Raw genomic sequence first — 58,150 nt, 5'->3', positions numbered from 1 at the left:
TTTGTCTGGCTCAGTTTGCTTATTTTACCAAGTCCAATGAAGCAGCTGTTTGTAAGACGACCTTTACTAACATCTATGTCAATCTTATGTATGAAAACTTATTGTTTTCCAAGCATGAGCTCACGATTTTTTGTCAATATGTATTTCTCAGTCGTACATTTATATTTTAAGCCCAAAATTAAACACTACTAGAGAGACTGGGATAAAAGTGCGAGTTAGACAAGATTTTGTTTTTAAGATTTCTAGCTCGATTCAAATCAAAGCTAATAAAAACCATAGTGTTCAAGAATAGATTGAGATTTGGAAAAATTATGGCTATTTGTTGTTTTAACGTAAAAAATAAAATGTTTGGTCAAACTTTCATTGCAGGGAAATGAACAAGGATAAATCTTCTTTTATTATTTATGTAAGGCCGTTTTTAGGCATCATAAGGATGCTTTGAGGTGTATTGATTGCTACATAATTGCTTGGAATCAATTTTTGGCCCATAGTGTGGCAAAAGTTTGAATCTGCGGGGCAAAAGTTCAAGTCATATAAGCTTACAGAAACATTCACAAATTACCCCAAATTCACACGAAATTTAACGAAATTTGGCTGATCGTGCAAAAAAAGTTACAAACTTTTCACTTTTCACTTAGTTTTGCAAAAAACTGCTTTTTTGGGCTTTGGGCAATTTTTCTTTTCAACTGCTATTGTTTTCCATCCTGCTTTCTTCAAACAACTGTTATCGTACGAATTTGCTGACAACAGCTTTATTTGAATACAAAAAAACCTTTCAATTCTTCAATATGATGTTAGCCAAGCAGCTTTAGGTTTTAAAGTTTTTAACTCTAAAAAAGGTATTATTCAATCCTATGTCAAATTTTGGTTTCGTGAGGTTTAGAGAAAGGATAGAGAAATGATACATTTAAATCTTTATCTTGTTTTATAACTTTGAAAAAGTTCTAGTCAAATCTAAATGGAAAGGTAAATCCTGATTATAGTCTGTTTTTTTAATCTTGCATTCTATTCGATATCATTAGATTGGGTTGAAATCGTCATCTTGGCAATATAAAACGATAAATAGATTTAAAGATGAAAGTGACATTTGGTATCTAAGAAAGTTGATCAATCGGTTTTGGACGATTTTAGGTTTTGATCCACCTCTGTATTGAAAGTACGCGACTCGGTTCACAAATATTATCGAAACAAGCATTGTTAAGTTATCTAAATCCCTTATGACTTTTATCTCTCATGAGAAAGGGGTCGTGGCCCCCCTCAAGTCTGTGGCTATTTACGCCCATGTTATGGGACGATTCATAGCTATTTTCAAAAGCCTACTTGATGCAAGACGAAGTTGCCGGACCACTAGTTATCAATATTATATAATTTTGAAAACAATATATATTTTACGTATATATCATTATATTATTCATATCATGTATTATATGTCATTATTCCGCAGATTTTTTTTTTAATTTTTATGCATAATAAACCTGTAGGGACTTCAGAAGTTTTGTTTGATCCTTCAATCTTGACGCTTGCTCCTGCGGGGGCAGTTAAGGATGGCAGGAGCAAACATGTCGCACTTCGTTCGCGTAGTAAAATGAAAAAGCGCCGCGATTCGTTAGTAGTGTTTGATCTCCTGATTGTCTAACTAACATTCCAGGCCGGCGCCGTTATTGACTTTTAAAACTTGAGCTCTCGATTTGTGCACATCGAGAATGGTTAGATAATCCCAAGTACCCATTCATTAAATCTCTGTGCAACTTCGTGGTTTTGGCCAATCACGGAGTAGCAACACGAATTGTACGGTCATCTATGCTTATGCTCATAATCTGTAGAGACTTCAGATAAAAACCAATCTATTCAATAGAACACTTTCCCCTTTCGATTGATCACTATTCTAATGGAGGTTCGACAAGGTCAATTCGATGGTTTATAACTTTAATAAGTCATTCGCGGAACGCTTGTGGTCCATAGTAACTATATCAGAGATGGCTGTAAATTGACGACAGATTGGCATGCACGCACCCATAAACTATGGTGATCGTTATCGGTGCAATGCGGTGGCGGATGGTGAATGGGAACGTAATGAATGGCTGCAGTTATGGCATTGCAGTATGTTGTCTGGTGATTGGTTGAATCGATCGATCGTGATCGCAGAAATATGTGCACGTAATGAAGATCTAGTTCTCAATTTATGCGTTTCAGACGGGTACAATTGAGAAAGTTCAACGGTGCAGTGGTTGAAGGTTGAACCTTTTTTATGCAAGTTCCCATCGAACCATGCTTTTCAGGAGCAATTCCAAGAAATTTAATTTACCATCAATCAACATTCCCTTGATTCTGAATCGAATTAGTTTCGTTACTTGCAAAGGTCTACAACTAATCAACATACGTTTGATCCCCACGAAATTGGATACAGTCACACAAAAAGTGATGAAATGTGGCTCGCTAACAAGCAAACCCAAATCGTCAGTTTATCCGATTTAAATTAAATGGAACCACGTCACGGCTACTAAGAGCTCGCTGTGAAAACACAATTCCAAAGGATGAATGCAAGTCACGCGATTTCAGGCAAAAAAGGCCGAAAAAAGATCCTCAACAAATCCGTCTGAAGTTTCTCTTTCTCGTTATAGGTGAACTAACTGGCAGTCTAGATAGGTTTTTGGTGCATTCTTGCGTTCCCCTGAGTCGAGCATCAAGTCTGGCGCAGCCGGCTTTATTCAGTCACACATTTTTTATTTTACACCTTGCTGTGCGAAGAGCATTTTTACGTTCACCAATTCCGTTGAATTTGGGTTTTCGCTTTTGCACCTCTTTCAAATTCGCATTCAGGCAGGGGAGGCTGGAGTAAAAGGCTCCAAGAGGGTTCACACAAGTTTTTTTTTATGCTGATGACAATTTTCAATTTAAGATCTTCTCAATTCTCAACGTATCCTATACATATAGTAGTACGCGAAACATATTTCAAAGAGATGCTTTCCAATAATGTATCAATAAAAGCATCTGGAACGTACTTAGTCCTATTTCCATTGTATATTATTATCAAAAGCTCATGAATTTTCTAAAATAAGAAATGCTCTTCGATAAAATTGGTCAAAAATATCGCAAAAAATATTGTGTTATAAAATCAGATCATTGTGATCCAGTCCAGAGGCGCGGTTGAAAGATATAAGTCTTTCAATTAAATGCATTTTCACTCCACTACCCCCACAGTTCAGTTCTCTGTTAACATTGAAACTTAGCTCTATGGCAGCAGTTGGTGTTATTTGTTGCTGCCTTTGTTGTTCAACGCCCTGTGTGTCGCTGCAGCAGTCATTCATTATTTGGCGACAATTCATCTCCATACCAATGTGATGGATGTGGATTCGTTACCTGTGCATAGCCCGCCAATGCATATCTATAATTATATGTATTATGTTTCGCACAATCTGATGACGGTGTGTAGCGAATCGTCGTTGTAGTTCAGTGCATTCAAAAGTCTGGCATCCGCCAACGTTTTCAAAGTCTGCAGCAAAGTCGCCACGCTGCTGATGGCGAATATAGATTTGCTTTCCTTCTATAGGGATTATGTGTATATTCCGTCTAAAGGCTAGGCATCTCAGCGATCGAATTCCGATTGCTTGTTTGACAACGCCATTAACAGCGAACTTTGACGTCTTGTGTGCTACATGATGCCATTCAAGGATTTTGATTTTCCTATAATAGGTAACCGTAATCTAGGGGTAAATTGGATTAAATCACCGATGCAACGGATGTTTCGGCTACCCTCAAGAGCAGTGTGATAACGACGTAGCCAGTAAGGCCATCCACTTAGAAAGGGCCCGAAGGGCACAGGTGGCAGCGATAAGACTGCAGAGGCCAAAAAAGTGAAGAACTTGGGCGTACTCAAGATAGGCTGTTCGGTTTGCCGGCTGAGCATACAACAGCCTCCAGAAGTTTGCTTCAGTGTTTCGGGAAGGGCCATAAGTCGTGGAAATGCAATAATCCCGACAGCTGTGCAGAAAATGCGACACTGAAGGCCATAGGGCAAGCGACTGTAAGGAAATCACTAAATGCCTAATATGTGTTGACAGAGCAGACAACGGACACTTAACGGATGGACCCAAGTGCCTACAATAAGGAACGAATGACCTCCGGGTTAAAATCCCTCTCAAACAACAACAACAACAACAACAACAACAGGGATGATCCAAATGTCGGGCACAGACGAAGTATCAAAGCAGCCAAAACGGTGGTACACAGTTGAATTTAAACAACTATGATGCAGCCCAGCAGCTTCTTTGGCAGTTAGTCTCGGAAACGAAATCCAACGTGGTGTTACTATCGGACACATACCGCATACCAGCTAACAACAGAAACTGACCCAAGTCCGAAGTTGAAAACAGCGCGCTCGACGGCGAAGTATCCACTGAAGCCCTGAGGCTGTTACGGAGTACTCTGACCTAAACGGTGAAGAGCAAGTTGCTGTGATATCATGAGCGTTTGATGCTTCCTTGCCGAGAAAAGCCTCTCCCAGAGAGAACAGGCCGCTGGTATACTAGTGGTGAAAATCAATAGCCAATTTTCGACCGATCTGCCTTCGGCTAGACGAAGATTGCAACGCGCACGCAAACTGAAACTGAAACATTCCATGATCTTCTATCAACATTCGCCAATGTTGCATGCTTTCTTGCATCTTGAAAGTGAAATTGCAAACAAGAATTCTCGTGTAACGGGAGTTTGGAGGGTGGAAAAAGGAAGGAGCGAAACAGCCTTCGCTTAAGCGCTAGGCAAGTGCAGAGACTTACCGCGAAGGAGCGTGTCTATCTCAAAATCTCGTACCCGACTGAGACCTCAGGGCGAGTTCTTGTCTTCTGAACGCACGAGCTAACTACAACAACCAAAAGATTATGAAGATACAGGGTGGATCGGTTTCCTTTGAAGGTTTCCAAATCCAGAGCCTATTCTACGTCGAACCCGGAGTAAAAATGGATTAAAATTCCCTTGTACGACCACTATTCATGAATTGCTCAATAATACTGAAACGGTTTGTAACATTTCCCGAGCTTTGTTATCGTGCCGCTATTGTGCAAAGCCTAATCAGCCTTACGCCTTATTCCATCGATTGTGCTTAATATCTAGTGTTAGTTTCGTTTCACAATTGTTCAATTGTGCCTGTAAGCCCTGTACTGGTTAAGAGCACCAAGCCCAATTTACAATAATTCGATTAGCTAAAGGGCCTTTATCAAATTTCGACAAAACACTCACTTTCTCACATTCACCGTTTTCACTAGTGTTTTTACTTTGCTAATTACTATTGAATTCAATGGGCTTACATTTGCTCCCACTACTGGTTTTAACTTGGACACTTTAGTAGCGCTTTTCACTATTTGGCACGTTTAGGACAACCCAGATAGCCGTAGCGGTAAACGTGCAGCTATTCAGCAAAGACCGGGCTGAGGGTCGTGGGTTCGAATCCCACCGGTCGAGGATCTTTTCGGGTTGGAAATTTTCTCGACCTCTCAGGGCATAGAGTATCTTCGTACAGCTACACGATATACGCATGCAAAAATGGTCATTGCATAGTAAGCTCTCAGTTAATAACTGGGGAAGTGCTCATAAGAACACTAAGCTGAGAAGCAGGCTCTGTCCCAGTGGGGACGTAACCCAAAAAGAAGAAGAAGAAGACAACCTTTCGCCTCGGTGGTCAGATACAAAGCGACGTTCAATCTGGATTTCGGACCTTTCATCCTACCATCGTTTCGCGAGGCTGTTGTTTTTGTGATCATGCCTTACATCCGTTCAGTTTCGGTATCGAAACGCCAACTTGAACTGTCTATAATCATAGAGAACAGACATTGAGGCTCGAACAAATTCCATCAAAATCATGTGTAAAGATAGAGTCAACCATCAGCGCCGCCAACGCAGACAGCCCGACATACAAACTCGTTTCGACAACACGATGTCACTAGTGAACGTCACAAATGCATTAGCACACAAAGCAACGCTAGCGACAAGTGGCAATTTCTGATATCAACACTAGCGCCAAAGTTGAAAAAGCGGCAAATTTGTAGCGTTCTCAATCGACGACAGCGCCGTGTAACAGGAGCATAACGACATACTTTGAAATGATCAGTACACTGCTTTACACACGCTGACAAAGAAAAGATGAACGTCTGTTCTCTGTGCTAATCTGCATTGGATAAGAATCAGAGTGTGGAACGCTTTCGCTGTGGACTTAGGCGAGGGCATATTTCTTATGCTGTTGAGGTTTGAATTTAATTTAGGCAGGGATTGAAAACATTTTTTACAGCATAAGGAATATATATTTTTTTAAGGAAGGAAAGTTTGTTACACTCGTTTACATGATTCTACGCCAGGGTTCTCATCCGGTGTTCGCGGACCTCTAGGGGCCGTAACGAGCTTTCAGGGGGTCCTGAAGCCATGAGAATAAATGTCGCTGCTCTTGATATGAGAAATATTTTCCTAATATATTAGGCGCCGTTCACAAATTACGTAACTCACTAGAAGGAGTGTAGGCTCAAGCGTTATGGCTCATACACTGTTGTTGATTTCTTCGGCTTTGTTGAAGCCGAATCCATGATCTTCTGAACACGACCTTCTCTTTTGACGCCGTACACAACGCCAGACCGTTCGCTTGCCATCCGCCAGGTGATAAAACCACCAGGAAATGATTCAACGAACGAAAGGACGACTCATCGTTGCACATGTGGGCACTCACCCCGCTGTCGATCACCCAGCGTACCGTGAGCTTCGTCCGTCACACCTCTCGCATCATTCTGCAGCAATAGCTTTCATCTCTCGTTTTTAGAGTGTATTTTGATTTTACACGTATACAATTCTAATGTTAGTTTCACTTAAAGAAAATTGAATGCAGTTAGGCTTTCTAGATTTGTTCATACTTGCAATAAAAACATATAAAAAACAATGCAGTACATCATCGATATCTCCTCATTATTCTAGAAACAAGTTTTTTCTATTTTTCTTACAAATAACAGAAATTGTACATGAATGCATATATATTTAAAACGAAAAAAAAATCTCTGAACCGAATTGATGTGGGGACGGACCTAGTGTAGTCTAACCGCTAACCGTACACACCGAGGACCTGGGATCGAAGCCCATCCCGGTGATAGTCACTTATGACTAAAAAAGTTATAGTGGTGACTTCATTTGGAAGGGAAGTAAAGCTGTTGGTCTCGAGATGAACTAGCCCAGGGTTAAAAATACCGTTTACAAAGACAAAAAAAGAATTGAAATAATTTCCATATAACCTACGTAAGACCCCAAAAAATGTTGCGTAAGAAAAAAATAATAAAAAAAGTCATATTATAAACACTTATAGAAAAATTAAAAGCGTGTCTAAAAACAATCTTCAGTATGAACTAGGTTTTACGCTTGTTCTACAGAAACAAATAGTAACATGGTGTTATTATTTTTTCAATCTGAACACTTCAGAACATTTTGTTAATTGAAAATTGAAAAAAAAAAATGTTGCGAAATCTACGCCTTTACACGGTTTGATGTTGTTTTTTATACGAATCCGCCACTATCTTACTATACGTAAAGGAATTTCAATGTTAACAGTTTAGCTGTCACCATTGAATGCAACTGCTTCACTGTCGTCAACTTACTAGCAGTTCATATCTGTTCCCGACGTTCTGTAGCCAAATACATCGAATGACTAATAAATTTTAATATGAAACATTTAAAGGTTTGCGAAAAATGTGAAGAAACTATAGTTCGCTTGCGGCACCATTGTTTATTTTTGAGATTTTTTTGTAAAATTTTACCATAATTCTCATACACAAACATTTCCTAGTAGCAACGATTCATTCTAGATAATTGATCACAAAATATCGCAGCTAGTTTTAAAATATGAAGAGACTTTGGTTTTCTTATTAATAATACCACTGCAAATAGATCAAGCCAGTTCTGCTAATTCTAAAACATGCTTCAATGAATTTCAAAATCGGGAAAGGGCAAAAAGGAAACAGTATGGCACTATGTGACGTTTTTAAACTACATATTGCTATTGCCTGTCAAACAATGATCATCCAGAAATTTATATTCAAAATGCATTTAACGCGTTTAGTTTCATAAGTGCATGTTTTATACTAAAACTAGTTTTAACTATATTCTCATTTCTTCTCCATTTTATTTCGGGGGGCCAAGCCCATGATTCGGGGGGGCCAGGCCCCCCCTGGCCCCTCCCTATTTACGCCAATGCCCATACAAAATGTCAGTTCCGTTCATTCGTGTTTTTCCGGCTTTCCCGGTGAGCATCTTGGAACTTTTACACACACAAACACGTCGGAACCCTTGATGAATAAAATGGAGAAAGAATCATCGAAATCCGTTGCCCCGTTCGTGAGCCATTTCGTGACATACAAACACCATTCCATTTTTATTTATATAGATAAAACTATTCTATATTCCCCATGTTGCATCGTTACACTTGTAACAAATTACCGAAGTCGTTAACTTTTTTACTGAAATCTCAATAGCTGAACGAGCGGTAAATTTATACTTTACCGAATCATTCGTAAATTGCATTTCTGAGCGGCACTGTCAAAATTACTGAATGTTCGGTAAATGGTTATAAGAAAACTGTAGATTCGAATGAGATATTTGATTCCGGGGAATCGTTAGTCTTACAAAAAAAAAATCAACTAACATAAAAGGAGATTGGGCAAATCTGGGCCCGGAATGTACACAGATGACTCATATGTCATTTGAAAGATCTGAATGATACAAGAAAAAGTTGGTATGGGGTCAAAAATATCCGTCGTGGGAGAAAAAAGTTATTCCGCATGGTTTGAGATGGATTTTCTTTGCATTTTATTATATTTTGCTACATTTTTATCGATTAAAAATGAAAACATATATTTGTGTTGCGGCGTGCAACTGGGACTTTGCTCGGGTGAGCGGGAACGGAAAGATCGGATGATCTTTCGTCCACCTGTTGCCGGGAGCAACAGGGCACAGGACCGATAGCTCGACTGGAGGGGGAACTTAACAACTCTAGCCTTCAAAAGGCTGATTGGCTTCCACTGGTGGAGGGAAAGGCGGTTTGGTTCACTTAAACTTCTATATTGTCTCTAGTTCTTAATATCACAAAGGTTGAAATAAAACTGAATGGAATCTTGCGCATGCAAGTTTCTTAAATAGGCTGTAGGTAAACAACAACTTTGCATGCGCAGCGGTGTGGGGACGATGGTGGAAATTTCCACTGCATGCTATGTATTACTGAGCGAACGATGCTCGGGCGGGTGTCTTCACGCAATACATAGCTGGGATGGATGGTTGGTCGGCTTGACTGCGTACAGGTACATATTCGATCATGTCGCTCGGAAGGATGGAAAGGGGAAGCAAAACTAACGACGTGGTGCGTGTGTGTGAGTTATTTGGGGTGGTTGTTAGTTTGGTATTGGAGGCCGATATACTCGCGGCGGCTCGAGATTAGTAGGGACAGGGGTGTGAGGGACACACATACAAACGGAAACTTCGCGTTGGCGCGAACATACTCCCGGCCAAAAGAGGTAAAGGGATGGGTTCAATGGAGGACTTGGTATGACTACAAAATTCACGGTGATGGGGAACTCAGGGACTCGATTCATAAGGATTGTCAGGGTGGACAGATAACATTACAAAGGCAGAATAATCTATGACTCAACGATTACTCACAAAGGCTTCCATTTCTTAAAAACTTATGGGCTCTGGCCGGAAAGGAAAAGGGATGGTGAATTCAAGACTGGCTTATTACGACAAACATTCTCGAAAAAGGGGAACTCAGCAAGTCAACTCTAGGACTGGTAGAATGGAAACATTAACTTACTACGGCTTAACAGATAATCTCAAAGGGATGGAAGGAACTACGGACTGATTTGCGGAGGGAACTAATTTCAGGAAACAGTAAGGTATATCAGCGACACACTTTAAGCAGAACAAACTCTTTGCACACTTCTAGAACAGTTCAATCTTGGTGGGTGGGGAAATAATTGAGAGAAAATGGAATTCTACGTCAGGCACTGTAAGGAACTTTCAATTTCATCACACAAAAGGCACAGGCGTTACAGGAACATAAGGGCAATTCATTGCAGGCGCATTAGATCACTACACTAAATGTTAGAGATTCATCTTCAATTCGGTGTGGACTGTATTAAGGATAACTGGCATAATTCAAAATGTGGGCACAAAACTTCAAAGATTGGCGAACTAATGACTTGGCAAAAGGGCTAAACAAACACTGGATAGGAATCGTGGCAAACTAAGGGGGACACAACCTTCAGGTGGCAATTCAGAAACTAGCTCAACATCGGTCACAAATGGAATGTTTTAAGGAAAACATATTTACACTTCTGCGGGATCACGGTGTCACAAAACATCACTTCAAATTTGGGAGGGAAGGATTTCAATGATCGAAAAACTCAATGGGAAGATAATTCACATGGACTCAATCATGATCAAATAAGAGGGAATCACGAATCATAAAGTAGGATATCAAGCAAGGAGTTTTGGATTAATGGGCAAACATTTCACAAGGCTTTAAATACTACTCGTTACGACATTACTCAAGTAGGCAATGGAAATCAACGATAGGGAATTCAACTCAGCAAAGGAAAAAAGGAAGGATTATCATTTCATATAGGGCTCTTCAATAGTAGACTGGGGAAACCACTTTGAGCCAGGATAGGGAATAGGCACACACCACAAATCGAAAGCTTGCTTACCGCTTGATGAACATCTTCGGGTGGATGCGTACGGGACACGCACTCCGGGATGGCTTCGCTGGCTCGACGTCGCATGGGGGCTTCATTTGGTGGTTTCTCCGGCCTGGACTTAATATGGGCTTGCATGGAATCACCAGTCGGGTTGACCGGCGGCATCATCTTCTTCGTGAATCTCAGGTTCGGGGCTTCGCTTAATACCGGACGTTTTCCGGTGGGCATCGGGGTTGGCTCTCTCACCGGATGGATTCCGGCTGTCTTCTGGATTGGCATCACTATCGGTGGAATCGTGGTTGAACACCGCAACCACTTGGATACCGGATGGCTTCCGGTTGACATTGGACACGGGTGCTTTGCTGGACATATCTCGCTCATCTTCAGGATTGGCTTGCTGATCGGAAGGATGCCGGCTGACATCCGAATCGGCTTGAATCTCGCAGGCATTTCGGTAGACGGCATGGCTAGCTTGGGTACCGGAGGGATACCGGTCGGCAGTTGGAACATCAGCACTGGATTCATCTCGATTGGCAACCGAAACGAATTTGGAACCGGAGGAGGAATACCGGGCACATCTGGCGGCTTTGGAACCGGAGGAGGGATACCGGTAACATCTGGAGGCTTCTTTGGTGCCGGATGGGATCCGACACTAGGCGGGAATCGTTTCAGAACCGAACGAGGTCCGGTCGCACAAGATTGCTGCTTACGAATCGGATGGATTCTGGCCACACACCGGAACTTCTTGGCCAGCAAATGGAACACGCTTGCAGCTAGAAATCTCTGGGACATCGGCTGGTATCCCATCACACTGGACGGCTGCTTCATTACCGGAGGGAATCCGGCCACATCCGGGAACACACGTTGGAAAGGCTTTTCTATCGAATTGGATCCGGTCAAGCTGGAGGAATACTTCAATGCCGGAATGGATCCGGCCACACACGGGAATCGCTGGGGCGTTCGACGGAATCCGGTCAAACGGGATAGCTGCTTCGAAGCTTGACGGAATCTTGCCACACGCTGCAAAGGCTTCACTACCGAATCAGATTCGGTCAAGTTGGAGGAATGCTTCAATGCCGAAATGGATCCGGCCACACACGGGAATCGCTGCTGCGTTGGATGGAATCCGACCAACCGGGATGGAATCGCTGGACGGAATCTGGTCCTACAAGGGAATCGTATCGCGACCAGACACAATCCGATCGCCCTCGGGAACTCGTTGGGATTTGAGCGGGATCCAGCCACACAATGGAACCGCTGGAGTACCGGACGGGAACCGGTTGCGCACTGGAACGACTGGGAACTTGCTGCTGGATTCTGGAATATCTTGGGCACGTCAGTTGCATCGATGCCAACCTGGGCGGTGTATGGAAACTGGGTGGCATTAGGAATGATTTCGGTAACGCACCACATCCGGTAGCTCTCTGGAACGGCGTCGACTTCGGATGGATTCCAACCAGGTTGATTGGAACTGGAATCGGGTTCGTCGCTTCACAGGATGGAATGTTGATTAGGCTGTCGACAAATTGGGTTGACTTATTGCCGACATGGAAATCCTCTGGGGTCGTCTTTGCTGGATTAGAAGGATGCTTTCTCAGCTTGCACGGAGGGTTGGACGTGTCTTCGTAGGCAACGGTTGTCACCTCTTCAGACCACGTTGGCACTTTTCCACGGTGGGTGGAATCTTCTTCTCGATGGGCGGGTTGCTCATTTTTGGTTGGCACACTCTCTTCACGGGGGTACTTCTGAAGTGTTGGCACATCAGAAGGCGGGACAATCGGCGTGGGTACCGACTTGCCCTGGATGACCTCGGCGAGATCACCCTCGGAACGGACCAGGGCTGGTCCACACACAGGCTTCAGCTTCTTGGCAAAATCTTCAGCGCTTGGTGGCTGCACGGGTAGGATTGGGTTGATGGCACTCGAACTCACCTTCACCTCGTTGGCTTGGGCTGGGAACAGTTGCTTCTCTGGGGAATGCTTTCTCAGTGGCGACGTGTTTGACTCCTCCATCACGTCTGGAATCGGAACGGATTGTTCCGTCGTTGGGCTCGGAGATCGGCTACGCCAGCGTGGCGCAGTAAAATAGCTGGATGGCGACGCTCGGCTGTGCTGATACCTGTTATCGGTGGTCGGAAAGGAAAGCAACAAGGTTTCCACCAATACGCAGGCATCGAAGTGGATTTCCTCGAAGCGCTCGCAATCTGCATCCAACTCTGCAAACCTTTCGGCTGGGAATGCAGACAGCAACTCGCCATACACTCTCTGGTACTTCTTGTAATAGCACTGCAGTTCGTTGTCGTATTGTTTCACTCGTGCCAAACTGGGTCGAATTGCACCATCTCTCGCATTTAGTTTCTCCTGGAGCTGCTTCACTCTTGCCTCGACAAGGCTACGTTCGGCAAACAGTCTTTCCACTTCTGCCATTCTGGAACAGGAACACACACGCGCGGTTTACTTTCGGGTGGAAATGTTTCGAAACTTTTTCACTCGCGCGCGACTCACTTTCGGATTGGAAATGTGGTCGGACTTTTTCACTGTCTATTCACTACACTTGGATGGCGATTTCGTTTCCTCTCCGCCAATGGAAACCAGTAATATTTTCTCTAAACACTTTGGGTCGAGCTACCGGCAGGACCAACAGCAAACCTCTCGGTAGGAATGCTGATTGCTATCGGCGATAGCAATTGGGAAGGATTTGTCTCAATCGGCTGATTGACGACACACACACGGCTGCGGTTGCAGCTTCCTCGGAACTGGATCCTCTATCCGGCTCGAAGGACCAAATGTTGCGGCGTGCAACTGGGACTTTGCTCGGGTGAGCGGGAACGGAAAGATCGGATGATCTTTCGTCCACCTGTTGCCGGAGCAACAGGGCACAGGACCGATAGCTCGACTGGAGGGGGAACTTAACAACTCTAGCCTTCAAAAGGCTGATTGGCTTCCACTGGTGGAGGGAAAGGCGGTTTGGTTCACTTAAACTTCTATATTGTCTCTAGTTCTTAATATCACAAAGGTTGAAATAAAACTGAATGGAATCTTGCGCATGCAAGTTTCTTAAATAGGCTGTAGGTAAACAACAACTTGCATGCGCAGCGGTGTGGGGACGATGGTGGAAATTTCCACTGCATGCTATGTATTACTGAGCGAACGATGCTCGGGCGGGTGTCTTCACGCAATACATAGCTGGGATGGATGGTTGGTCGGCTTGACTGCGTACAGGTACATATTCGATCATGTCGCTCGGAAGGATGGAAAGGGGAAGCAAAACTAACGACGTGGTGCGTGTGTGTGAGTTATTTGGGGTGGTTGTTAGTTTGGTATTGGAGGCCGATATACTCGCGGCGGCTCGAGATTAGTAGGGACAGGGGTGTGAGGGACACACATACAAACGGAAACTTCGCGTTGGCGCGAACAATTTGTCTGCACCTATATGATGATTAGATGTTCGTTGTTTTAAAGAAGTGAATTAGGACTTTGATTCAAAGATGAAAAACATTACATGTTGGACCGTAATAACATTAAAAATCATTTTGAAATACATATGTTTATTCAGTAAAGTTTTCTGCCAGACCCTGCTATCCACATTATACTAATCATAATTCCTAACTGTTTTTTAACCAACCTATACGATATTTTTTGTTCGTAATAAGGATTACGACTTGTATTCTAAAAAAAGTCAGCCTCATTCGATGAAAAGTAATTGGGAAACAGTGGTGAAAGAAAAGTGTGTGGTGTCTTATAAAAGAACTGACTGTTTTGTTTTTGCTGAAGTAAATATTTCTCCAGGACGAATTTTACGAAGAGATCAATAAAACCATCAGCTCAACCCACTCAACCTCAATGAACAACATCATCAGCATCAAAAAACGTTGAATGTAAGTTGAAATGCTTATTGCTAAATGCTACGCAGTAACATATGCGTAGTTTTAGGATTTCATGTGTTTAAATCAATGGCAATCTAGCTCACTAGTATAAACCATCTCGCACTGTATACCGCATACGTGGATGTTTAGTATCACCTGAGCTCCTACATTATTCAACCAGTCTTAAGTTAAAATGTCAATCATTATCGTTTTACGAATTGGTATACAAATGCCGTGGAGTCCAATGAACTTATTTTTTTTCTAATGAGTGCATATCTTATATTATCTCCTATCTCTCTCCGTCTGTTACCCTCCAGTAACTTGTGTACAAGCCCTTGACAATTTTTATGCAAGTTTTACAGATAGAAAAAAAGACAGATAGATAAGCACTAACGTTTTCTGTACGCAGAGTATTTAACCCCTTGGCTCTACTCTTCTTGCAGATGTTATAACTGCCAGGTTCTTAAGAATAGTAATTAATATCAGCCGATGCAGACAAGCGATCAACTTTTTCGGGATCATCTTGATGAGTTCCACTCATATACCATCCTCAACAATTGCTGTGTTATTCTTGAGCTGTTGAACGTCATCCTTAACTTCACTTAAAGTGGGATCTGGTTGGCTGCTTTTGTCCAACATTCGAACGTTGAAATCCTCTCCTTTGCCTTGAACCTCCGGTCCTGTGTCATCTACACAAGTCTGCTGCTTCCGCTTCTGTGTATGGTGCTTCACGTTTTTTCCTCTAGAATAATTCTAAACTCTTCAGCAAACCAATCATACCATAGACTACGTTCAACGCACAATGACTCCACCTGTGAGTAGATGGCTATTTTTACTGTAGTACAATAGCCAAGAAGGGTTTCAGCAAGCAAAACCTATTCCGGTTACACTTGCTAGAGATGTAGAACGATGCTGTGGCGACATCCGTGTAATTCAGACGCTGAAGGTCATGCTGAGGCGGGCGTCAGTACCGTTCATTGTTAACGACAGGAAGTTTGAAGCGCATTTTTATAATTATCAGGTAGTGGGTAGAATATTACCATTACGATGATTTTGACGTTGATTATGTCGGAGATGTGTAATCTATCAAGCAATCCTGACCGATTCGAGATTTCATTTATGTGGATAACTAGCGATCACCATTGGTACGGAAGGTTATCTTGGAAGTAGGTGACATATTCTTAAGAGGCGACAAAACAGTCAAGCATTGGACATTCATGTTTGCCAGTCCGACAGCACTGATCTTCCCAATCGTCCATCTCAATTCCTTATCTTGGCGTTTTAATCTCCCTACAATGATCTTACGTGGAAACATTGGTGGCAGTCCTACTTGCGTTCCAGCTGCGTCTTTGTCATCCGTTGATCGACCGTTGATTCTCAACATGCACACTCTTTTGTTGATTGACCACCATCCGATCTCATGTTTTTGCGTGTCGTTCATCACGATGAAAGCTGTTCCCAGCTCAAGTGTGTCGCGCAAGCTCTGGAAGATGGTATGATTACTTCTAAACATTCACATTATTGACATCCTCATGAGTATTTAGCGTTCTTAGCGGAGGCATTTGTGGAGCCACATGTGGCTCAGGCGTCGCCAATGGAGCTGGACATTGATAGCAAACCGAAATGGTTCTGCTCGAATTATTGGCAGTTTGTTCACAGCAAACAGTCAAACACTACAGTTACTACTAGTTCAAATGATCTCCTTCTCTTGGGAGAAACAATAGCATGCTAGTAATAATGTTATTGATATCAAAGATATTAGTGAGGTAACTGACGCGCGGATTTCCAGCACGCTGAAGCTGTGTACGAGAAGCGAGGTATTTCTTCCAGTGTAGTACAGAATACAACAACACAACCACTGTAATGATAAAACGGATATAGTCTGGAAAATCCTTCTTGAGTAAACCGCCGTTTTTTACAAAACATATTGCTAAAACACTGAAATAGGATAATACGGTTTGATATTTGTGTCCAACTGTTACTAAAGTGACGTGTTTGTGAAACGCTCATAACTATATCTTTATATTTTTTTTATCACCGTACGTTTTAAGAATTCATATTTCAGCAACTCAAAACGTTCCTGAAATCTGTGTCAAAATCACAACATTTTTAAAATATTTACAATTAAGATAAAAACGTACCTAAACACATACATAGGCACGAATTCAAAACATTTGCGCAAGTAAATATTATCATAGGAACTGTCCAAAACATACCTCTTCTTACACCATTCCAGCACACATAACTTTTTTCTCCCACGACGAATATTTTGGCCCCATATCAACTTTTTTTTGTCTCATTTAGATCTTTCAAATGATATATAAGTCATCCGTGTACATTCCGGGACCAAACTCCATACATTTTTGGCCCAATCTCCTTTCAACTAAACTTTATATTCAACAAAAAGTTCACTTGGCCGCAAAAATAGCCTCCAAGCATATGGCTATTCATAGCCACCTACTTCCAGCACAGCCTGCCATACCGATACACCTGGAGATAACCACAGCAGACGGAATCACAAATCGCCCACGTTCTGATTGATGGACGGCCCTTCTCCGACATTATCGACGTCAGGATCTATCGTGCGCTAAACATCGACTCTGACCACTCTCTGGTGATGGTGAAATGCGCCAAAACTCTCCGTCGTCAACAACGTATGGTACCAACGGCCGCCCCGGTATGACTGGAGCGGCTCAAGCAACCGGAATGTCGCAGCAGCATACGTGCAGCACCTCGAGGCTATATTACCGGAAAAAGGTGAGCTGGATGAAGTCCCTCCTTGAGGACTGCTGGAGAACAGTGAAGGCAGCCATCAACAATGCAGCTGAAAGCAACATCTGGTACGTGGGACGGAGTTGACAGAACGATTGGTTCGACGAGGAATGTAGGCAGATTCTGGAGGAGAAGAATGCTGCGCGGGCGATCATGATGCAGCGAGGGACTTGGTAGAACGTGGAGCGTTATAGACGGAAACGGCAATACTAGACCTCCTGTTTCGGGAGAAAAACGCCGCCTGGTGGAGACGGGGTGCGAGGAGATGGAACAGCTGTGGCCATTCTCAATAAACACGTAAGTTCAATCAGAGGCTCAACGCATCCGTAACGGCTTCGTGCCGCGAGCCGAAATGTGCAGGATAAGGATGGGAGCATTTTGACGGACGAGCGTGAGGTGATCAAAAGGTGGAAGCAGCACTTCGACGAGCACCTGAATGGCGCTGAGAGCACAGGCATTGAAGGACGGGATAACGGAGGAAATGCCTTCGTCAGTACTGCGGGACGATGAAAATCAATCAGCCCCCACTTTAAGGGAGGTTAAGGATGCCATTCACCAGCTCAAGGACAATAAAGGTAAGGATGGTATTGAACTCATAAAGATTGGCCTGGAGAGGCTGACTATTTGTCTGCACCGGTTGATAGACACAAACAGAAAAGCTACCGGAGGAGTGGTAGGAGGGGTAATAATGCCACATGTACAATAAAAGCGACAAGTTAGAATGTGAGAACTTTCGAGCGATCGATTCTACATGCGGCCTGCAGAGTATTATGCAGATAACATCCGTCGTCTGTCACCTGTAGTAAACGAGTTTGTGGGAAGATGACTGTTGATCGACAATGGACCAGATCTTTACTATACGGCAAATCCTCCAAAAATGTCGTGAATACCAGGTCCCACCGCATCAACCTGTTCATCGATTCCAAGGAGGCAAACGATAGTATCGACCACATAGAGACTAAAACGAGGTGATGGACTTTCGTGCCTGTTGTTCAATATTGCGCTAGAAGGTGTTATGCGGAGAGCCGGGCTCAACAGCCAGGGTACGATTTTTACGAGATCCAGTCAATTTGTTTGCTTCGCGAATGATATGGACATTGTTCGCCGACATTTGAAACGGTGGCAGACCTGTACACCCGCCTGAAACGCGAGGCAGCAAAAGTTGGAGTGGTGGTGAATGCGTCCAAGACAAAGTACGTGCTAGCTGATAGGGCCGAGCGCGACAGGGCTCGCCTGGGTAGCAGTGTTACGATAGACGGAGTTATAAAATTGATTATCTTATTACGGTAAAGATGGACAAATTATGGGTGAAATTATGAAAAAATAGTCTGGTTCAATTTCAATCAACACCATGCCTATAGTTGGAGGAATTTTAGAAGAAAGAAAACAAGAAAGGCTATCAGTATATTCAGGAATATATCCTGCAAAACACTCGTCGTATAAAATCCTGCGTTGAAATTACTTCAAGCATTGTTTCAATGAACGCTGTGAAGCCATTAAAGTTTCCAATGACATAAAAATTGGACATGTTACGAGTCAGCTTATATAAAGACAAGTTTGGTGCTTTTATTTGTGTCTGAACGTTGGGAGTATGATTACGAAAAATTGACGTTACAATCACCAGAAGGAAAATATCTGAAAAAACGTTCAAATGAAACGGCTCATTTATACACTGTCACCAAACAGAAATGATACCTAATATTCCCATCGAAAGTCAACCACTCAATGTCGGCTCAAAACAGCGACCACATCAGCTGAAAAGTCGTCTAGTCTAGAGCCGCGCTGCTGTGATTTAAATTAGTCGCTGTCAGTTTCAATTTGTTTCCGCAATACCCATTGACTGGCTACTGCCACCAGCCGTCATTCCACGACGAGGACATATTCCCGGCTATTTCTCAGCCGAGTGTCAAGACAATTGGCAGAGAGCAGAAGGAAAAAAACGTCGTTGTTTCTATGAATGGTAGAATCCTCAAGAGTACAGTCACCTCACAGTTATGGATGTCCCACAGATATGGATCAGTGTTGTATATAATTCAAAAATTTTCCTCTAATATGTTTCCAATTATGCAAAATAAAAAAAAACATTTTGCTTCCATGAACTATTATATTTCTCAACCTTTTAAAAAGACACGGACACGTTAATGCTTCCAGTGGACGGTTATGTCCTTTGAAGGAAGCACCACACTAGACAACGGACTAACATGCAACGCCCAGTGGCACAGTCGAAATACGTTCCTGACGAAAAGTTTTCCGGACTGAAGCGGGAATCGAACCCAAACTCCTTAACTCGATGCGGCAATATGCTTGGTAACATTAGCCGCACGGCCACGAAGCCCTTGCAATCAATTATAATGAATTATAATATTTATTTTGTTTTTTTTTTTAATAAAATGTCTATCATATTTCGTAACCACAGTTATTAATCAACGATAAGGTAATTTGAAAATAAACGCCAACATGTTTGCTTTTTCTTGTACACAATTCATTTAACTTTCAGATAAATGGCTGTTCTATTGGTCTAATTCATAATATGGATTAATATTCATATCCACATGATAATAGGTGTCCTCTTATTATTAATTCATATCAGTATAATATACAAATTTTTACATTTTCTATCGAAATTAACAAATTTTCATAAATAATCGTAAAACCGTTGTCATTATAAGATACATGAGGACCGGAAATACGTCAAGAAATCCTAAACATCAGTCTTGGAGTTCGATTTTTTTTTTAATTTTCATTCCAAAAAGTTACTCAGTTGATCCATAACTGTGGGGTGACTGTATAATACCCGTTTGGCTTTCTATCTGTCTGAAGAATGTTATGGTAGCCGGTAAGCTAGTGGGATGTGTGGATCCATGTTCAATTGCCGCGAAATGGGTGAGATTATGGGGCGGATCGTGATTGATGGGTGTCTCGTGGTAGAGAATGTATCATTATGAAGGTTTTTGTTTGTAGCGCACACTGAAGAAGAAATTTGATCTTTCACGGATGGGGTAAATCTTCTCGTGCTTTGTTAATTGCTTGAACATGTTAAACATCATGTTCAACATTTAGAGCACCGCATAAATTTTAAAGGGTTTCAAATATTACCCGTTATAGTATCAACATTAGCAACGACCAAATTATGTCCATAACTTGATTTTGTCGATTAACTAAAAGATCTAATGGTTTTACCATGTGAAGATCACAAATCAGTTTTAGTTGACACGGTTCGTTTTGGCACTTTTTAGTTTAGTTTATTATTTACACGCTTTAATCAGATCTCTGCTGTGCTGGCGCGGTAAATGGCTGGGCATGGCGTACCATTGGTACCTCGCGTACCTGCAGGAATAAAATAGACCCCTTTGTGCGGTCCTTAGCCTCTTGCCCAGCAACTCCTATCCCTACCTCCTCGTGGTACTGGCCGGGGTACGAGTAACCTTGGGGAAGATCGGGTAACCAACCCCCGGTGGGAACTTTGGTCGTATGCTGACAGGGAAGGGGGGGTTTGCTTTTGCAAACCTGGAGCGTCTGTACTCCACGTTAGGAGCGGCTCACAACAGCGTCTGTTCCCCATGTCAGGGGCGGCTGATCATCGTCCGAGTGCCAGAGAAGGACTCTAAGCTAAACTGCGCACTATGGCCCTCCGAACATTTAGGGGGAATGGTCCTCCGGAAATCTAGGGGGTTGGTGTCAGGCCCTGCGAGCCAGCCGTAAAAACACATCAGCACAGGAACGTCAACGAGAGAATACGGACCGGAACAATCGGCAAAGACCACAGCGACGAAAATGGACTAGCGATTGGAAACTCGGTACGTGGAACTGCAAATCTCTCAACTTCATTGGAAGTACTCGCATACTCTCCGATGTACTGAAGACCCGCGGTTTCGACATCGTAGCGCTGCAGGAGGTGTGCTGGACAGGAGCATTGGTGCGAACGTTTAGAGGTAATCATACCATCTACCAGAGCTGCGGCAACACACGCGAGCTGGGAACAGCTTTTATAGTGATGGGTGATATGCAAAGGCGCGTGATCGGGTGGTGGCCGATCAATGAACGAATGTGCAAGTTAAGAATCAAAGGCCGATTCTTTAACTTCAGCATAATCAACGTGCATAGCCCACACTCCGGAAGCACTGATGATGACAAGGACGCATTTTACGCGCAGCTCGAACGCGAGTACGACCGCTGCCCAAGCCACGACGTCAAGATCATCATAGGAGATTTGAATGCTCAGGTTGGCCAGGAGGAGGAGTTCAGACCGACGATTGGAAAGTTCAGCGCCCACCGGCTGACGAACGAGAACGGCCTACGACTGATAGATTTTGCCGCCTCCAAGAACATGGCCATTCGTAGCACCTATTTCCAGCACAGCCTCCCGTATCGGTACACCTGGAGATCACCTCAGCAGACAGAATCGCAAATCGACCACGTTTGATCGATGGACGGCACTTCTCCGACATAACCGACGTCAGAACCTATCGTGGCGCCAACATTGACTCCGACCACTACCTGGTGATGGTGAAACTGCGCCCAAAACTATCCGTCATCAACAATGTACGGTACCGACGCCCGCCCCGGTACAATCTCGAGCGGCTGAAACAACCGGATGTCGCCAATGCGTACGCGCAGCATCTTGAGGCAGCGTTGCCGGATGAGGGCGAGCTCGATAGGGCCCCTCTTGAGGACTGCTGGAGGACAGTCAAAGCAGCCATTAACGACGCTGCCGAAAGCGTTGTCGGATATGTGGAACGGAGCTCAAGAAACGATTGGTTCGACGAGGAGTGCCAGGAGGTTTTAGAGGAGAAGAATGCAGCGCGGGCTGCAATGCTGCAGCATGGTACGCGGCAAAACGTGGAACGATACAGACTGAAGCGGAAACAGCAAACCCGCCTATTCCGGGACAAAAAGCGCCGCCTGGAAGAGGTGGAATGCCAAGAGATGGAGTTGCTGTACCGTTCTCAAGAAACGCGGAAGTTCTATCAGAAGCTCAACACATCCCGCAAAGGCTTCGTGCCGCGAGCTGAGATGTGCCGGGATAAGGATGGGAGCATCTTGACGGACGGACGCGAGGTGATCGAAAGGTGGAAGCAGCACTACGATGAACACCTGAATGGCGCAGAGAACACAGGCACAGAAGGTCAGGACAGCGAAGGCGATGGCTACGTCAGCACAGCGGATAGCGGAAATCAACCAGCTCCCACGATGGGGGAAGTTAAGGATGCCATTCAACAGCTCAAGAACAACAAAGCCGCTGGCAAGGATGGTATCGGAGCCGAACTCATCAAGATGGGCCCGGACAGGTTGGCCGCTTGTCTGCATCGGCTGATAGTCAGAATCTGGGAAACGGAACAGCTACCGGAGGAGTGGAAGCAAGGCGTTATATGCCCTATCTACAAAAAGGGCGACAAACTGGAGTGTGAAAATTATCGTGCAATCACCATCCTAAACGCCGCCTATAAAGTGCTATCCCAGATTCTCTTCCGTCGTCTATCACCTATAGCAAACGAGTTCGTGGGAAGTTATCAAGCAGGTTTCATCGACGGCCGCTCGACAACGGACCAGATCTTTTCCGTGCGGCAAATCCTCCAGAAATGCCGTGAGTACCAGGTCCCTACGCACCATTTGTTCATCGATTTCAAGGCGGCATACGATAGTATCGACCGCATAGAGCTATGGAAAATCATGGACGAGAACAGCTTTCCCGGGAAGCTCACAAGATTGATCAGAGCAACGATGGACGGTGTGCAAAACTGCGTGAAGATCTCGGGCGAACACTCCAGTTCGTTCGAGTCTCGGCGGGGACTACGACAAGGCGATGGACTTTCGTGCCTGTTGTTCAATATTGCGCTTGAAGGTGTCATGCGGAGAGCCTGGCTTAACAGTCGAGGCACGATTTTCACGAGATCCGGACAATTTGTTTGCTTCGCGGACGACATGGATATTATTGGGAGAAAATTTGAAACGGTGGCAGATTTGTTCACCCGCCTGAAACGCGAAGCAACAAGAGTCGGGCTAATGGTGAATGCGTCGAAAACAAAGTACATGCTGGTTGGCGGAACTGAGCGCGACAGGACCCGCCTAGGAAGCAGTGTTACGATAGACGGGGATACCTTCGAGGTGGTGGACGAGTTCGTCTACCTCGGATCCTTGTTGACGGCTGACAACAATGTTAGTCGGGAAATACGAAGGCGCATCATCAGCGGAAGTCGTGCCTACTATGGGCTCCAGAAGAAACTGCGGTCAAGAAAGATTCACCCCCGCACCAAATGCACGATGTACAAAACGCTCATAAGACCGGTAGTCCTCTATGGGCATGAGGCGTGGACTATGCTCGAGGAGGACTTGCAAGCTCTTGGGGTTTTCGAACGCCGAGTGCTAAGGACGATCTTCGGCGGCGTGCAGGAGAACGGCGTGTGGCGGCGAAGGATGAACCACGAGCTCGCTCAACTCTACGGCGAACCCAGTATCGTGAAGGTAGCTAAAGCTGGAAGGATACGCTGGGCAGGGCATGTTGCAAGAATGCCGGACAACAACCCTGTAAAGATGGTGTTCGCCACGAATCCGGTCGGAACAAGAAGGCGTGGGGCGCAGCGAGCTAGGTGGATTGATCAGGTACACCAGGACCTGGAGAGCGTGGGTCACAGTCGAGGATGGAGAGAAGCGGCCATGAACCGAGGGAATTGGCGAAATATTGTTGGCGAGGCTTTATCAAGATAATTGATGTAAAGCCAAATAAGTAAGTAGTGCTGTGCAAAAATCGATTAAAGTTCGATTGCTTACATATCAGCAAAAGTGACATTTGATGTCAGCGGCACCCACAGGTGCTGTTATAAACAAACTTGATTTTTTGTTGACATATCAGCTAAAGCTGAGTTGCTGACCGCTCGGCTGTGCAGATTTCGGCAAAAGAATGGAAATAAGCCGAGCTCAACTGAGTGTGTAATATATATTTTTAGTTCACTGCCGGGATTGGGGGTCTAATTGGCTACCATTTCTGCTCCATAAGCAGAAGGTCATGAGTTCAATCTCGGTCCCATCCCTTTCCTCGTACTTTGTAGTTGTATCTTTCACTTGCTTTCTATCTTTCACTCTTGCAAAATTATTTGAAGAATTTCTGGAGAAAAAGATCCTATAGTAGCTTTTAACAGGAATCAAATGACCAGTACAAATGGAGCTCCAGGTATTTCTTTAAGAAAACCTCCAGGGATTCCTTCCAAAATTCCTCTAAAAATAACTGCAGAGATTCTCCTAGATATGTCTCCAAGAATTCATTATGAGATTTTTTTCAGGGATTTCATCAAAAAATCCTCCAAGATAATCTCTACCGTAATTTCGCCATATATTCCACCAGGGCTTCTGCCAGAGGTTACGCCATGAGACATTTTAGACCGTTTCTGATAGAGCTCTAGGATTATCATCAGCAATTCCTCCAGGAATGTCTCTTCTCCAGTTATAGATTCCTTAAGTAAAATCTTTACTGGGATTCTTCCAGGAATTTCTCCAAGGATTCCTTCAAATTTTCTTCCTGAAATAATCCGAAATTTTAACGGAAATTTCTCCAGAGATTTTTTAAGCGATTCGTGTTTAAATTCCTTCAGAGGTTTCTCTAGAAAATCTTTACAAAGATTCTTAGAAAGATATTTTCAAGGCATTCTCCAGGAATTGTTCCAGGAGTTACACAAAGATAATTTCTTGAAGCATTACTCAAGATATTTCTCTAGTGATTTCTTCAGTAGGGGGCCCAGATAGCCGTAGCGGTAAACGCGCAGCTATTCAGCAAGACCAAGCTGAGGGTCGTGGGTTCGAATCCCACCGGTCGAGAATCTTTTCGGGTTGGAAATTTTCTCGACCTCCCAGGGCATAGAGTATAATCGTACCTGCCACACGGTATACACATGCAAAAATGGTCATTGGCATAGTAAGCTCTCAGTTAATAACTGTGGAAGTGCTCATAAGAACACTAAGCTGAGAAGCAGGCTCTGTCCCAGTGAGGACGTAACGCCAGAAAGAAGAAGAAGAAGAAGAAGAAGAAGAAGAAGAAGATGATGATTTCTTCAGAGTTTTCTCCAAGGATTCCTTCACGGATACATACAAAGGTATGCCAAAGTAGGTTCCGGGATTCTTGCACGTCTAGGTTCAGATATTTTACCAGGTATTCGTCCAGCTGTTCTACAACTCACGAATTCCTCAATTGATTCCTCAAAAAAATTTATCCAAAAATTTTACCAGAGTTACTACCAGAAAAATTGCTGCATGACTCACTCCACGGATCTCTTCTGGGTCTTCGGATTTTTTCTGGGTCTCCATAAGAGCATCCAATTATTCTTCTAAGTATTCATCTTGGAATTCTACCAGAGATTCTCCCATGATTTTTTGCAGGAATTTCATCATATATTTTTTTCTAACAAATCCTCCAGGAATTAAATTAAGAAAATGTAAACAAAATATCCTTCAGTAAAATCTCAACATCAAATCCTTTTTGAAAATCTCTTCCAGGGTTTTTCTTCAGAAAAATCTTTACATGGGGTTTTCACGGGATTTCTCTAGGACTTCCACCAGCAAAATCTTTACAGTGATGCTTCCTGGGATATCTCAAAGGATTCTTCAGGGATTCCTCCAAAGATGCCTCCAGGAGTCCTTAAGTAATTAACTTGGATAATCCTTCCTACGGGAGTTTCCTCAGTGACTCCTCCAGGGATTACTCTAGGAAAATTTCTACAGGGATTCCGACAGAGAATTCTCCAGTTCTTTTTTTCATGAATTCCTCCAAGGCTCCAGAAAATTTCTAATAGTTTCCTCTAGAAAACGTTCCAGGGATGAGCTGGTAGAGAATCGACTGTATATTTTAATAAAATATGCTTTTCGTATACGCAGTCTTTATCATAAAAAACGTTTAAAAAATAAAGACTGCGTAGCTGAAAAGCATGTTTTATGCTCCAGGAATTTCTTTAGGAATTTCTCCAGAGATTTTCTCAGGCTTCACTCCATAGGCTCATGCAAGAATTTCTCCAGGTTTTTTCTAGAAATTTCACTAATGATTCCTCTAGAGGTTACTCTAGATTTTTTCGAGAGGTTCCTCCAGGGATTGCTCCAGGAATCCCTCCAGGAACTTATTCATGGATTTATCAAAAAACCTTTTTAGGAAAGGAGTTTCAGGATGAATCTCTTAAACAAAATCGGGGTGAAAACCTGGAGGACTTCTTATTATATTTGATGAAATACCTGGAAGAATACTAGGGTGAATCTCTGTAGAAATTTATAGAAGAATTCTTAGAGGAATTCCCGGAGGATTTTTTTTGGAGACCCAGAACGAATCTCTGATAAAATTTCAAAGGGAATAAGTTTAGTATCACATAGGAAAATCATAAAAATAATTCATGTAGTGAATTACCTGGGAGAATTCCTGAAGGAATCTCTCGAGGAACTCTAATTCTTAAAGTGAATTTCTGTTTCAAGTAGTGAATTTCCTGGGAGAAACTCTTGAGGAATCTGTATAAGAACTTATGAAGTTATTTCTTGTAGACTGATCAGATGAATGTTTGTTGGAATCTCCGGAAGAATTCTGCGATAAAAATCTCAGAAATTATTCCTAGAAAAATATCGAAAGGACTACTTGAGGAATTTCTTAAAAAATCACTGGAAAATTTTCTGAAGTAATCCTCTTTTTAAAATTGTCGTAGTGTAACCCTTGGAAAAATCTCTGCAGAAATTCCTAGGGTGAAAGCACAAATTTTCGACCCTCTACTAATTTTCGACCCATTCATACGATTTTGGTCTACTTTGTATGAAAATCCACAATGGCCCATTTTATGTCGAAAATTATTGCTTTTTCCCTATAGAGATTTTCCTAGTGGAATTCTTTGGTGTCCCTGGAATATTTTTTGGATGAATATAAAAATAAATCGCTTGAAGAATCTTTGGAAGAATCACTGAAGGAATCCTTTGGTTTGATGGACATTTTGTTTGATGATCTATGATGAAATCGCTGGAGGCATTTCGGCAGAAACTCCTTGCAAAATCGCTATGGCAATCCCTGTGTCTTTACAAAAAATTCAGGAACAATCCTTAGATAAATCCTAGGAGAAACCTCTGGTGAAATTCTTGAACGAGTTGATGGAAATATTTCTGGGGCCCTATTGGAACCAGTTTAGAAAATTTGCTATAGAACAAAAGTGTTTCCTGGAGGAATCTAATGGGTTTCGGAAGGAATCGATAAAAGATTCAATGAACACATATTCTTGACAAAATTCTCAAAATCATGAAATTCTTGAGTTTCTGACGACATTTCCAAACGATTTCCTCGAGATTTTTATTGGGTCATTCCTGCAGATAATTCTTTACATTCTTGCATTGATGTTTGCAAGGGTCTCGGAAGGAATTTATTGGAGAATTTTAAATTTATATCTATAATTGAAAGTAAATAAGAATTAGTTGAGGAAAATCATTTGTGATAAAAAAAAGCTTTGGTAACAGCAACAGCAGAACAATGAGAACCTCGAACAGTTCGCGCGAATATCGAACGATTTTTTTTTTTATGAACAAACGTTCGTGCATGGCGCGCGTAGTGCAATGAAGGCTTTAGTCCAAAGCAGAGTTTTCTGGTTGGTTTCTTGTGTAAGTGCAGCTGACTTGGCAATACTGGAGTAGCAACCACGGGCCGCCAATCAAGCCTCATCTTATCAAGTTCAAGCTCAACAAAACCAGCCGATGGCTCTAGTGCCAAATGACTAACTTAAAGCAAAACGATGCGTGCGCATCTGGTTATGAGGATAGTAAATAATCGTCAAAAGTTTTAACTTCGTCATACTAATTGTCTATGTTGTTACATTACTAAGCCTGTCAGTCTACTCCGGTGGCGACTTAAGGTGATTATAAAACGAAGCCAAACTTTGAATTTTCAAGTGCACAAGATGAGAGTATCTGACAACATTTCGAGTTAAAAACCAATCAACTTACTTGCCTGCTGGTAGTGACCAACGGGATTGATTTTTAACGCGGGGTGCTGTTTGGTTCTCAAGTCTAGTGCTCTTGAAAATTTGAGGTGTGGCTTCGTTCTATAATCACCTTAATCATACATGAAAATATATATTATTTTATCCCCAGCAAGACTTGTGTGAATAAAATCAAAATGAAACTAGATTTCCTCTCTGGACGTTGCAACTAATGGGATAACGTCTACGTTAAGCTGAACAAGCTCGTGTCAAATTTGTAAAAACTTTGTCGTTGCGCGGTTGAAATGTGTCAAAGGTGCCCAACAGGTGGTGTGGCATTCGTCGGACAGCGAAACGAGATCAATTTTGTTAAATGCATCCGTTTGCCATTCCCCGTAACCGGTGTGGAACTGGCCCCATTCAGTTGTCAGCTTGACATTTGCCGCCAACGAAAAGAACATAATTTTTACACATAAAAGCCACACACGCTCATAGATAGAGGTTGCTCTTTGGCAGCGAGCAAAGTACGGATTGGTTGCCCGGGTCGCTCAGCTATTTCTTCTAGAAATTTACGACTAGAAAGCATCGTTTCATGTGTACACGCTTCCCTGATGGCAAAATTCCGTACAGCAATATGATTTTCACGGCAACGGCATAAAATGGGAACGGGTACAGCAGGGGAGTGATGCTGGTCGTACAAGTTGTGGATGTACACCATCTCAAAAGTCTGAATCATATACAATAGGGTGGTCCATAATGATTGACCTACAAAATCTTAAGTGACACCCGTTAAATTTGTTTATTTGCAACCCCAGAAGCTACTGTGGAAATTTGAGCGGAATCCGTCAAATGAGTTTAAAGTTTGTAGGAAGCAAACCGTTTCATTTTTCTCATATAAAAATGGGCCACCCTTCATGTGCAGTCATGTGCTGCAGGAAAAGCGACAGACAGACAGGCTCATGACGGTTGGTAGGACGTAGGACGAGTAAAACTCGAGTTTCTGCAAATGAAAACACACTCGACGACTCGGTTGATTCATTCAGAACAAGAAGACTTTATAGCAACTTGTGAGCCATAGCGCACGAGTACTTCTTCGTTGCCCGCGGTGAAATGCGGATGTATGGAAATTGAGCACGAGTTGAGACGAACTGTTCATATCCTCGGCACGAGCTTTCCGGAAGGCATACAGCTTAGCTTCAGTTTCAGATAGGGGGAAATGGCGAAAAATGCTATCTTAAGCTCAATTACGTTTTACAGTGATATATCAAAGTTTTACAAGAATCTTGCAGCGTATCACAATACTTTTCCTGAAAAACAGAGGTAGAACCCACCAAAACATTTGGGCAGGACTTCAGTAAAATAAAATATCGTGAAGAGCTCATGTTGCTTACGCACCTACTGCAATCAGGTATGATCCCTCTGAAAAATCCCCCATCCCCAATCGTTCCTGAAAGTCCTTTTTTGACACCAACAATTCGGGGATATTTAGAGGGTTTTTCAGAGAGAACTATAACATGCTTGTCGACTCAGTGAAGGTTCATTATCATTCATTGACAGTTCATTCGAGGTGATGTAATCAATTCTGGCCGATCCGGTTCCACTTCCTTTGCCGTTCCACAATCATTGCGTTTGGGCCTTTAAGCTTAAAAGCCTTCGAATATTTCATAATCAACTATTTAAATTGTATCCCAAATCTCTTAACATCCCACACCCCCCTCTCCTACCATTAAAACCCCCTTGAACATTGTTTAACAGGATTCAGAGGGAGTGATAAGTGGAATGATTTTCAGAATTTCCGACCCAGTAAGTACTGTAAATAAAAAATAATAATTTGAATGTAAAGTGAGTGCATTTTGAACCACTTCACCTCACGTTCAGGTAAAATCCTCCGAAATGAAAACATCGCAACTGCGCTGATGCGAAGTGAATAACCTCCCCTTCGATCGTGTGATACGTAATTTTCGACAGCACCCTCTTTTTTCGGGCGCACGCGAGACATCACTAGAGCCGCGCTGCCGAGGCGAAAATATGCCAAAACAAATAAAGGTTTCACGAAATAATAATTATGCGTCAGTTCTACTCGTCGTCGGCCGTGTCAAAATCATATCAGAATCATCGTCAGCAAAAGTGCTCCCGGCACCAGCACTCAGACGCAGTGCACAGTGGCGCATGGTCGGACAAAACTTATGTTCTCGAAATCATTGTTAACTTTTTTTTATAGACTTTACCATTGAGTAACGATGAACCCAAATTTGAGATTGATCAGTTATGATTTTGAATTTTTGGATTACTTTTTTATTCATTTTGTACAAATTTTTGCACAATCACAATCAAATTCTCGCATTCAGTATCATGAGGGCGTAACTACAATGATCGATTTCTCTTCATCGATTTTCTCTTTAGCTAATTACTCGCTTGAGCGACCTTTTTTGGACTGCTTTTTTCGATTCATTGTCCTTCGTTATGTTCCATCGAAAAACATTACCAAAATCGATTGAAATTCGTATACTAGTCCAAAGAGAAAATCGACGAAGAGAAATCGATCACTGCAGATACGCCTGTATGATACTAAACGCGGGAATTTTATGTTAGCCTTCTTATCTGATTGGATAACAAAAATCTGGATAAGTTTTACTAAATAATCTTATTTTCAATCCGATAATCATTTCCGACGGGATGATATAGCGTATTAGAGAAAACTAATTCTTTATGATATTCAATTAATTTGGATCACATATGAGGTTTTGTCCGCCCTTTGTATGAAAGCGCGCTACTGCAGCAATACCTTTACTCTCAGAAGAGCTCAAACCCAATGTATGCACGGTGAAGGATTTGGACGGATGGTGAAAAATAAGATGTCTTGTTTTGTGCCACCAGCAATGTCTTGCTCCGTTTCATACAGCATTAATGAATTGAAACGAGCCCAGTGAGGTACACAGCAAAAAAAGTTGTTGAATATTACATCGAAACCGCTGCAACCAAGTCGTTCCCTCGGTCGTGTTATATTACACAGCCCGACGTACTCGCGAGCGATTGGTGTAATAAATGCGACCGATGTAATTTGTCCGATGTAATAATTTCTACGTACACAATACGATGTAATCGATGCGATGTAGTATGAGAGCTATGTAATCTGAGCGATTCAAAAAAAAAAGTGATCACAAGTTTTGCTCAATGGTTGATTAAACTGCTTTTTTATCCTTTTTCGATCTTAAATCACATTTATGATTTAAAATCGAGTTTTACCCATGCAGATTGAGTTATTGAGTACAGTAATTTTGGAATTGATAAAAGCAATTTAATCAACCATTGAAGAGAATTTTATGGGAGATAGATAAAATATGTTTCAAACAAAAAATATCAATACAGAGTCATTTAAATCATCAATTATTTTAATTGCACCATTTATAACATTTTTATTGCATTAAACAAATATTCAAATGATGGAGCATAATGGCTGGGAAGCTCCAAATGATGAATCCGGGGTGCCGCAGTGAACACTTTTTAGATAAAAAAACAAGCCTGAAGGCACTCCAGGATGAGTCCAGGATGTTTTGATATCCACAGCAAACAGTACAATGATTCACAGAGCCCGTTCATGTTTTTCGTGCCGATCTAAAAAATAAAGAAAAGAAAATACTGAATTATTATTAACATATCTAGGATTTTAGTATTTTTTCATAGACAGATCGACAGGTGTCTAAAGTAAATGTTCGAGTAAGTATTGTTATGTGAAACGGAAGTTCTTTTCAAATATTTTACAGCAATGTTGATTTTCAAGATCTTAATTTTTTCTTGTTTTTTTTTTTTTTTGGGTAGGGCAAGTGTACCATTAGTGGTGCATTTAAGGGAAAACTGCTAAAACATGGTGATAAAATCATGAAATATATGATTTTAACGTATCATTCGATAGATCTCAAATCCTTCTATCATTCAAATATATAAAAATCACGATTCATTCCTAATTCCGAATTCCTAAATGCAACGATTTCAACAAATTCACTTCAAAAAATTCTCCTGCCATAAGTTACCCTAAAATTTTAAAAATTTCAAAAAACAGTTTCCTTATCTAGAAATTATTAATATTAATGAATTTCTCTTCTGGTTATACTGTTGAAATTTCAAACAAGGTCCTTATGAGGTTTTTAAGTTTGTTTTCACTAGAGAAGCGCTCCGAGAATTCCACCAGAAATTCCACTACAGATTCCTCTTCAAGTTCATATGATTCTATTAGGCTATTTGCACAATATAGTAAAATTTTCCTAACTAGATATTAAAGAGACCATTGATTTAGGGTGGTATCGAGATACATAACACATACTTTTTTCAATTTTTGTACCTTACATTATTCCAACAAAACGTATTCATAAAAGTTATTTGACCACAAAAATAGTAAAATTTAAACACATTTACCTACGTGACCTTTTTTTACTGAAATTGTAAAATTTTAAGTTTTGTCGCCTTGAAATATGTTATCAACCTCCATTTTAACATAATCATAACCAAGATCTTAACCATAATGTTCAAATTTGTGAAATTTATTACCGATTCGATGAGATTTGAAACTTCTCAGAGTTTATATGAAACTGAAACAAATACTATCGAATTAAGGAATATAGTTAGAGAGGTGTCGAAATCAGGGCTGGAAAACGTCAATGTAAATAGAGAGTGTCGTACAACTTTTACATAGACACTTCCCTCACTGTCATCGGACGGTGAAACAATGACAGGGATTTTTTCAAATTCACTTCCGTTTTTCCGTCGTTACGACTTGTGACGGAATCGTAAACTTGTTTATTGTGAGTTAATTATCTGGTATGATTGTTATTCATATCGCTGGAATCATGGATGGATATCCACTTAACTTATCAAATACATTTACTTCCTGAAATTTTCCAAAATTAGATAGAAATTTTAATCACAAAACAACATTAAAATTGCTTTCGTGAGTGTTCCGTTATTGCGACGTGACGAAGTGAGCACATGAAATACCCAAGTAACCAAACAGCACTTTAATTCGCCCTGCGTGCCAATGTAGTGCTATAATACAGCTGACATACCCTATATTAACCTTATAATAGCCCTATAAGGCCAAAAAGGCGAATTAGCGGGCTAGTGGTTACTTGGGTATAGCTTCATCCAGTGACAGTGAGAAGACTCGTTTCGTTAGTGTCGCAAGTCGGTCATGATACTTAACAGCCCTGGTCGAAATACAGAGGGATCAAAGTATGTTAGATTTGTACTATCGAGTTATTGGAAAGATTGAGTTACAGAATATCGATTAAGAGAGAAAAAAAATCAAGAATATTTTAGGTTTTTTTTTTGTATGAACAGTTGTACTAGAAACACTATTTTGACATTTGAATAATTGAACAAAAGAATAATTTCACCAGAATTTTAATTTTTTCTGGTTTAATACCGTAAGAACCAATTACAAATTATCATTTAGAAGTATGCTTTTTCATTGAGCTATTATGAAATCTGTTCGCATTCCATTTCTTGGAGAAGTTTTTTTTTTAATTCATCGGAGGATTCCTGCACAACTTTTCAGATAAACTAGGTCGTGAATACAACCAAGATCAGCCTAGAAATCCACGATGTTCTTTAAGGATACAAAAACTATAAGAAAAATTGTAGATATTACAAACACAAATCCTTCCTTTTAGAAATCCACAGCCTTTCCAGAAGGAACTCTTGATAAAATTCGTGAAAGAAATTTTGGTGGAATTGCTTGATAAAATCCAGGCAGTATTTCTAGAAATATTTCTGAAGAGATCCATTCCAAGGGGAACTCCTGTAGAATTCCATGAAAAAAATCTCTTGGTGGGATTCCACAGGGAACTCGTGGTAAATTTTTAAAACATCTTCTAAACTCTCTTCGGTAAATTTTTGGAAGAAGTTTTGGAAGAATTCCTAGACATATTCCTGGAAGCATTCCTGAAGGAACTCCTGCAGGAAGGAGGAATTCTTTAAAAAAATCTGCGAAAATATCTGAAGAAACTCCTGGAATTCCAGAAGGAACCCCTGATGCAATTCTTGGGGAATATCCATACATTACATGGCATATGCCCAATAAAAAAAAACCGTGAGGAGTTCCGGCAGAAACTGCTAGTAGAATTCCCCGAGCAACTCCTTAAAGAGTTCATAATGGAGTTCCTAGAGCAATTCCTAAATTTCTGAAGTCAAATTTCTATACCCCATTTGGTGGAATTTCCGATGAACTCCTGAAGTAATCCATGATTGCATTCCTAGTGAAATGAAGGAATGCCTGAAAAAACTTCTGGAAGAATTTCGGGTGGAACTCCCGTAGAAATTACAGGGGAACTCCTGAAGCAATTCCGGAAGAAACACCTGGAGAAATTGCTGGTTAAATTCTTAAAGCATCTTATAAAGGAAATCCTGGTTAAATTTTTGGAAGTAGTTCTGCAGGAATTACTAGACAAATTCCTTAGGTTTTCATTAAGAAACTCCTTAATAATTTGAGGAACTCCGGGACGCATTCCTGAAGGCAGTCCTGGGGGAATTACTGAAGAAACTCCTGGAGGAATACTTTGCACAACTCCTGCAGAAATATCTAAAGAAACTCCTGCAGATATTTCTTAAGGAAATTATGGAGGAACCCCAGAAGGAACCCCTGGTGGAATTTTTGGGCAAACTCTTGGTGGAATTCCTGTGAAAAAAAAAACTCCTAGGGGAACTCCTCGAGCAACTCCCTAAAGAATGTCTAAATGAGTTTCTGTAGGAAATCCTAAATTCCTGCATGTCATTTGGTGGAATCTCCGAGGAACTTCTGAAGTAATTCTTGGTTGAATTGCTAGAAGAAGGAAATGAATTCTCGATGGAACTTCTAGAAGAATTTCGGAAGGGACTCCTGTAGAAATTCTTGGGGATCTCCTGGAGGAATTTCTGGTGGAATTTCGTTACTCCTAAAAAAAAATTTGGTGGGATTCATAAGAAAAATTCGTGGTGGATTTCGCGAGGTAACTCCTGGTTGAATTCTTACAGCATCTGATGTAACTCCTGAAGGAATTTTCGAAAGCAATCTTGGAGTAATTCCTAAGAAAACTCCTGGAGGAACTCTAGGACGAAGGAAAGAACTTAAGAATAAATTACTGGAGGAACTCCAAAATGTAAAATATAACGGCAGGAACTTGGGCAGGAATTTCTTAAAAGTCCTATAGGCATTTCTATAGAAATCCCCCTCCTGGAAATTCGTGGTGTAATTCCTGGGAGAAAACCTTAAGGAATTTCTTAGGAAACTCCCGGAGAATTCTTGGAGGCACTCATTAAAGGGTTCCTTAAGGAACACCTGGAGGAATTGCCAAACTAACTCCGAAGGAATTCCTTAAGGAACTTCCTCCTTAATTCATCGGAGGATTCCTGCACAACTAGGTCGTGAATACCACCAAGGTCAGTCTAAAACTCCACAATGTTCTTTAAGGATGCAAAAACTATAGGAAAAATTATAGATATTACAAATACACATCCCTCGTTTTAGAAATCCACAGCCTTGGTAATTCGGAAAATATCAGAAATTTTCGCAATGATGTTCTAGCTTTCCTAAATAATACAAAAGACGTTAGGGGGTGGGTGTTGGCTGAAATCATAAAAAATGACCACGTGGAGTATGGACAACCGCGGATATTACAAAATACGGATACTGGATACTGAGGTTATGTTGAATTACAAATATATATATCCCTTCAAATCAGCGAAATTTGATACCTCCTCTTCTATTTTTTCCTGTAATTACTTGAGAATTTCCTTTCTAAATTTGTTCTAGATATCCTAATGAATTTCTCCACGAACTACCTTACGTAAGAACTCTATTTTTATCGCGAGATTCTTCCGATTTTTTCCAAGAGCATCTTAAAAATACTGTTGGGATGACAACCCTATCCCAATAACGGACGCAACCGAAACAACCACCAAGGCTCTTACGCTGACAGCCGTCAGCTTGTGACAGATGTCAAGGGAAGTTTCGGCATTCGTCGTTCCATTGTTGGCCACCATCATCAAAATTACAATTGCGATCGGCGGCTCACGTACATACACGTTTTATGTCATTGTTCTCTTTTATTTAATAAAGTTACCTATGTTTTAAATCGTAATTACAAGTCGCATCACTAGACATATCACGTATCGCAACAAATACTTTAAGGTTTTTTCCTGTCATCTTTGAATCTCTTTTTTCTCCAAAAGTTGCTTTTGAGTTCTTCCTGCAATTCCTTCAGAAATCCTTTTAGAAGTTCCATCAGTAGCTTCTTATCAATTCCTTCATGGTGAAAATTCTAAAGTTCTTCGAGGAGTTTCTTATGATAATGCCTCACGAATTCCTACATATAACTTCTTCGAATATTTTTATTAAATTTCTGTAGTTATTCTTTCTGAAAATACGTCAAAATTTTATTATAAAATTCCTCTAAAATTTATAAATTGGTTTACCTTTTAGTTACTGCTCCAGTTTCTTTCTGAATTTGAAATTCTGTAAGTAGCCCAACTGGGAATTCTTAAGTCATGCTATCTAGAATTATTCCAGAAGCTTCATCCTTAGAATTTCTCACGAAGAGCCTTCTGGGTTTTTTTCTAAGCAGTGCTCAAAATGTTACACTTCAATTTTCTCAGAAGCTTCTCAGAAAAATAATCAAGTTCTTTGAGGGTTTCTCCAGGAATTTCTCAGGGTTTTCTTAGTTGTTATAATCCCTCATTCCCGCACAACCTAGAGCTGGAGCTCGAAGTGAAATTGCTTGCAGACATCAAGCTATTATTTTTTTGAATTTCTCTGGATTCCTTCCTGCTTTCAGATGTTCATCGAAATTGCTTTTGGTATTAAAAAAGAATAGATATTTAGAGTGCTATTTTTTTTAAACACAATTTTATTCAAAAGTTTGATTTTAAATTTTATATGAATTCATCCAGGAATTTGTATTGAATTTCTCCATAAGTTCTTTCTTATTTTTTTCAATTCTCGCAAGAGTTCTTCTGGTATTCTTGCCCTAGATGATTCTCCAAAAAATCTTTCAGGATTTCCTCCTGGAAATTTCCCTAATAATGCCTTTTTGATGTTTCCATAATTTAACTGATTTCAGGATTTTTTTCAATACTGTCGGGCTTTTAGAATTAATCCATAGATTTTTTTTCTACTCAAGATAAAGAATTTAATTTGAATAGGGTTTCCATATAATACTCTAGTTTTTTTTATTCGTTTTAGGAGCAACTCTTGATATTTTTCCATGTTTAGTCCGTAAATTTTCAAAAATTTTGTAGAGGTCTAATTCGCGAACTTTCCTCAAGATTTCTTTCTGCATTTTTTAATACTTTTTTAAATTACTTAACCTTTTCACACATTCATAAGAAGATCTTGTATAAATTGTGAGAATTCAGTCAAGAATTCTGTGAAATTTGTACCTGGAAACCTTTTTTTAGTGGTGATCTACACTGATAGGCAAAATAAAGTGCCCACCTTACCTGTTTTCGAATTTCTCTCATTGATTTGGTTCTAATTAAAGTTAACACACTTAAATCTTTGTTGATATTTTATTTTTGATATTTGTTTAAAGTTGCACTTACGAAATTTTGATAAAAAAGAATTTTACTCAAAGAAAAAGAAAAAAGAATTTGTATTGAAAAAAAAAATAGTGACAAAAAAGTGCCCACTTCCTTCTTGGCCCCAGAAAATATGATTTAAGAAAAATAAAAAGCAATTTAATAGTTAATGTGTTCTCCTTTGGCCTTAGGGACTTGCTGGAGGTTCTTCGGCATGCATTTCACCAGGTTTTGTAGGTGTTGTGGATCTAGTTCTTCCCAGGCGCGCTCCGAGGCTTCAAAATAATTATTTTTGTTGGTAACACCAGTTTTGTCAACCCTGGCATCGAGAATCGCCCACAAATTCTCGATGGGGTTGAGGTCTGGGCCTTGTGGAGGCCATTCCAGCGGTTTAATCCGACAAGACCGGAAGAAAGACTTGGTCTTCTTGCCAGTATGCTTCGGGTCGTTGTTCTAGAGAAATATGAATTTCTCTTCAAGGCCCGTCTGGATCAGCGAAAACTCCAGATTTTCCCGCAAGATGTTGATGTAGGAATCTGGCGTCATTATTCCGTCGATTTTCACGAGGCTTCCTACTCCACTCCATGAAAACTCCCCTAGACCATCACATTTCATCACATCATTTTTTCGCCAGTTTTTTATATGTATTCTCTAAGGATTCATCCACTTTTATTCTAGGAATTGCTCCAAAAATTTGAAAACTTCATCAATAATTTCTTTAAAAACTTCACCAATTATTTAAAAAAAAATCCATTTTTGGAGATCTTTCTGGAAAATAACAGGAAATTCTTTGAAGACATCTTTGGAAAATTTGTCTAAGAACTTTTAGAATAATTACTGAAGGAGTAATTCCTGAATTAATTCTCTTGTTGAAATCTTAACGATAATTTAGAAAGAAATTCTAGAAAAAAAATGAGAAAATACTAATACTACTTGAAGTCTTGAAGATGTTGTTACCGGGAATCTTGGTAGATGTTGAAAAACCAAGCAGTTTTGAGAAAATCATTGGATACATTTCGGAAGTTCTTATGATTTCCTTGAAAATTTTCTGAAAGAATCTTTGATGGTAACTTCTATGGTTATCCTTAGAAAAATTCTACGTTGAATTTCTGAAGGTATTCAGAACGCAATCCTTAAAAAGTTCGTGAAAATCACAAAATTAACTCCTGAAGAAATCTTTGGAGTTCATTTTGTAATTTATTTTAAGCAAACTTTGGGTTAATTTATTGATTTTTGAGGGATCATCAAGAATTTTTAAATCAATACCCACTCAAAAACACAAAATTTGGGAAATGTTCAAATTTCCCAAGAATACTCAATTGAAGTTGTATATGAATAATTATAATAATAACTTTCTACTTCAATGGCAATTCACTGGATCTCCTCTCGATAATTTTCAGTAAACTAATGTGAATACGAACAATAATTAAGAAAACAAGGACTGTAGGCTCATTAATTGACATTTTTGCCATTAAACGACTACAACAACATATCTACATAAGTTCCATCACTTTAGTCATAATTCTAGAAAAACTATTTAGGGCCGATTTCTTCACCTCTGATTAGGCCGTAAACCACGTTTACCCATATGATTAAACTTGGTTTAACGCCTAAGCGGAGGTGAAGAAATCGGCCCTTAGTCATAGTTTATCCCAACAATAGATTTCACATAAACTCCTTTCATTTAGATGGCGTTCACCCTAATTTTGAGAATCTCTAAATGGAACTCCGCACCGGGCCCCAAAAACCCTAGCTACGCCACTGCTCATCGATAAAAAAACAGGTGTGATATAAGCCCCCAGCCATAGGAACTTATGGAGGAACTTCTGGAATAACTCCTGGATGATTTTCTGGAAACTGCTAAAAGAATTTCAATGGTATTTTCCGGAGAAATTCTTCTTGGAGGAACTCTGGAAGGAATACCTATAGAAACTCCTGGAGAAATTATAGAAATAAATTCTGGTGAGGTACCCTTGGAGGAATTCTTGAAGGTATTTCTGTATGGTGGAATTCCTGTAGCATGGGAGAACTCCTAGTTTAATTTCTGTAGCAAATTTTTCAGAGAAATACTGATGGAATTCCTGGCAGAACTCCTAGAGATACTTCAGGGGGAACTCCTGGTGGAATACCTAGAAAAACTTTGGAAAAACCTCTGGAGGAATTTATAGAAGAACTTCTAGTGGAACTTCCGAAGGAAATCCTGGTGGAATCCCTGGAGCAATTCTTGAATAAACTCTTGGGGGAATTCCCAAATGAACCCCTAGTGGAATTACTGGATAAACTTCTGGACGAATTTTTGGGGAACTCCTAGATGAATTCCGAAAGGAATTCCCAAAGCAACTTCTTATGGAATTTCATGAGGTATTCCTGGATAAATTTCTGGGGGAAGTCCTGCAGGAATTTCTAGAGTTATTTTTTTAGGAGTTCCTGGAGAACTCCTGCATTCTAGAAGGAAATTCGTGAAAGAAATCTTGGTGGAATTGTTTGATAAAATCCAGGCAGTATTTCTAGAAAAAAATCTGAAGAGATCCATTCCTAGGGGAACTCCTGTAGAATTCCATGAAAAAACCTCTTGGTGAGATTCCACAGGTGGTTAAACTGGTGGTTAAATTCTTAAAATATCTTATAAACTCTACTCGGTAAATTTTTAGTAGAAGTTCTCGAAGAATTCCTAGACAAATTCCTGGAAGAATTCCAGAAGGAACTCCGGGACGCATTCTTTAAGGAACTCCTGCAGAAATACTGGGGGAATTACTAAAGAAACTCGTGGAGGAATTCTTTGAGAACAATCTGCGAAAATATCTGAAGAAACTCCTGCAAACATTTTTAAAGAAATTATGGTGCAACAGCAGAAGGAACCCCTGATGCAATTCTTGGGGAAACTTTTGATGGAATGCCCGAAAAAAAAACGTGAGGAATTCCGGAGAAACTTCTAGTAGAATTCCCCGAGCAACTCTTTAAAGAATATTGCCATGTCCTAAAGAATTCCTAAAGGAGTTCCTAGAGCAATGCCCAAATTTTTGAAGTCTAATTTCTGTACTCTATTTAGTGGAGTTTCCGGGGAATCCTGAAGTAATTCATGATTGGATTCCTAGTGAAAGAAAGGAACTACTGAAGGATTTCGGAAGCAACTCCCTTAGAAATTACAGGGGAACTCCTGAAGTAATTCCGGAAGTAACACCTAAAGGAATTCCTGGTTAAATTCATAAATCATCTTCTAAAGGTTAAATTTTTGGAAGAAGTCCTGCAGGAATTCCTAGACAAATTCCTTAGGATTTCATTAAGAAACTCTTCAAGAAATTAATTAAGGAACTCCGGAACACATTCCTGAAGGCAGTCCTGGAAAAGTCCTGGTAGAATTACTGAAGAAACTCCTGGAGGAATACTTTGCACAATTCCTGCAGAAATATCTAAAGAAACTCCTGCAGATATTTCTTAAGGAAATTATGGAGGAATCCCAGAAGGAACCCCTGGTGGAATTTTTGGGGAAACTCTTGGTGGAATTCCTGTGAAAAAAAAAACTCCTGGGGGAACTCCTGGTAGAATTCCTCGAGCAACTCCCTAAAGAATTTCTAAATAAGTTTCTGTAGGAAATCCTAAATTCCTGTATGTCATTTGGTGGAATCTCCGGGGAACTCCTGAAGTAATTCTTGGTTGAATTGCTAGAGGAAGGAAAGGAACTTCTAGAAGAATATCGGAAGAAACTCCGGTAGAAATTCAAGAGGATCTCCTGGAGGCATTTCTGGTGGAATTTCGTTACTCCTAAAGAAACTCCTGAAGAATCCCATTCATAACAAAAATTCTTGGTGGATTTCGCGAGGTAACTCCTGGTTGAATTCTTACCGCATCTTCTGATGTAACTCCTGAAGGAAATTTCGAAAGAAATCTTGGAGAAATTCCTGAGAAAACTCCTGGTGAAACTCTAGGACGAAGGAAGGAACCTAAAAAGAAATTACTGGAGGAACTCTAAAATGTAAAAAATAACGACAGGAATTTCTGGAAAGTCCTATAGGCATTTCTATAGAAATTCCCTTCCTGGAAATTCATGGTGTAATTCCTGGGAAAACCTTAAGAAATTACTTAGGAAACTCCCGGAGAATTCTTGGAGGCACTTCTTAAAGATTTCCTCAAGGAACACCTGGAGGAATTGCCAACCAAACTTCGGGGGAATTCCTTAAGGAACTTCTAAAAGAATCCTGGATGAATTTCTGAAGAAACTCCTGGAGGAATTTCTAGAGTATTTTTGTTATGAATTATTGTATTTGTGAATGAGTTACTGGTGGAATTCCTGCAGCGATTTATGATAGAACTCCTTGTGTAATGCCTGAGGGAACCCCTGGAGGAGTTCATGCAGGAATCAAGTGGGATTCCTGAAGAAACACCTAGAAGAATTCCTGGATAATCTTCTGGAGGAATTACTGGGGAACTCCTAAAAGCTTTCCTAAAGGAATTGTCGAAAGAACTCATAAAGTAATTTCTGGTGGTACTTCCGGATAAATTTCTGGGGGAACCCCTAAAGGAATTTATAGTTATGTTTTGTTTATTTCAAATTCCTCGAGAAATTCCTGTAGGAATTCACGAAAGAACTCTTGGTTAATTTCCTGGGGGAACTCCGGGAGGAATTTCTGACGGAGAAATTCCTGACCGAACTCCGGAACGAATTTCTGGAGGTACTCCTGAAGATATTACTAAACGAATTTCTGAAGAAGTTACTGGAGGAACTTGGGTAGGAATTTTTGAAGACATTCCTGGATGTGTTTAATTGAAATTTTTGCAGGATTTTTTAGAGCATTTTCAGAAGAAATTTTTTGAAGGAATTCCTAATTCCCTTCCGTTTGTCAATGATATCTTGGAGATATGCTTGAAGGAACACCTGGAGGAATTGCTGAAAGAAATCCTTGAGAAAATCTTGGATGAATTTCTGAAGGAACTACTGAAGTAAATTCTGGATGAACTTCTAAATGAATTATTGGAGAAATTTCTGGAGGTACTACTAGATACTAGAATTTCTGGAAACTCCCAAAGGAATTTCTGGAAGAATTTCTCTTTAAGCACCTAAATCTCTGAATTTCTAAAAAAAAACTAAAGGAATATTTATAGGAACTCCTACAAGAACCCCTGATGGAATTATTGGGGGAAAACCTGGTGAAATTCTTGTTAAATCTCCTAAATAAATTCCCGAGAAAACTCCTGGGGGATTTTTGAAGAAACTTCTGGACGAAATCCTGGGGGAACTTCTGGTCGAATTCCTCGAGCAACTTGTGGAAAAATTCCCAAAAGAACTCTCGAAATAATTTCTGTAGGAATTGTTATATTTATTTCATTTCCTGAAGGAACCACAGGTGGAATTCCTGTTGGAATTTATAAAAGCACTCTTGGTGGTTTTTCGGGGGGAACTTCTGAAGGCATTAATGAAAGAACCTCATAAAGTTTCAGAAGGAACTCCTTCCAAATATAACTCCTGAATTAATTTATGAAGGAACTCCTGTAAAAAATCCCGAGTAAACTCTTGCATAATAAGAATTATGTACTTTTGCTTTAAAATAATCATGAATATACGGAATTATCAAATTCCTTATAATATCAATACGTTGTTTGACGAATCATTACTTACCATAAATGTATCTGCAACATCTATTCCGGTAAATAACAAAACCTAGATCTCCCTGGCCGTCGGTGTAATAAATTTCCTGCGGAACACAAATTGCGGCATCCTAAAATTTTGTGGAAATGTTGATTACGTTGCCAATATTACAATTAACATCACTTACAAACCTCCAACCCGGCGGCCAAAGTAATCCCTGAACAAATTCCTCGAAAAACTCCCAAAAACATCCATAGAGCGGATTCTTTTTCACATCCGTGGCGGGTATTTTCAATCACAAACTGGAACTCTTGTTTGCAGGATATCATCACTTGGGAATTGGTTAATGGAGGAATCCTTGGGAAACGCCGCACCCTGAGAGAATTCCGGAAGGAATCGTTGCTGGCATCAGTTGCTTCCACGAGATTGATTTGGACTGGAATATACAATTATGGTTTGTTAGAAACAATGAATTATTGAATTTAATTAGCGCCAACTTACCTTTGAATCAAATTATTTAAATAAAGCAGGAAACAAACGGAACAAACTAATAAATAAACCGGATAAAAGATGCGATCGCGGACGCACGAGGATCAGAAACCCGCCATGACACTTCGACTGAATCCACCGAAACGAAGTGTGGACAGTGTTGCGAGACTTATTATTGTATTCGTATCGCATGCGAAATAGCATTGAGTTTGTGTAATATCACTAAAGTATGTCGGAATGACTTGGTTGCAGCTGTTTCTGTGTAATATTTCTATATTTTAGATGTGAATATTACACAAATTCAATGTGATGAAAAATGGAAAAGTTGTTTCAGTGTAATTTCGAAGCGATGTAATATAACATCAAAAAGATGTTATTTTGCCCTTCAAATGAGCGGTTACATCGGCTTTTTATTACATCGGCATGAATTACGTCGATGCAAATTACATTATTTTTTGCTGTGTATGCAATTAGAATGAGACGGTATGAATATGTCTTTTGGAGTGTACAGCGTGTTAATGTTTTAATAAAAAGCAGGTATTCACCCTTTTACAACCACATTATAAGATATTAAATCTGGTTATAACAAATCTAGTTGTTTGCCCGCGAAAGGAGGCTTTGCGTTTTCGTGCGAGGTTGTCCGCAGTTCCAAAAGGATTCCTAGAAATTCTAAAGGAGTGACCAAAGATTCATAGAGTTTTTAAGGGTAACCAGAAATTATCGTAGATTCCAACCAGTCTTCACATGTTTCCGAGTGGTTCACTGAAGTTCCAGAGGTTTTCAAGCTGTACCTAGGTAACCTTTAGTTGCTTCCAGGGATATTGGTATGAAGAATTTTTGAGAGTCTCTATATATTTACCAGAGGCTCTCAAAGCATCAATATTTCGCGGCTCATCAGTGAAATTTGAAAATTTCAATTTTCGCTACCAAAGGGATCAATTATTTATGAAATCCAGTCAAAAATCTTTCAAGAATTCTAGCAAAAAATACTCACAAGAAATGACCTTTGTGTTTCTTCCATGATCTTTTCGGGTATTCAACCACGTGCTTTGAAAATTTTTTTTCTGAAAATTCCTACAGGAACTTCTTTATGAATTATGGTCGTACTTTTCAGTGCTCTCTCCAAGAACTCTTTTGCCAGTTTTCCCACGGAATATCATTCTTAGACTTTCTGATCTCACCAGAAAATTTTTGGGAGAATCTATATTGAAATGCTTAAAAAAAGATTTCCACCATAGAACGCATTAGAATTTCTTTTAATGTTTTCTCTTGGAAGGTACTTATTACATACAAATACCAATTGTTAATTTAAAGTGTTCTCCTGTGCTCATTAATAATTTGAATTTCTTAGGATTTCTCAAAAAAATAGTACAAAAAATTCTAGGAGTCTCACCTAAAATGTCTTCAAAATCACTAAGCAAGAATTCATTCCAAGAGTTTCAGAGAGTTCGCCAACAGTTTTTCCAACTATTCTTTTGAAGATCTTGTAGTAACCGAAACTCAACTGATCGGCTAAGCTTGAGCCGAACCGACAAATAAACACACTATTGCAAACACCGTCCGTTTGCTACAAAAGTTGACACCAAACTGATCGAGTTGTTTTCAAAACTGGCTTCTTTCCCACAGTTCTCGTTTCGCCCGTTTCGCCCAATCCGCTTTTTGTTTTCTTTCGCTCGTTGTTTGAAACCTCTTGTACACGCTAAGCATAATACAAGTAAACTTTAAATCAATTTACTCTATTTTTTATATTTCAATCTATAATAACTCTATTCGCCACAGATCTTTCTAACGATTATCTGTAGGATTGTTTTAAAAAATTGCAGCATTAATTATAATAATATAGTTCATTTATTTTTATCTTATGATAATTTACAAGTTTACAAATTCATACATTCTTCATCTTATACTAAAACTATTCTTCACCCATCCAGAACATTTTCTTCTAAATTCTTGAATCGATCTTGCGTTTTTTACATCCAATGGTAGCTGATTATAAATTCGTATTCCGTTATAGTATATCGATTTTTGGTTCGTAGACATTGTGAAGGGTACAACACGCAAATCATCAATTCGTCTCGTTCTATGTTGGTGTGTATTTCTTCCTCTTACAATAATATCATTGAGGTAGTCTGGTAACTTATTATTCGTCAATTTGTAAATGAGCAAAAGAACATTGAATATTATACGCTGCTTAACAGATTGCCACTGTAGTGTATCTAACATTGTTTGGATTGGAGTATATCTATCACAGTTAAGAATTAATCGCATAAATTTATTTTGAAGTTTCTGTAGTCTCCGCAGATGTATATCACTCGCCAGAAAAAGAACAGATGAACAGTAATCTATATGAGGCGCAATTAAAGACTTATACAAAAACAATTTACTCCAAAATGTAAGCTGACTTTTCAGACGTACTAACATACCATATTTTCTTGCCACTTTTTTCACTACATTATCAATATGTTCTTTGAAGGTTAGTCTATCGTCAATATAAACACCTAGATACTTGAATACATTTACTCTTTCTATTTCCAATCCGTCGATTTCTAATTTTATTTCGTCAAGTTCTATTTGCTTTTTATTCGTTATAATCATCAATTTGGTTTTTTGCACATTTAATTTCAATTTTTTAAATTTTAGCCAGTTGGTCAATGTTAAAATATCCGCTCTAATTTTTCTAACTGCTGATAAAGGATCCTTGTCACCAATGAATAAAACAGTGTCGTCTGCAAACAGGTTAATATCACAATACTTGACAGCCTTTTTCATGTCATTTATATACAGAATGAATAATAATGGTCCAAGGACACTACCTTGTGGTACTCCTAAAGGAACTACTCTGGGCAATGAATTTGATCCGTTATATTGGCATATTTGTGTCCGACTCGATAAATATGATTCAAACCAACTTAGGACTTTTCCTGCAACACCATATCTACGCAAAGTGTTTAGCATGATAGGGCGTGAAATTGTTTCGAATGCTCGTTTAAGATCCAGAAACAACACAATTATTGACTTTTTTTCTTCGATCATCCTTTTCCATTTGTACAAAAGTAAATTAAGAGCTGATTCGCAAGAGTGGTTTTGTCTAAACCCAGATTGTTCTTCAATTAATATCTTTTGACTTTTCAAATAATCCAACAACTGATTTTTTACGATGACTTCCAACACTTTTTCATAGATGGGTAGCATATTAATTGGTCTATATTCTTCCGCTTTAGTTGTTCCAGGTATTTTCGGAATTGGTACAACAACTGATTGTTTCCAATTTTGTGGGCATTTGCCAATTTCGAGACTTTCATTAACAATGTTTAGTAAATATTCGCCAGTTACCTCAAACGAGTCCTTCAGTACTTGAAGATTCACGTTTTCAACACCAGATGAGTTACCTATGCTATATACTACTTTTCTGAGATCATCCAGAGAAATCTGTCGAAATACACTCAATTGATCTGATAAATGTTCATTTTGATCATTATAGGTATCAGGAACGTTTTCTATGCTGCTATTTATTTCTTGAACGCTATCAACAAAGTACGAATTAAATTTATTGCAAATTTCATTACCATCTTCTACGCTTGACCCATTGAAACTTATACAATTAGCTGAATTCTCTTTATTTTTCCATAATTTTTTAAGCGTCTTCCATAGCTGTTTACTATTGCCTCTATTTAAATTTATCTGTTTTTGAGTGTATTCTGCCTTCGCCTTTCTAAGAGAATTAGAATATTCATTCCTCAGTATAGTATAATTTTGCCATTCAACATCATCCCAACTTTGGCTTGCTATTTTATAAGCTACATCTCTTGAATGTTTCAGTTTTTTTAGTTCTATTGTATACCATTTCTTTCGGGATCGACATTTAATCTTTCTCACTATAACAAGTTCATTCACGCTCTCCTTAAGAACAGTAGCTAAAACGTCAGCTTTTTCATCTAACAATCTTGCACTCTCATGAGACATTTTATTTCTCAGCAATGCTAGTAATGCATCTTTAGAATAATTTCTCCAACACATCCATCATTCTGACCAAGATCAATTCGCAATGTTTCATGATCAGATATTTTGCTGTTTTCTTCAATTGAAACTTTAACATCGTCATTATTACAAAAAACTAAATCTATCATCGTTTCGGACTGTCTTGTACGTCTTGTTGCATCTTCTACTCTCTGATTCAGATTGAAACACTGTGTAATGTTGCGCAGGCTCTCACTGTCACTTGGGTCCTTCCAATTTATATTGAAGTCTCCCGCAATCAAGTTCATCTGATTATCGTCTAGAGTATTTTCTAACCAATTTAGTTCCAAATATTCTAAAAATTCATTTTTATTGCCATTTGGGGAACGATAGAGCAAACCATATACTCCTACTTTGAGTCCTTTGACTATCTTAACTGCTAAGAACCAATTCATTCCTTTCACCAAATTATTGATTTCATGAAATTTTATAGAGTCATGAATATACATCATAACTCCACCAGTGTGTCTCGAATTTGAATAACAGCAACAAATTTTGTAATTTCTTATGCTAAATGCCGCAATATCTATATCAGTTGTCAAGTGTGTTTCAGTAAGCATAACCAATTTTGGTTTCTTGGAACCTACAAGAAGTTCCAATTCGTCAAAATGTGTAGTTATTCCAGCAATATTCAACAAAATAATGTCCGCTACATCCTTTGATTGCTATTTATTATAATCAATATACTGTTTTGATAGTCTTAACCTTCTCAAGTAGATTTGACACTCAGAGCTCCATGCAGTATGATTAACATCTAGTCTTGTTTTCCTGTCCTTATTTGAAACTGCGCAGTTTATACATTTTTCTTGTTCAGACGAACACTCTTTTATATCATGATTCCCGGCACATCTTGCGCAATGTAAACCATTTTTACAATCTTGTGATTTGTGAGCGTAACCACAACATTTGAAACAACGAAATATATCAACACTTTCTGTGACTCTACAACTATCAAAATCGATGTAAAGTCTTCCTTTACGCATAATTTGCTCAAAAGTACTTGACTCAGATTCACAAATAAGCGTGAATTCCGTATAAACACCCCTACAATGCTTTAGTGTCTTCAAAATTTTCAAAAATTGAACATTTTCAATATTGTTCTGATTTTTGAAAATATTTCTCAGCTCATCAGAATCATATTCGTCTTCAACACCAATAATTTTAAACCTTCAATTATACAGACATTCTTCAAAAAAAAAAGATTCTTCCAGGTGTTACTTAAAAGAATCCCCGTCATATTTTACAAAAATTTCATGAGTAATTAAAAAGAATCCAATTGGGAAAATGTTATTCATGATTCCGCAAATTTTTTTCACAGATATTTATTTTTCAGATTTATCTGAAAGCAACACCTCACATTCCTTCAACACACTCTCGAACATTTTTTTTAATGCTCAACTAAGAAATGTTTAGAGAACTGTTCAACTGTTCTTTCAGAAACTCTTTCATGAAAACAGTCGAAGATTTCCCGAGTAATTTGTTTAAGGGTTTTCTAATATATTCTAATAATTTCTATATATTCTAATACATTATTGTTTCCCGAAGATTCTTCCGAAAAAAAAAATACCAAAGATTTATCTAAGCATTTTCCACAGATTTTTTTTTTCTTTGAACCACACTTATGATTTTTTGGAATTTTTTTTTTTGAAAATTTATTTGCACTAGATTTACTATGATTTTGCAAATCATTCTAGAACTTCTCAAAAAAATCTCCAGAAGTTCCATAAATTTGTTTTATTGTTAGGTTCTAGCAATAGCTCCAATTTTTTGCGACTTGTTATCTTATGATTCTTTCATAAATAACATTGAAAGATTCATCCACTCTTCGTTTGTTGGTTAAAACAGCTCCAGGAATATCTCAATATTTTTTAGAGATTGCTTTTCAAATTCCTCTACGAATTATTTAATATCGGATTTCTAAAGAAACACATACAAAGAAAGGTTTGAAAGAAATTGTTTTTTTTATTTTTTCAATAATTGCAGCTTATATATAATTCGGAAAAAAATACAGAATTCCAGCCGCAAAATTCAAGAATTAATCAGCAGAATCTCTTACATTTGTTGACAATGTTCCTTACATAAAAGCTTGAGTGGCTTTTGTTAGATTTACTACAAAAAATCTTGTTCTTTTTTCCAGTGTTGTTGATCGGCGAGAGAATCAGCGAGAGTCAACGATAATTATTCTCTTTTTCACCTTCCCTCTTCGCACCGGGTGGTAGGAGAAGCAGCGCATGGGCAAGTCAATAAATGAACGGATTGTGTCATTCGGTTGACTTGTTCATTTTCTTCTCTTCTTGCAAATGAACAAAGATACACAGCGTAGCCGATTGATTCATGCCGTGATAGCGGCTACATACAGATCGCATACAGGAGAATCGCCGCCCGATAATTTTCAAAAAAAGAGAGGGATTTCCACTCATTTGATCGCAATCGTTCCATGGCGGTTTTCGCATTATTCGTATACGTATTGCGATATATTTTTTTATTTGCTATGTTGTTCGTTTTGAACACGGCTCGCACCTACAAAGATCCATCTGGCCGTTTGCAATGATTTTGCAAGTCCGACAGCGTATAATTGACTTTCTTACAACACAAATTCAACGCTGCAATTCTCACCCTTTTATAATACTTTTTGTATGTTAATTTGCCAGTTTTGTATGAACTTTAATATTGTCAATTTCTTTCACTACTGGACTGCGAAGTGCGGCTTCATAAGTGCGAAAATGCAAATAAAAGTGCGGGGATGCATCGAATCATGCTGGTGTCTTCAGAGCGTTTATGCTTTGAATTGCAAAGAATAAGCTCGCTAAAGACACCGATTCGATTTGATGCAATCGCGTACTTTTATCAACGTTTCCGCACTTGTAAAAACTTCTGCGATAGGCGAAATAAATGCGCAATATCATGAGGACAATCATTTGCCGCTTCCTTCAGCGTTGAGCATAAATGCAGTTAAATTATTTTCATCCGAAACAGTTGAAATAGATTTTATAACGTATAATATACTGCAGAAGAAGACGTACGTGAGATATCCTTGATATTATTTGTTACACAGTTTAAACGGATTAAATTGAAATATCAAACTGCAATACTTAATCGCCCTATTTCGCATTTAACAAAGCGTTCTGCTTATTATTAATACGCTGAAAAAAACTGTTTTAATTTTATTTTATTTGTTAAAAATCGAATTGTTCAGTAAAAACAGAAGTTCAAATGTTTTCAACAATTTATTTCGTATTATTTTCACAATTTACGTTTGCAATAAAAGCCAAATTTAGAACGACCTACATCATAAAACTTCGAATAAAACTTTCGAACCTTTGAGCGAATTATAATATGGATTCAATGATTATATTCATAACTCAGAAAATAGAACATCTAATATGAATACTGACGTGCATATTGTCGTGTGGGTGTCAAAAAACTAATCCATGACCATCCAGTGGCTATTTATAATGTATTATTCAAATAAACCACAAATTCACATTCACATTCACAAATTATGTAACGCTCTAGGGGGAGGGGGGGAGTAGGCTTTAGCGTAACGGCTCATACAAAAATTTGAATTTTTTCATACAAAAAGCGTTACAGAGGGAGGGGGAGGGGGGTCAAAAATTTCAAATTTAGAGTTACGTAATAAATGGACGCTGCCTTATCATAAATTCATAAAAACACTAGTTTTAATAGAATTTGGTTTAATCTCAGTGGGTTTGATCCTTTGGCCGTGTCGCATACTATTGCGAGGGCGAGCGAACACTTGTTCGGCGTGCAATGTGTTTATCGAATCGTGAATATATCATGGATTACATCACCAACCAAAGGTGGGTCCCCTCATCCCACTAACCCAATATCCTCCCCATAACAACTGTGGAGTCTCTGTTAACAATCGTTTCTAACTAACATTCCTTTCCTTCCCCGATGACTATAAGGATCTGGCCAGTGTCATTATTGGCTTTTAAATTTTGAGCTCTCGATTCGTGCACATTGAGAATGTTAAGCTAATCCCAATCTCCAATCATTGAATCTCTGTGCAATTGCTTCGATTGCTCTGGTCAATCACGGAGTAGCAACTGTTCGGTTATCTATGCTCATGCTCAATTAAAATGGTTTGATCTCAGAATCCCGGGAATTCTCGAAATCCCGAATCTCGGGATATTCGGAATTTATATTTTGCAATGTTTTTTTTAGCAAAACGGTCGTAAAAAACCCACTAGTGCCTATAGTTATACTAAGGTTACGCGCACTCTATGCGGCTAGAATTACACAGCGAGGGAAGAAATTTGTCGAATTCAAATTGCTGTTAAACTCAGAGAATAACTTAGATTAATCATAAACATTAATGACCATGCAGTTCGATCAACCCATTTGTTTTTTTTTTTCATAAATTGTCAAACGGTAGTGCAGTCGGAAGGATTGCGTCCAGACCTATCGCAGGGGCAATGATGGACTGAAATTTCACTAGTATCAACTTCATGTAGCTTAGCAAAAAGATAATGATTAAGGCGAAGTAGGCCGTCATTGAAATTTGTATGCGTTATCGATGATTGTGGCTAGTTCATCTCTTGACAAATTATTGAAAATCAGTTGGTTTTTCACTGACCTAACTGAAAAAGTATCAGCATACTTTCTGCATGTGAGCGCACATAGTGATGGTTTTCTGAATCAATGTTCAATATAAACACTGAGTGTTATTAGTTTGAATTTGCGAGCTGTAAAGTCATGGCTGCTAGAACGAATGATGGGCTACTTACCCTTAAAAACGTGCAATTTTCCCTCTCTAAGTCGATGTTACCCAATTCGATGGGATCTGTTTCAGTTTCCTATAGAGATCAATCGATATTTTCAAGAAAATTTACAAATATTCTCCAAATAATAATAAATTTCTTAAAATTTAATGTTATGTTTATTTTAATAGTTATATAAAAGTTTATAACTCATTTCAGGTCACCAAAATTTGAAATTTTTGGATGCTGCTTAGAAACTATTACGTAGATAAAAACGTTACTATTCTTCACGTTAAAATTACTTTTTTTAATGTATTTTGTCAGTATAATTAAAAGTTGAAGAATATTAGAAAGATTTGGAAAATATGTGTTCTGTATCTCGATACCAACCTAACGCGATTGTCCATTAAATATAGCGTTAAGGAGAGTTGATTGAGAAATTAATTATCATGACAAACGCACGGTGACTAAACTTTGGAATTAGTAAATCACAATGAAAAATTCTGAAGGGAATTAAAAAATTGGATTTGTCTTCATTACATAATATCACAAGGTTTGAAAGTTTAATAACTGAAAATAAATTAAAATCATTTTTACCACCACCAGTCACAACATTCTATTCCAAGCAAAAAGTGACAACTATGACAATACAACAATATTATGAATTACATGGATAAATTGTCATATACTTAATGCATAGCTTTCTTAAGGCGAAGTAGGCCGTCATTGAAATTTGAACCTGTCGTTGATGATTGTTGCTAAATCATGTCATAATTTCGAATTACAGAAAATCAGTCGCACTGATGCATCTGAAAAAGTATCAGTATACTTTCTGCATGTCGGCGCATGTAGCGATACTTTTCCGGATCAATATGATCCATGAGGACTGAGATTTATCACTTTGAAATTGCGAGCTGCTATGCCAACATGGCTGCCCAAAAAATGACTGGCTACTTAGCCTTAAAGCACTGGATAATGAAACATTCGAACATTATTCATCCAGAAAACTTCTATCACGTTATAAAATACGTAAAAATTTCAATGAATATGTCATACTCCTACCTACAGAACCATTTCAATTGCTATAAATTGGTTATCGTCATCAATATGACTAACTTACACTATGCATCAAATTCGTTCAAATGCTCATTACCAATGGAAACAGGAATGTTTAGCTCGCTAAATCATTTCACAAGATTGAATTGAAAGTTCAAATTTACAAGAAGATGAAGACGATACTTCATATATCACAGACATTTGTGAAAACATTATACTAAAGGACTGTTCACGTTAGAATTTTCGTCGGTTTCTCGAACCCTTCTTCCCCATTGCTAGTGTAAGATTTTTTGTTTAAAAATTGAAAACATTTTTGAACATTGACATTGTTGAAATATTTATTCGCATAGTAATTAAAGGAAAAAAATCTTGAAATCCGTGCGAGATGCCGTACCAGCGCATATACACATTTGAATTCTAATCATAAGAATCACATCCAAGATTCGGCAGACAGTTTTTAATTCTCTACCACGCCAATAGGTATCTTCTGATGTACCGTAGGAGTCTCTTATGCATTCTGTTACAAAGTTTTAAAAACACGTGACGAACGGGTCGAGTTTTTCAAAACATTGCCAGTTTGCTGACACGCACCTTCTATAACCCTATATGGTCGCAAATATTCCTAAGAGCGCCCGAGCGACCAACGCATTGATGCAGGTACCGATAGTATCTTCACACAATCGAATAGTGATCCGATCGAGCGGTGCAAATTGACGCGCAGGATCGGATCACGAAACGATAATGAACAGCCTGCTGGCAATGAAGAATGGATCACCAGTCAACACAAGTGGACTGCAATGAACATACGTGCCAATCGAACGATGCTGACTCTCGCGCAATGTTCATTTCAACGTTCTCTTTGCCATGCCGCCTTTCGCCTGAGAGGATGAACTCGGTTGCCCTCTCCAAGTGCAACAATTGATTCGGCAATAATTTCGGATTGAGTGTGCATTGAGGCGAGAGAAAACATCCTTGCTTTTTTCTACGTGATTGGTGTTAAAAAGAATGGAATTTTTGCTGTAACTGAAATATTAAATAATATTTTGTATGAACTCCGATGTTTCATGATACTATTGATGAACATATTGATGTAGAACCTATTTTTTCCTACCTCTAGAAATTCCAAACAAAAATTTTGAAGGGAATATCATCGACTATTGCGTAGTACTATAGAAGTTTAATGCAAACATGTTAGATTTTAATGAATTTAAATCTTAGTGGAAACTTTTGCATTACTTTGAAAATTTGTTGGAGGAATTCCTGATGGACTTACAAGAATCAGGAACCATACGTTTAAGAATTCTGCAATTTTCAAAACTCTTATAATTTTCTTTTTTGTTAAATGTTATTTTTTGGACTATATAATTTTTTTTTCTATCTTTATTAACGAGATTTTTAGCCCTGGGCTAGTTCATCTCGGGACCAACGGCTTTACTTCCCTTCCGAAGGAAGTCGTCACTGAAATTTTTAGTGACTATGTCGGGGATGGGATTCGATCCAGGTCCTCGGCGTGAGAGGCGAGTGTTCTAACCACTACACCAGGTCCGTCCCCACGGACTATATAAAGATTTTTGTACGAAGTTTTTCAAAGCGTCATACGAAGGAAAAAGAAACAACAAAACGTTTGAAACAGGTAGAACAATAAATGGCAATGGTACAATGAAAGACAATTTATTATCTTTTCTTTAGAGGTAAATTACAGGATACTCAAAAGTTCTCTAATTAATTAACATATGGAACAAATTGCTCAGCAAGGTGCATCAGAATCATCTTTAGAAATTATCCTTTAAACTATCCTCCTCGATTTTGTTACATTTTTCACATCAGGTAAATTTCTATCATACATCTGAAGAAAACTCGAGCAGGCATGTAAAAACATGAGAAATCAAAATGCAGTTAATATGCTGAAACGGCATTGTTTGGATTATTCTGAAAAAAAAAAAAAACGATTGTTTTGGAACCAAACTTTCGGATATTTTTTGCAACGGAGATGTCGAAAAATTGCGCTTATCGCATACATCAAAAAGCTAGTTCTAACAGTAACCAATCGATCAACAGCCGTACGGTTAAACTTTTGGTTGCCGCGCGATTCACTGACGTCATAACCACCACACTGATTCTGTATAAGACAAGCGAGGTTTTCTCACTATAGTACAACATTAAATAACGATACTACTGGAAGACGTTTTTGGCAGAGTTGCTCGCTGTCACTATCAAACGCCTACAATTTGCTGATTTGTACAGGCCCACTGCGATACAATTCGGATCAATCTAGATCACATCAACATCATGCTGTCTACTCCATCACGAGTGCATTGATGGCGATAGACTATGAATATCACTGATGGGTTAAGTTTAGCCTTAAATTAGGCATATAAAATGGCAATTCATCAGTACGATATTTCGGCGGTGCTGTAGACATCGATTGAAACTACGTGTTGGTAACTGAAAAATATTTGGATGGACGCATGGATAATTACCACGTAATCACTCATTCTGCAGTGATTATGATCTAGAGTGCGATGTCGCATCACTGCTGTGGGTTGTCAAATACAAGTGATATTGATGCTCATAAGTGATATTGATAATTTTAAAGCATCAGCCATCAGCTGATATGATTGATATTAAGGAACTCTGCGTTTTTGTCAATAACAAGAGGTCATTATTTTTTTTTAAATATTTAGCTTCATGTTGAGTTGTTTAATTTCTTATTTTTATTTATCATCAAAAATTCTGAGGGGGGCTGGATAATTGTTGGAGGGGCCAGGTTCCCTCTGTTCCTGCGCCAATGTACATATCACAACGTAATTTCTGGAAGTATTACTTGAGTAATCCGTAAAAAATGTATTGAAATGACCGTTGAAAATCAATGAAAAAATAAAGAAGGAAATTCTTGTTATTATTCTTTAAATAACCTTTTATTTCTTTGTTATATTATTCCAACTGATATTTGTTTGTCTTTATTTTGGTAAATTCATAAGAATTTGTAACGCATTTGGAAGATGAACGAGTAACTGGTTGAAGGAGTCTTGAAAACAAGTCCCTGGACGATTTTTTCTATAATTTCTTGGAAGAACCCTTGCATATCGAACATATAAAATAAGCAGGGAGTATCCAGAGAAACAACCATGAACGGTCTTTGGGAGGGTATTTGGTACCTTAATCCCTTTGGAGGCGATTCCTTGCGGTAATTCCAAAAGAAATAACTAAAGTTGAATCCTTAATTAATCTCAGGATGATACATTGAAGAATCCAAAAGGAAATCTGGAACTTAATATATTCCAGGAGTGGGTTCTTAGATAAAATTTTGGAAGAACCTTCCTGGAAGGTATTCTTGATTATAAGAGTCCAACCCTCCCATGAGTCGATATTCCATTATCGAATATACGACTCTAGAACTATACTAAACACCTAAAATCATGGCGTTACTATGATCGGTCTCAACAAACTATTTCCAAAGAACAGATATTCCATTACTCGATATTTCCATGAGTCGATGGTCCCTTCAATATAGACTCATGGAGGTTTGACTGTTAATGTCTAAGATATCTCAGAGATGAACCTATGAAAAAGTTTCTAAAAAACATGGAGAAAGTGAAATTGCTGCAGATATTCCTAAAGAAATTTGTGAAGTCCTTAGAGGAATTGTCTCGTGTTTTAAGGTGAAACATCTCGGAATCCAAAGATGGCCGGCACAATGGCCGACATGTGCCCTTACTCACGTTTTAAAAAGCACAAAACAGGAGAAATAGATGGCAAAGCCAAAATAAAAAGGGCACTGCTGTTGGATGCTTTCTTCGCAAGATGTGTACCCTTGAAGTTTTAGTGCAATCTTAGAAGTTGATTCCAAACTGTTTCACCTTAAGGAGAGAAAATGAAGGCCAGAAAAAATCTAGAGTAATAAGCAAATCTCTGGAGAAATGTCTGCAAAAATCTCGTAAAAATAAAAAGAGTGTTGTTGCGCACAATAGCGCATTTTAAATTATAGCACTTATCGCAATACGCATATTGACAGTTAGCATTCATTAGGAACAAAAACACAACATAGATAATAATTAGAAGTGAATTACTGTGCGAAGTTGGAGGTGCTTGCTAAAAGAAATCAATTGCTTTCCTAACGTCACTGATCGTTTGAGTAAAACTTAATGTAAATAGATAGATTTTATAATAAATATTATATAAAGCTTTGTAGCTGACTGAAGACAAATATACTGGTCTTCATTTCTGCTGAAAAAGTCGGTGTCATAAGCACCTCCCGCAATCGCAAAAAGTGTCATCCCATAAAAAAGAAAGAGGTTATAGAGTAATTCTTTCCTTTTGACTCCTGAACAAATTCTTCGCTAAAGATTTTTGTGCATAAACCAGGAAAAAAATATGTACGAAATAAAACATATTAAACTTCTGTAGGAAACCATGGAACAACTCAGAACAAAATTCAAATGAAACTTCTCAAGGAATTTTTTGGG

General features: G+C 39.2%; 1 long non-coding RNA gene across 2 annotated transcripts; it reads right to left on the bottom strand.

Annotated features, from left to right (window-relative positions):
• Nucleotides 1–31,642: 31,642 nt before the first annotated feature.
• On the bottom strand, nt 31,643–44,057 carry LOC5574415. 2 transcript variants are annotated; one of them, XR_002502868.1, is made up of 4 exons: nt 43,900–44,057; nt 43,586–43,834; nt 43,429–43,528; nt 31,643–31,883 (listed from the first exon to the last, which is right to left on the bottom strand). It is a non-coding gene; the product is annotated as an uncharacterized LOC5574415 (long non-coding RNA). The 2 variants fall into 2 exon arrangements; XR_002502869.1 differs by having other exon boundaries at nt 43,590–43,834.
• Between the last annotated feature and the right edge of the window lie 14,093 nt (nt 44,058–58,150).

This window comes from Aedes aegypti, unplaced genomic scaffold, assembly GCF_002204515.2.
Source record: "Aedes aegypti strain LVP_AGWG unplaced genomic scaffold, AaegL5.0 Primary Assembly AGWG_AaegL5_hic_scaff_1334_PBJ_arrow, whole genome shotgun sequence".
Classification (NCBI taxonomy): Eukaryota; Metazoa; Arthropoda; class Insecta; order Diptera; family Culicidae; genus Aedes; species Aedes aegypti.
The sequence above is the reverse complement of the archived record's forward strand: the minus strand, read 5'-3'. Positions and strand labels throughout refer to the sequence as shown.